The 72089-nt window shown below is 40.1% G+C and overlaps 2 protein-coding genes across 2 annotated transcripts; one reads left to right on the top strand and one right to left on the bottom strand.

Moving 5' to 3' along the window:
* The first annotated feature begins 549 nt into the window (after positions 1-549).
* On the top strand, positions 550-3800 carry LOC148392300 (uncharacterized). Its single transcript, XM_088387112.1, has 7 exons — positions 550-709; positions 785-853; positions 924-1025; positions 2677-2844; positions 2959-3027; positions 3461-3529; positions 3606-3800. Exons 1-7 carry the CDS (start codon positions 620-622, stop codon positions 3708-3710), a joined length of 672 nt encoding a protein of 223 aa, XP_088243238.1. The 5' UTR covers positions 550-619; the 3' UTR covers positions 3711-3800.
* Positions 3801-12388: 8588 nt separating this feature from the next.
* Positions 12389-64580, bottom strand: rspo2 (R-spondin 2). The gene is made up of 6 exons (XM_088387041.1): positions 64106-64580; positions 63547-63865; positions 40020-40208; positions 33352-33495; positions 32963-33151; positions 12389-13936 (listed from the first exon to the last, which is right to left on the bottom strand). The coding sequence occupies exons 2-6, from the start codon at positions 63644-63646 to the stop codon at positions 13821-13823; spliced, it is 738 nt and encodes a 245-aa protein (XP_088243167.1). The 5' UTR covers positions 63647-63865; positions 64106-64580; the 3' UTR covers positions 12389-13820.
* Between the last annotated feature and the right edge of the window lie 7509 nt (positions 64581-72089).

Raw genomic sequence — 72089 nt, 5'->3', positions numbered from 1 at the left:
GGAGGTGTACAAAAAGCCTATCCCAAATGACTAAGAGGCGAGAGGCAGGCTACACCCTGAAATGGTTGACAGCCAAGTGCAGGTCACATCTTGAGAAACAAACAGTCACTCTGTTATTGATATCTTTGAAAAATAATCGACTTTTATTTTTCTTTAAAACAGTCAGAATCTAGAGTAGCTGGAGAAAGTCCACCAAGCGTGAAGAGAACATAGACAATGTCCTGAATCAAAGGCCCAACCTATGTAGGAACTGATGTGCTAGTAAGTGCTGGTCCACCATACCACCTTTCTGGTAATGTATATATAATGATAAAACACAACATTTTTTGACTACTGCACTCATGGGAGCTAGCCAGTCGAGAGGCAGTTAATACTGGATTCACATTTGTGCCATAGGTAGCAGAGAAACCTGAAAAATCCCCTCTTTTGTTCCAATCACCAGTTGACGAGGGAGGCATAGTCCATTCCAGAAGCAGGTAAATTCTGTCAGACATGATGAAAGAGTGTCCTTGATTGAAAACTATATATACGCAGTTCTTGCTATTTTTGACAGTATTATCTCAACAGAGCCAAAGAAACAGAACACAATCGACAAACACCACACACTCTCTGGAAGACGATGAAGACCTTCAATTTGTCTGTTGCAGTGATCATCATGCTTGCTTTCCTTCTGATTCAGGAGGGTTGCACCTTCTCTACTGATAATGGGGTAACCATATCTTATACAGGCTATACATTTCTTTTTTAATGTGACATTGTTTCATCCTGGAAATATAATTCATAGGATCCTGACCAGCATACAGCGGACGCAAGCACAAGAACTGCTGTTGAGATACTGGCAGACCAATTGAAGGTATGAGCTTTCAATTCATCGATACTTTTTAAATCAAAAATAGTTCTCAAGATTTGTGTTGTTCAAACAGGAGCCAGACAGCAACAGGCAGAAACGCCACAGTGGACCTTGCCGCTTTTGCTGTAATTGCTGTGGTCGTATGAATTTCTGTGGCCTCTGCTGCGAATGGAGATTCTAGGAATCATCTGCATTGTTACAGCAATCAAAAACTACCAGCATTTGGTGGAGTTGTGCATGCTGATATGCTCAGTGATGTGCCCCTTAGGACAAAAAAATGTGTCTTTCCTCAATAAAAGACAATTTAAACAGTTAATGTGTTGTTTGAGTGGATAATTTAATGCACTAATAACATACATTCATTTCTTGAACATCTCATTAGGAAAATCTCAGATGTGGCTGGAAGAACAGACATCTGTCAGCTCAATAACATTTCATAATGTTAATTGATTGGAACAAGATGTCCATTTCAACTGTATTCATAAATCACTTTAAAACATTCATGACTACATACCAACTACTGCACATGAATTAAAAATCAGACATATGAGAATGACAGTTGAAGCAATAAATCAATAACATAAAGACAGCAAATAAAAAAAGAAAACACTAAACCAATGCCGTAAATACATGCCATGAGCCATTCTGAGTCAAAAGCAAGAGAATAAAACATGTGTTGTTGGACAAGTTTTAAAAATGGACAGTCAAATATTTTTTGCTAGGTCATTCCAAAGACAGGCACTGGACACTTGATTACCATTAGCACAGACAAAAAAAAATAAAAATAAACTTAAGGTAGTTGAAGTGAGCTTCAGACCTATTTGGTTTACATAACCCTAACCCAAACCTGGGCAAATTACGGCCCGTGGGCCACATCCGGCCCTTTGAGCGTCCCTGTCCGGCCTGCATGTGGCCAATCGTAATTAAAAAAATAATAATAAAAATAGTGTTGTGCATACAATACAGCTGTTTCGCTTTTAGGGCCTAACCCATCCCCTTTCGCCCTCGAACCCAAGTGACCTCACATCCATCCATAGAGCAGGTGTTGCACCAGACACTTATGAAGCAAGGATTCTGCTCCTGACGACACGAGTACTAAAAATTGAGTCACAGTGGTTGCTGATGATCCGGCATCAGATCAGACAGTCAACTTTTCTGCCATTGCAGAAAGGAGCTCAGCCCGTTCCGCCTCCAAGCTAGGCAAAGCCCCAGGGCACTAAAACCAAGGTGCTACTGAAACCCCAATACAGAGGAACTGCCAGAGACCATAAAAAAACCACCCCATCTGACGCAGCCAAGCACTCAGGCACATGCTGCGTGCGTAGGCTCCAGGAACTGCAATGCACATATAGACAAACAATTATTCACATCCTTGGACAACTGACATACCAAAACCAATAGGCATTTTTTTTTGTGTGTGTGTGTGTGTGTGTGTGTGGGGGGGGGGGGGGGGGTGGGGGGGGGGGATAAAGGCAGAAATGAGACTACCTGGACAAAATCTAACAAGTGAGTAGAAATGCTAGACAAGAGACCTGGAGCCCAGAATCTAAGACCCAACATAAGCGCTTTGAGGTTGATATGCTAAGCGCTGGTCCACCATGCCACCTTAATGTAATATAGTATGAATTTAAAGTGCAACACATATGCAGCACTTTTTGATCACATGACACTCATGGGACCTAGCCAATTGGGTAAGCAGTTAAAACTGGATTCACATTTGTGCAACACAGCAACCTGAAAAATTCCCTCTCTTGTTCCAGTTACAAAGTCCACTCCACTGGTAAATATTACCAGCTATGATGAAAAAGTGACATTGGTAAGTATAAATAAAGCAGTCTTTGGTACTTTTGACAAGAGTTACTCTACAGACTGAAGAGACGGAACACAAACAACAAACTCCACATCTAAGGACAAAAATGAAGGTCTTCAGTGTGATCATCATGCTTGCTTTCCTTTTTACTCAGGAGGGTTGTACCTTCTCTACTAATAATGAGGTAAGAATATTAAATAAATACATTTCTTTTTTCTGCTTTCTTTGTTATTCTTCTTTCTTTGTTAGATGCAACTCTTTTTCAGTCATCCTTTCACATTGTAAATTCAAATCACAGGATGCTAACCAGCATTTGATGAACGCAAGAGCTGAAGCAGCTGCCAAGATCCACGTGGACCAACGGAAGGTATAATGCAGTATTTTGAATCAGCATGCAGAATGTATGATAATTCAAAACAGTGCAAAAAATGAAACACTTTTATAGAATGATGGGGTTGTGGGTGTATCACCTCATATTCTACACAACAGGTGGTATGCTTAGGTTGTGCATAAAAGGGTTAAAAATGTTTTGTTCCAAACAGCAGTGAGGTGGAAATGCAAAGTCCATTGTAAAAACAGAGCGAGCCTGCCAAATGATTAGGAAACACTAAATATAGATGCCAATATTCGTTGCACGCACTACACAAGATCAACTCCAGAGAACTGAGCCAGTGAACATTTGAGACATTAAAATGTGGTGCTTACTTCACATTTACAAACATGCAAGCTCAAAAAAGAATTAATCATTTCAGTTAGCCGTTTTGATGATTATTTTTAACAAATCTGCATTTTACAAACAGGAAGAGGATGTGGTAAGAGCGAGAGGTGAAGTTTTGGAAAGATTTGAGATGCAATCAGATGAACCAAAGGTAGGTCAACATACAGGTGAAAGATGAAATGAGTGATGTTGAACCACCATGCTCATTTTAGTTGTTTTGCACACAGATGGATTATGGTGCCAGACCTGTCCGCAATGCGAGAGAATGCCGCTGGTGCTGTGACTGCTGTGGTAAAGAGCCTACATGGTGTGGACTCTGCTGTGACTTCTGATTCCTGGAATCTTCTGTCATCAACCTGTGTGCATCCTTCGTTACACTGATATTAACATTTCTGAAATACATTGTCATACATAAAATCAAATCTGACTGACATAGTAGTTTTTTCAAGTGATTAGTGCACAAAAGAAGCTCTCACAATGCCCAGTGTGCTTTAGGTCTTACTATACAAAATAGAATATTCATTGGTCTAATTACAAATGGATGGGGTTTTTTTTGTATTGCAAGTGTTGAAGTTCCTTGTGTTAGTCCATATTTCACCCTAGTGTTGCACCTCATGTAAAATGGACGAGGTCACAAACACAATCTTAACACGTGGCCACTATTTGTACAGAGAAACAATATCATACAGGGTTTGGAGGAGATAATCAAAACATGAGGCTACTGGCGGGCCTAGATGTTGTTTCTGAAAGGCCAAATTACTGGATAATCACGGGAAATATTTCATACGGTGGCTTTAGTAGCAATTAGCCTGTCACACATGTGGTCATTTGTTAAAAATAAAGTTGGTAGAGACCCAGAATGAGGTAGGAAAGAGATGACAGACACATAAATTGAAGTGCAAACAAGGACAGATGGGATCAGTGACCAAGACCGGGTAAGACTGGTTGATGGCTGTGTGCCATTGACTTGTTTGGGGCGAGTGTTGATAGAAATGAAACACACCATGGGAACACAAGCCAAAACAAATATGACAGGATAAATCAGGACGTGAGACTTAATTCACATAATCCTTTGAAACGTTCATGGCACTGCTATGTCTATATTTACAAAACATGTTAGTTTGGGTATAACTTTATCTGAAAGTTTTGTACCTGTTCTGAAACTGTTAAATTGCACTTTTGCTCTGGGAAGTGGCCCAACTGCCTATGCAGTTAACACTTTTTTTTTTTTTTTTTGTTAACCCAGTTCTTACTGGATTTTCTCCGGTATTACGATTTCCTCCCACATTTCAAAAACATGCATGATAGGCTGATTGACCACTCCGAATTGTCCGTAGGTGTTAGTGTGACTGCTGGACTATCACCTTGGCTCTCCTTTGCTGGTTTTTCAGTTCTTGCGCAAGTTGTATGGAAACTCTCAGGTTATGTAAAATTCATTTGACCCTTGACTTCAGAGTAGACATTGGTGTAAACGGCATTTGAATGTTTATCTCAATAATTCTGACCAACATTACTTTCCATATAGAGAAAAAACAATTGTAAACACAAAATGATACACGTGTTACAACATGATACAAATTTGAGTGATGGAGAAAGAACAGAAAATGAAAGAAAGCTGGACAGGTGCGCTAGTGACGTACAATCAGTAGCAAAAAGAAAGAATCTTTATAAACATACCTAATAAATAACAAATAGATCCAAGGATTTAATGCCTTTGGCATTCATGGTTTGCCTGATATTACTAATATACATATTGTTAGACTTCATTTTCAACAATGCTTATGAGTGACTTTCAATTAGTGCACAATATGTACCATTTAGCCAATAACATGCCCTCCCTTCTTTTATAAATTTTTTCTTTCTTTCTTTCTTTCTTTCTTTCTTTCTTTCTTTCTTTCTTTCTTTCATTTCCTGGGTCAGCCAGTCAGAGATACGTAAAAAAATCATTCCCATTCAATCTTTCTGCAACACACACACACGTGCACACACATGCGCAGGCTCACACTCACGCGCCGGCACACACACGGAAACACAAACACACGCACATGCACACGCACACACTCACGCACACACACACACACACGCACGCACGCACGCACACACACACGCATGCACACACTCACACACTGGTGTAACATTGGCTGCCAACAGTGTAAAGATCCTTGAAGAAATAAAACTTAAACGTGCAAGACAAATTTGCTTGCTAGCTCTTCTACTTATCCAATAGAGCACTGTGACACATGACATTTAACCACTATGGTATGAGTTCTTTTGTGCTACTTTCAGTATGACTGGATTGTTCGCAACAATTATAAAGACCACAAAGGTCAAATAAGTGGTCTGGTGTTAATTTGAAGCAGAATTGGTTCGGGAACATAGAAACACAGATGGACTGATGGAGTTAAGAAAGGGGAAGCGTTATACGGAGAGGTCAACAAGTGACAAGCTGAACAATGGCAACTCTGTGGTTGCTATTTAAGACTGTGTAATTGCAATTTAGTAATTCACCCTCACAGTCACAAAAGTCCATGTATGCATAAACACACACACTTTTGTACAGTGTCCATACACACAGACTGCTCGAGTTGACCCTAACAGACTCGCTAATACTACACCCATGTTTCCTTGCGGGGGGCTGCATAATGTGCCAGCAATGACTCGCGCCCAGACGGATGCCCGTTTTCCGCCCCCGTAAGAACAGAATTTCTGCCAAACCACACAAGGTGATAGTAAATGTACAGGGTTTTGTTCAGCTTCTTAACACACACACACACACACACTCACACACACACAATCACATACATGCGCACACACATACACACACTGACTCATAACCACATGGGCGCACACAAAACAGAACGCAGCCAGGCAGCAATTAGAGGCCTGTTCATTGTTACCGCCAGTAAACTTGTTCCATAAATCGAGAATCTAGTGTTTCAAAAAAAGAAGTACATTTTCGTGATAATCATGCAGCATTTTCCAGATAAATATTGCATTCACTTGGAAAAAAATCTGCTGTTTTTCTGAGTTTTTCTCGGTGGCCTTTTTTTTCCCGTTTATTTGAATAGTTTTTTTCTGTAGTTAGAAATATTCTTTTTAAATACGTTTTTTTTTGTTATATATTTTTTCTGTGTTTATTTTAATGACAGGGGGACAACAATCTGAAAACAGAATACAGATTATTCCATGGATATTAAAAAGATTGCTTGCTAATCATATGAATTGAATCACATTCATTTTCTGAGATTATTTCTACATTTGAGATGCTATTTTGACTGCAATAGATACTATGTTCAATATGCACTATTCTTATTGTTTTATATTTTTAGTATTATATTTGACTACATAATGGGGCTCGTTACTCTCCGAGTGCGAATACAGTGAATGGTGTAATGAAAATCTAATTGACATTACAGAATGGCCTCATGCATTTAATTTATTTTAAATTCCTGTCACATCAATTTAAAATTAATCATTGTATGTGGCGATACTCAACAACATATTGAGACAATGCAGAATCTTTGAGATTCTCCTTCCATGCACTCTGTGTTATATATTTTTCTTTCATTTATTTTTTCTCATCTCAACATCCATCCATGAGGCTCTCATCTAAACATTGAAATAATACAAGACACAAAAGTTATCCTTTGACGCTCTGAATGCAGCTCATGCACCATGTCTTATGTCTCATTCTTCACCTTTGACAACATTTTACCTTAGAAACTTAAGTTATAAAACCCCAAATGTTATGTTGATTAAAGTTATGCAAACTTCAGTAACTGAATTGATAGCATGTTAAACTGCTGACAGTATTTCTTCAGAAAACCAATAATGACTGGATAGCGGACATCCTGAAATAGACTTTAGGAATTGATTTAAGTTAGTGTTCCCTTAGACAACAGTTGTTTCAGACTCCTAACCGACAAATGAGTCATCATTCATGTACAGTTAATCATTTAAACCAGCACCAGGCAAGAGCTTAGTGTGAACCAGAAACTCCACCGCAGGTCACACTCAGCAGTAAAAGCTGTAAGCCATCCGCCTCCATGCACTCCTACGTAGAGACACAATCAATGCCACTGACATGAGGTCAAGACCTTCTCGACTGCTGAGTTGATTATACACACTTGTTCAACCCACATACTGACCAATAAAATCTGCTGTGCTGAGGATGATTACTTTGCTGTAAAACCAAAGATTCCATCTCAGCAATTTAGGAACAATCCCCTGGCTCCTACCGCTAGTTATACCCACTTGAGGTATGGTTCTGCAGATACTTCTTATTTTGTATTTTTGAACGTATAAATGGATATTACCTTTTCAGACCCTCCAAATGAATGAAAATGTTTCTGATTCATTGCTCTGCATAATGTGACTCTGAATGAATGTTGGGTGGCAATACATTCCAGAACAATGAGACCCCCGTTTTACCCCCTGCTGTACTCATACCCACTAAAATCTGCTTACCCACAATGCAACACTTGGCTCGAGTAAACAACCCCCCGAGAACCTGTGTGCAATGCCCACTCCAAGAAGCCACAAGTGTGAGCCCTGGTGCAAATACATCCTTTCCTGGCCCTTAGTGAGCATAATATATCCTCTTCAACTGTTCTTAATATACTTTAATAAGACCTGTTTTCGATTATTTCTCCCTGGAAACCGGTAGTAACACGGCTACTCGGCACATATAAAATTGAATGAAAGGAGTGTGATTGCCAAAGAGTCAAGAGGGGGAAAAAGAAAACTTGTGGATTTGTCCACACCAGCTGGATTTGGAGCCCAATATAATACTTGTGCCCATGGCTCTGAAAGTACCACTATGAGGAAATATATGCCCAGCCCATAATGTTTTTAAGGTGTGCATGATTCAGCTCAGGTCATAAAATACCTACATGTCACATCCTGTGTGGAAGGACATCGAGGCTCAATTTACCTCATCGGAACAACGACAATGGTTAAAGTGTTGTATTTGAAACCCACATTTGAGAGCAACAAGGGGCCAAGAACTTATTGTACCCATGGGGGAAAAATATACCAGTTTGGTGAGAAACGCCTGCACTTAAATTGATGGTTGTAAAAATCCATGTCCCCAATGCACCTGTTGTTACCAAGCTGAGCTGCAGGTACACTTCCACACTCATTAAAATGAATGATACACACCCCACTAAAATTAACGGAACAGTGTGAGGCCAATTCCCTAATTTTTGCTGTAGACTGAAAAGATTTCCGTTTAGCATCAAGAAATGAAAACATGACAATATTTCGTCATACGTCGTATTTAGGCTATATGGGAATATGACACACAATTTAGAAGACAGCATATTTTGAGTTTGTAATGATACTCTATATTTTCAACTGAGTCAAAGTTGTAGATGAGAAAGATATTGAAAACAGTCCCAAATTATGGTAACAAACAGGTCTTTAAAGATTCGAGTATACTGCAGTTGGCGCATGTAACATTGATAGTCAATATGCTAACGCTGAAGCTGTGCTTACCTTTTGGGTTTGACATGATAGTGTTTTCGGGAGCTACAAAAATCAGCCAATCTGGGTGCCTCGTCCTAAGCGGAGAAACTTACTGGTCATGTAAATTGTAATGACACAATTTTTTCAAATTTACAATGGGTCATTTATGAGAATATTTTGAGAAGATAATTGGATTTTCAATTTATCCTTTGTAAAAAAAAAAAAAGCTAAATATAGATTTTAAAACTAGATTGTGAATCGTTTGATTATAAAAACTGCAATGAGGCCATTGGCCAATTGACATGACCAAACATCTACACGCTTATGTGACACTTTTTCATCCTTACTATACAGCAAACCTCTTTAACATTTTTTTATTGGTAGGGTCACTCCCTTCAATCTATTCTTTTGTAACACGTCTTAATACTTTTACTCAGATAGAAAACAGGTGGCTTTAAAAAAACATTTCTAAGTTGTGTGTCAGATCCCAATGTATAAATCAAACCTGAAACCGAATCCTGGTTTTGCGTCTCATCTTTATCTTTTGATGTCAACTCCAGTTTGAAATCTACATTAAAAAGAAAAGAAGTTTAGTTCACCCTTCAGATACTTTTGGAGTGGGGTGCAGCCATGTGCCGTGCCACCTGCCACCAAGCCGGTAACTTTCCGCCACAGTCTACCTGTCACAGCCCCGCCCACTCATCAACTCAATCACCTGTACCAGCCTCTGGTCCCCAATATACAATTGGAAAAGATTAACATAACGCTGCCCATTCAGTAAACAGAATTTTTTTTTTTTCAGTAGAGAATGCTGTATTTTCATCCCAGCACTATAATCGTTTTGCAATTTCTTTTCTCATCATTTTCACTTTGTAAAAAAGAAATGCCTACGGCAAAATAAAAATGGTCACAGACGATTTACTTTTATTGAAAAACATTTACTTTGGGCGTTAGCAGCCAACACCAAATTAGGTCATTCAGAGTAGACTTATATGACACTTTGGAAATGGGTGATTAAAAAAACATTGAATGATGGGCAACATGTGGCAATCGTATTCATTAGTATTAGGATTTTTTTTTTTTTAAGTATTCCGACATACGTTTTGGCCGAACCCCATGGTTGACCAATGTAATTCCAGATTTCCTTCAACTCAAAGGCCAAGAGGTGATTCATTATAACAGCAAATTATAAAAACATGTAACATCCAGTGCGAATTTTGTTGCCATTGGAACAAATGTGTCACTAGGGCCCCAACTTCAAGTTTACGGTAGGATATACACAGCATGGTGAAGAAGAGTGCAGTTCTCCATGGCCTTTTTCCTTCACTGTCTTCCATTGCTTGCTGTAGAAGTGTGCAAATACCACTAGTAACTTGTTGTAAAGCCAAGATTGTTATCACTGCAGAGCCCGCTGGGTTATTTCCTGCTGGTGGTTGCACTTGTTGGGCCTTTGAACCAGGTTTTAATAAAAGGACTCAACAGGACTAATGAAAACTCTCCTAGTCATATTAAAAGGGTGCTTCAATCTCAGCCAACTAACCACATTTAACGCAAAATCTGAAACACAAACACACATACACTCACGCGCGCACACACAGAGTTCACAGATGTGGTTTGCAAAGAGAGGACTATTCCCTCTGATGTGTGGATGATTGGTAACCCGTTAATCAAGTGTCCCAATTCTAATGTATGCACACAGCTATGTCAAAGTACCACAGTCCCAATAAAGCAATCTTTTTTATACAGGATGCATTTGTGAATTGCTTATTTATAGTTTACTTTTATTGTAAACTATATAATGTACGCTTTAGTGGTGTTCTTTTGTTTATCACATCTACTTCAGAGCAAATCTTGTTCATAAACATTTAAGGTTTACCCACTTTAGAGGAGTGATAGTGTGGCCCAGGAGATGACATCTGGGAATCGCTCTTATTAACCTCTAAGAGGCAGCAGATGTCTTTAAAACTTACTGATCTTTTTCTGCAATATTTGTTGTTTGCTAGTTCTGTTCTTGAAAGAAAAACAAAAACAAATAATTATGTAGTGTAATATTGAGGCTCAGGGTAGCACAGTGATGAACACATTTGCTTTACAGTACTGAGGTTTGAGATTCAAATCTTGGCTGTGGCTTTCCTGTGCACTCTTTGCATGTTCTCCCCATGCATGTGGGTGTTGTATCCATGTACTCTTGTTTACTCCCACATTCTCAAAATATGTATTTTGGGTTCATTTAAGACTCTGAATTGTCCCTATGTGTGCACATTGTTGCACATAGTTTGTCTATGTGACCTGCAATTGACAGGCGCACGTGTAATTCGCTTCTTGGCCAGTGGGATAGACACCATGAATGATTACATTTTCAGTTTCCTCATGTTTGCATTGCGGGCCTTGGCAGAGAGCTCATTGAAATTTCCCACAAGTAACAATTCCTGGTCTAGGCCTAGCACTTCTTTGTACCCTTACATGCAAACACAATATAGATAAATTGTCCATTTATACCTTTTCTAACCATAGACAGGACTTTTTTTTTTATATGTCGGGGTTTGAGAAGCACAGGTTATATCACAAAAATATATACCTTGAACAGCACAAATGGACCCTTTAGTACCTTTGCACTTTCAAATCAAAACAAACCAACCAAACAAAAACAACCAAACAAACAAAAATGCCAAATGGATGGAGTTTCTTATAAATCTGGTCATTTATATCACAAGGCACAACTATAGCATATGCTGCTGAGTCATAAATCTTTATGAAAATGTATTGTCACCGCAGTAGTCCTTCAAAGTACTGATAGTAAAAAAGTGCAATTATACAGTTAGAGTCATAAAACGTGATTAAAGGGGAGACACTATTATTTAATATTCCATTTGGGAGTTACACGATTATTATTTCTTGCAGAGTACCTCTATTTTCAAATACTGCAGTTATTTTGGACAATTGACATAATTTAAAAAATAACTTGGACACCACTCGTATTAATTTTCCTCCCAGTAGACACATTTGGCAGGCCTTCACTCCAGACACTTTCATTCGGGTCTTGTTTGTGGGTCTCGCTGCCTTCAATTGTGTCTTCAGAATGTGAAATGCATGCTTTATTGGATTAAGATCAGACCACTGATTTGGCAATTGAAGAAGAATATTTCCTAGTCCAAATTATTTGCCTTAAGAAAAGTCTTCCAGACTATATTTGGGGTCATTAACCAGCTACACTGAACAGTATGGACTTTGAAATTTATCAGGATTGTACTTTGTTGTAAAGCTTCTGTCATAAATTCATAAAGATGTCTCTTGGTTCAAGCTAAATTATGACAATGATGCACTCACCGTCTCCAGAGTATGTTTGGCGTCTGTGGATCTTGACAATTACTTTATAATAAAGTTACATTACTTAGACCAATTGTCTATATCAAATTGTTTGGCTTTGTGTTGCGCTGGTGTTTGGCAATTTGACATGAAGAATTCAACAAATGTTTTGAAATCATGTGATAGTGAAAAAGAAGAGTGTAGCCCCTTATATTTGCACTACAGACAATACAAACAATTTTCATACAGTCACGTGAAATGTTTAATAAAACACAATGTACACATATGCAGTCCTATGACCATCCATTTGCTGGCATCTGATTATTAAACTCAGAATATATCAAAGCAGAGTTTTATATGTCAATTTTGCTTATTCTTTGAAACTGTGAAATCAGTAGATGTATTTAAATGGATGGAGTACAACACAAAGCATGACTTTACAAATTCTTGCAGAGATGCACATGTCAAACTCAAAGAATATTAAAGCATATAAGAGTAACAGCATGAGGCAAAAAGAAATTGTCATTGAACAAAAAAGTACAAAATAGAATCAATAAATAAATCAAATATATACCATATAAATGAAATAGCTATGTGATGTCTATGTTATTGTTTTTAATAATTGTAATCAGCATCTTGGTATTACAGCCTTTTATCTCTACAACATTTAGAATGGTGAACAAGTCAATACTGAAAATACAGCAATAAGCTTTCATAATTAGATAAACTAATTACATGTGTCTCTCGCCATGCTTGTCAAACAACTAAAGTTCTTAGCTTTTTTTTTGTTCCTTTCTTAATGCACACTATACAGTTAGAGCATACAGCGGACTGAACGTAAACAGTTTGTGCTGAGAATAAAATACTTTGCAACTATGCATGGTAACTTCTTTAATATTACTCTCAAAAATGTACAGAACATAAAGTCCACACATGGAAACAGTCCATATCCATTCAGACACACGGGTAGCTTTGACATAAATATAGAAACACACACAAAAAAACAAAACAGTCTCTTTCAGCTCAAGGTGCCATCTTCTTGTTCATCAGCCTCACTTTCCTCGGCCTAGTCTTCTCCTACCTCTTAAACCTCCTCCAGCTTTCCCCCTGTTTCTTAGTTTCCTGTCCTCTGTCAGGGCTGTTTAATGAATCTCCTTACCTACGCCTCCCTGAACAGTGCAGCTTGCCAACTCTCTCACTACCTTTCTCTTACACCTCCCTCTGTTTGGCTTGCCCGCCTTTCCAGTCTCAGGTCGCCCCCTCCATCTTCAATCACCCTAGACAGTTAATGACATTGTTATTGAGGGGAAATGAGTTCACTAATGTCAGCTGTAAAGGTCCACAAGGCAAGGCATGGGGTGGGGCTGCGGGGATTGAGCCACTTAGCTGAACAGCGGAGCCAAGGGGTAGTAGCAAGAGGCAGGTGCGTGATCTATGTTTTAGTGTGTTGCTGCTGAAAATAAAAATCACAGGCACACATTTTGCAGTGACGGATTTACTAATCATTGTAATGTTCTGGGAGGTAAGTAGGGGTGGGCGGGATTGTTATTGGAGGTCTGAGAGACAGGCGAGGTTGACGATGTTTCGTGATATTTGTCAGTCAGAGCATGGTTGCAGCTAGCAGCTTTGCGTAGTTTCTTTGTTCAACGGTGAGTCCGTCTTTTCAGTCCTCACTGGCTGGAGCGTGCAGAGGCCAAGTGGTCGCTGTGCTGGTTCTGGGCCCAAAATCGCAGCCTCTGCTTGCCTTTCTTCTTTGATTCTTTGGATCGATGCTTCCCCGAGCCTCCTGAGGAAAAAAAAAAAAAAGACAGTGTTATCCCATTAGGTTTGTCTTGTTTAAAATGACTTTGAAGCGTGGGAGGGTTCAATATGAACATTATAGTTGCGCCCCTGGATATAATCACTTTTTTAGTTCAAGCACTTCGCTGCTGTCTTGTTTGTTTTTCAACTAGGCATTAAAAATAAACTTCAGGCAACATTTTCTCCTGACTTACATTTGTGTTACTTGTGCTTATCAAGCAAGCAGTACATCGAGCAGGATAAGCCAATTTGTGGATCTGACTTTGCCCAATTTTCTGCCAAGAATCACAGCGGCTGCCCTTTCGAAGTGTTTCCAAAGACTCTTTTTTTCAGGTTCTCTCCTGACATGATCCCAAATACACATGAAACATTGACCGAGTCAGTCTTATATATGTTGTGAGTTCCAATACTTGGGTCTGAACATGAGGTTTGAACTATGCGTTCACCCCAACACTTTCTTGTGCCAATGGAACAGATATGGAGAAAAGTACAGAAACTTATGAAACTCAACTCTTCCCAACTTCGTCGCTCAACCCCGAGGTTAATCCATCCCAGGTTTTCCCGCTGGGACAAGACATGCTGGAAACTGACATGCTGCTCTCATAGAAGCATGTGTGGTGAAGGTTTTGTACCCTCAACTCTCTGTGACAGGGAAAACGCTGGCTACTAAACCACAAGGCAAGAGATCTGGCTGCCAAGGCCACAAATAAGATAACGAGGTGTGTGTGAGTGTGAGTGTATGTGTGAGTGTGAGTGTGTTTGTGAGTGTGAGTGTGTGAGAGAGAGAGAGAGAGAGAGAGAGAGCGAGAGAGAAAGAGAGAGAGAGAGAGAGAGAGAAAGAGAGAGAGAGAGAGTAAGAGAATTTAAGTTCAACTAAAATCTAAAGGGAGGACTTGGACAATGAGACTGAGGGTCCTGATGTCAAAAACATTAAGTACACGCCATGGTTCATGTGGGAGTCAGGTAGATTATGGGAGGAAATGCTTGAGAAAAATAAATATGTTTTGGGAAAGATTTCAGTTGCTTCTGGCTCTCATTATTGCACTTGTTCAACTCTTTCTCACCAAAAAATAGGTAACTGTGTGTAAAATGGCATTATCTCTAATTGCCTTCTCATATGGGCATACACTTGGCCTTTAAAGCACCCCAAGAAACACACCCTGTGCCCATTCCTGGAGTAAAATTCGCACTTGTTTAAGCTGACACGCATGAGAAGGCGAGATATTGCTCTGCTAATAGGCTCTCTCGATGAATAATACAGATGCATGCAAACATCAAACCATCTCAGAGCTATTTCCTGCAATTAATCTCAATTGCTTATTTTGAGCCACATTGCCAATTTAAGTCATGGCCATAAAGCTTCTCACACACAGCTTTCTGTGAGAACAAGGTTCACATCACTTCCATCGAAACTGTATGTCCTGACATGGAAGAATGTGAACGGAAAACTTTGTCCACTTGCTTAACAGATGCCACTTTAGATTTTTTTAGCACGGCTTCTAGCACGAGAATGTTTGTTAAAGCAAACCTGGACCTGAAAGACATTTGGCTTATGGCAGCGTTTTCCTAGCCCTTTAAAAAGGCAATTTTCATTCAAAACAGTGTTGCTAGGTGCCTGATAAACAACACTTTCAGAGAATCAACTCAACGCAAATTATATTTGACAGCTATAAAGAAACTGGTGCACCATTAAACTCCCGTAACACGGAAAGCTGAATTCCTTGGACACAAGGTTACATTTAAGCATTTACAGCAAGTGTTTGAAATGTAAATAAAGATGAAAGCTGAAAAATAGCTCTCGTGTTCGACTCTGGGAACTTCTACAATTAAGTGTCACGTCATTGTACTTGTGTTTAATATCCGCATCAGACTTCTACCTTCCAGAGGTGTCATTCATACAAACATTGAGAAATGACACCATTTCCCAGCTTTTAAACATTGTTTCCTCAATGTTGTAGCTTGCAACTTTCTTTTTTGTATTTGTCATCCAATTTTAGGCAGTAAAGTAAAACCTTCACAGGGAACATTGTGATAAGAAGTCATGGGAGCAATTACAGACCAAATGCACTCTATGAACTTATCTAGGATGTTTTCCAGTCATCAAGTTTAACCTTGCCACTTGTAGTAGATTGTGCATCGTGCTATATTTCTTGGCCCTGACCCTACCATCATTGTCATTTCAGGCTACATGTGAGAGTCAAACTTCTCAGTGTTGGCAGCTAGAGGGCAACCAATCTCCACATATACCTCTTCCTCCAGATTCTGGTACAATCAGAAAATCCATCATATGTCTCTGAGAAGCCCATTTAGTTTTTCCTCAAGTCACCACCAAGTATCCTGTGCACTTTGATCATCTTGTCCTTATTTTTAAGTAATTACTTAAGATGATTACCATGATTCACAGAAGAGGCTGTTTGTTTACCTGGAAACAAATAATTAACTTGACCATTATTTTCAAAACTTCGTACATATTCATAAATCTCACAAAATGTAAAAATGATATTATCTCGGGAGGCACAGAAAGTTGAAAAGCATTTCCCGTCTTCATTTTAACAATGCCAGTGGAACATATAGGATTGAATTAGAGGAGAATGGCTTTTATCAGAAAATGATGATCCTTCACATGCTATTTATTTCCGTTCTGCCTGCATTTACACACCACAGCAGAAGCATAACTCACCAATGTTTAGTTTTCCTTTACAGATATAATCTTTTTCTGCTAGCTTGACATTTGTATTTGAGATGGAAATGAATCTAAATCAAACAAATAAACAAAAAAATATCTCAAGTGCAAATCAAAATGTTTTGTATTCAAAATCAGAAGCAGAGCTTGTGGTTGGACGATTGTTTATTGCTGTCAGAAACGACCTTTCGTGAAATTCTTTTATGTTCATGTGCTTGTGTCTGTATGCGTTTGAAACAAACACATGCCTGCAATTCCTTGTATCCCACTGAGTGTAAGCTCCTGTGTCATCTACATGAACTTGAGAAATACTTTGGCAAAATGTTCTGCTTTTCCTGCCCCGTACGAGGCTCTCGGCAATAATCAAGAAATGCCGGGGGGAAAAAGTCCAAGAACAAGTTACAAACTATTAGACACATCATACTATTGGTTATTGTGCTGTCTATTAATATACCACAAGGCTAGAAAAAAAATTTAGATTTAGCAACTGTTTCGCACAGTCAACAAAAAACAACTATGGTAAGGAATCTGCAAGCAGAGTTATGAATGTGAGTGCCAATGTTTATTTGTCTGTGTTTTGTGAAGAATTACTTTGATTTGTTTTTAAATTAAAAAAAGCATATAGGGGTGAGGGAGAATGTCATCAGTCCACACGAAATGGAAAAGAAAAAAAAATCCCCAGTACACCAAGCTGTTAGAGCAGCGGATAGGCTTCATCAGCATTGTGTCATATACACTAGTACAGGCGTGGATGAAAATAACTTTAGAAAAAAAATAAAAATTGTTACCCACTACAGATTTAACATGGAAAATTTTCAAGTCTTGTCAGGAGGCACTTGTTGTACGAGGGGGAAGGAAGCAAAACAAAAAATTCTTGAACGTATTTCATTATTGTGGTTTCTAATTACCAAATTTTCCAAGAAACTTTCATAAAAGTTAAAAAGTAAATATTAATATTATATTTGTGAAAAAATACAAATCCACTGACTGTAGCCACAGGCTAAATGATTTTATCCACTAACAGCGCAGCATGAATCGAAGGCCTAATCTTACCTCTATTGCTTGTGGTTTCAGACAAATCGATGGCTGACCTCAAGAAAGCATTAAGACATACGGTAAATGGGATCCGATTCTGTTATAAAAAAAAAAAAAAATCCCATCCTGTTACCCAAGTGTGCCACTCAGCGCAGGCTGCTAATTAATATCACAGCACGAGGGGGGGGGGGGGGGGGGGTGCCATGTAAATCAAGAAATTTGAAGTGGTGGACTGAAGTAAGGTAAATTCATATTCAGCGGCTCATCTCTTGCATAAGCTGGCTGTATTGCAGCCCATCATTTGTGAGGGGAAAAAGAGAACTACTGGCGCCAGTGAGATTTGATTTCAGTGGGAGGAATTGGATTATCAGCCATTAAGGGGCTCTTCACATTTGTAACACTGTGAAGGGAAAAGGAGACATAGCCAGGCAGTGTTCTCTTTACTTACACACCAGTGGCTGTTTGGAAAAAGGTTACATATTCTATACACTGATGTACTTCCAAACTGAACGTTTCATCTGATTTGTAGGTGGCACTCAGCCGGATGACATCAGGTGAGCTAAAGTTCAAGATGCAGTCCAAGCTCTGGGCCAAAGGTTCAAATATGGTTCATTGTTTTGCTTCATTTCAGAGTTGGATATCATTTCCATATATAAACATGCCAAAAATGCAGAAAAGTAGCATATTTGAAAAATACTGTGGCAAACAAATGCTGGGAAAAGGAAATGAACCCCATGACAAGGAGAACAATCATTTACAAGACTCTCATCTTGCCAACCAACTGACAAAAGGTTCTCTGCACAGTGTCACAAAGCTCTAACAAGGTTACTGTGTGTCGCACTCTTTCATTCACTCTTAGTCTTTGTGCTTCTCTTCCTTCTCATGCTCTGCTTCCTATCACGATATGCTGGGTGAAAATTGATTTAAAACATACACATTCCAAGTCAAAAAGCTAATGTTGGGATTAATATGGTCCATTATTTTCTCATCTAAAACCTGGAGTAAGATATGCGGAGGGATCAATGCATGTTAGCTTACCCATTCGCTCTGATGCTCTTTCTCACTGACAATAAGTTAAAGTGAAAGCTTAGAGATTAACATCTCTAAGCGGAAAAGTCCCGGCTAAACATGCATGAACGACAAGGTGATTAATATGGCCAATAGTCAGTACGGACAGCATGTATTTTCCCCTCTGAGAGGGTCTATCATAGCAGCAAGAATCAGCCGCAAACAGTTCAGTAGGGCCAAAGAATAGCGGATGACCCTGCACATTAAAGTATCCATCAGTCTGCTCAAAGTTTAACATGACACTTTACTGCATTTCACTGTTCCCTTGTGTTGTCTGGGTTACCACTTCTGGCTCCAGTCTTTCAAGGTGGATTAATAGGTACGATTATATTCCAAGACTGCAAAAGTTCTTTTCTGACATACTCTTAACAGACTCATTGGAGACATTACTTCCAACTGTACAAGAAAAGCTGTAATTCAGTGATTTGTTTCATCAGATCATTAATCTTATAAAGACTGGGATATGCTCGCTCATCCTTCCATCCTTTCGAAGACATAATTTAACTGCGGTATTGTAATTTCAAAACTAAATTCAGTTGCGAGAAAAAAACGTACAGTAGTTATACACAATCTTTTTCTGGACATTCACTGTCTGCAGGTAAAACTTTAATTAATTGATGGCATTGATGAGCGGCTGGTCATGTCATAGCCTCTAACCACACTAATCTCAAAAGTACAGAATACAAACAACTGATTCTTTTCCCCATTTTTGACAGTTTATAAGTTAAAGTTATCTTGTGTCCTCCAAAAACATACAGAGGGAACACATCCAGGACCAACTTTACTAGTAGCTACACTGGACTGTTCACACAGGTGAGTGAGCCAGCCTATTACATTGAGGAAAAGATAGTTCTTGCACTTAATGTTGGTTTAGTTGATTTCATAGGCCTCGTTTCAAAGTGATACAGAACAGTTCAGTTTGGTTCAGTCTTGTGTTTTGGTGGTGCAGATGGCTTGGTAAGTTACAGCATGCTCATTGAGTAATGAGGGATTCAGTATCATCATGAAGGATATACAAGTCTGTGAGGAGCCGAAAGTCGAACCGGTGATGCTTGCTCAAAATCCAATACCGTCAGCTCACATTGCAGTACTGACAATCGATGGCTAGCTCAACACTATTCACCTCAAGTCACCCACAATGGAAATCAAAGTATTACTGCTTTGAATGTCCTCTTTACATCTGGTGCAAACTTTTGTCTTTCCATGCATTTCTCCATCTGGGCGGCCTTGTTGAACCTGGCTGCTCTAATGGAATAAGTGTCATAAAATGACAAGACTTGATAGTTCAAACTAGACTTTTCGCGGCATATCATCATATTATAAGACATCCAGAAGATTTAAGTTTAGAGGTTTCTCTGTATCACACTACATATTGCAGACTAAATAATTATCTAGTCATCAACTGGTGGACCGGCCCCTTTCATGAGCTGTCACCTTAATATGGTGAAGGGGTTTATTGGTCCCAATGATCCGAGGAACTAAGTTATCTGAGGCTATAATATAAGGGTCATCCATGGCAAACGAGTACGAGGTGAGGTGAAGACAAAGCACAGTCCAAAAACTCATGATGAATACATTTAACTTATTCGGTTGCTGACCTAGATATGGGTGACTGGGGCCTTCCTCTGGAGCGAGGCTTGAGGTGGGGCTCGACGGTGAGCGCCTGGTGACTGGGCTTGCACCCGTGGGGCCCAGCCAGGCACAGCCCAAGGAAGTAACATGGGTCCCCCTTCCCATGGGCTCACCACCCATATGAGTGACCTAAGTGGTTGGGTTCAAAGAGAGTTGGATGATGGCCGAAGGCAAGGAACTTGGCGGTCTGATGACAGGCCACAGAAGCTGGCTCTTGGGACCTGGAACGTCACCACTTTGGCAGAATCGGGGCCGTAAACATTATGCAAACTTGATCGTCAGATTCGTCTTGACGCAGCCTGGGCTCTGGAACCAGTCCACTTGAGAAGGGTTGGACACTCTTCTACTCTCAGAGCACGCAGGTATGGATCTACTTTTTGCATTATGTAATATTATGTATGCATTTTTGGGTTATGGAGGTGGACCCAGAATTTTGTGCTACGGCCCTGGTTGTGGGACACATTTTCATCATCCTGCATTAGAATGTCATCTTTCCTGACATCACATGGTCTTAACAACAACAAACAAAGGACAGAGCTTGTTGATTAATATGATGAATGTCTAAAAGTATTTCATTGCATCAGTTGAAAGTAAAGTTGAAAAAGAAAAGTATATTGACTTCAGCTGCACCATGTGCTGTCACCCATTGTAATTCTTACTCAGTTGGAGGACGTTAACAAGCGCCCCACACAGGACCAGATGGTCTCTTACCAACCGATGCAAAGTTTATTAGTTTAAAGCTACTTTCTGTAAGATTTACACTGAAGAGAAAAATACACCTGGTTTTTCATCAAACAATATTCATGATAATAATAATAAAAATCCAACTCCATAGCAGTGTACTAGGACTACTACACTAGAGTCTACACATCTGACTAAAGGCAAAATGTGAGGTACATCCTGGACGGTCAATCATATGTACATTGACCATTTCAACAAGAGATAGGTGGCCCGTGGGCCACAATTTTTATGCAAGATAACCCTTGCACTTAGAAAAAAAAAGTACAATATGTGGTTGATTTGTTGTTTGTTTAAAAGTCTTTGTTGTTAGGTTAGCGTAGGGGATTTATTATACATGCATTGAAAAATTTACTATCAAGACTGTAATATATATTACGCATTAAGAGCATGTAAAGTATGCATGTATTTTGCTCATGTTAAATATTACATTTTCATTATACATCTGGTCAGGCAGTGCACAGTCCTGTGAGGCCCCCTAGTAGATCAGATGAAAAATTGTGGACCCCGCCAGCATTTGAGTTGGCCGTTCCTGATTTACACTCTTCAAGTCACCTAGCAGGAATGTGTGGAAGGACTAGACCAGTTAGAGGAAACACATGTACGTAGTAGTAAGTATGCGAATACCATACGTAGAGTAAACGCCACCTTAGAAAGTTTAGACAGATTAGAATACAGAATTGTTAACTGTGAGACTGACATACTTGCCTTATGCACCACAATGTTGTCAACACAGTATCCTTTTTGCCAAAATTAATATGATCCTGAGTTTCAGCAAGCACTGATTGAATCGAGAATGATTAAAACCAAAGTGAAATCAAAATTGTTTAATGTTTATATAAATGTAAACTGTGTGTAGGTATGCTATATCAGACACCAAGAAAGAAAATAGAAAAGTTCCATGCCTTGACAATAAGTTTTCCGTTCTTTTGAAGGGCAATATCTGAAGTGTTAATTCCAGGCAGATATAAAACCAATTCATATTTGCTCTTTTCCTGTCTCCCGAGCATTTACTGACATGAATGACATGACATGAGCGCATGAAGCTCCTTATCTGTTTTCCACTTTGAATATTTTTTTTGTTTTAACTTTAAGATAAGAAACATTGATTTTTACACAGACAATCGTGTCATGAAGGCTTGATGCGCATGGCAACCACAGGACTCCCGAGATGAGCATAGCCCCCGCTGTGGTTTCCTATCTCCCGACTGACTCATCGACACATCTGGACTTAAGTACATGTGGCTCTCATGCTGCACGGGCACTTGGGTAAATGAGGGATAATTAGGCTTAGTTGACTTTAATGAATGGCTTATTGCTGTTTTTCATTTCAGATGAGAAAAATATAAAGCTCAACATTTATCAAAGGGAGGGTATGGTGATGCTCCTGAAGGCGTGTTGCTCTTGTGGGCTGATAGGTTTGTCATGGTTATATGGATGGGGTCAAGGCAAAGTGAGCTGAAGATAGACAGCAGCAGCACACGAGGGAGTGGTTATAATGTGACCACAGAATTAAAGATTGGGAACACATTGGGATACACGGTAGCAAATTGATCATCCCATCTGGAAAGTTAATACACATGTGAACGCTGTCCTGACTCAAGGACAAAGAGAAAATTACAGAAGTCCTTTTGGAATTATTATACAGTAAGTCGGTAAATATGCAAAAAACGTCTGGTTTCTGACCACCAATACATCCTCCCAATACATAATACTTTATATTCCTTCATTACTCTTGCATTATCTACACATTTGTTGTTGTAACAATATTATCACACTACTAGACACTTTCTATGGTTTTATGACTATATTTGTGATTGTGTTCTAAATGTTAGAGGGGGGCTGAATACTTTCACAAGCTAACGTATATACATTCTGTGCAACCCACACTTATTTGCATACAGTATAGACACTGACCTCTCTATTTTGTGCATATATTTAAAGATTTTAAATTTACGTATCATATTGATATCATTTGGAAGTGGTTTGTAATTAATCTTTGATTATGATTACATTAATCAACAGGTCTTATTTACAGACAGACCCCTTTAGAGTTTGTAAACAATGTGGCTCATTTGGGGGTGTGATGGATGGAGGCAAAGAGCTCATTTGAAAACGCAAGTTACCATATTTCAGAGCGTTGACATAGGAATGGATGCAAAAAACAGCCATTTGAGTTTTTACAGGTTGAAGTGGGGAATGGGGGAATGTGCATATGAAATTTAGTGGCGATTGGTCGTAGTTCTCAGACGTCTAGTGTTGTTAAAGTTGTTACAGCTCATAATTAGGCAGGCAAATAGACACTCATAATAATTTAATTCATGGCAATAGTGACATAGACATGAAACAGTCACCATCTTACGTAGAAAGGGCCTTGATGCTCAAGTGTTGGTCATTTATGTGCATGCACACGTTGATTCCTTAATTCTTACTGGTCTGCATCCCCAGGTTTCCGTGGGCCTTGTAACAGAATGGAGCACAATGTCGGAGGAAATTGTCCCGCATGATTCATTCTAATTTCTGCACAAGGACGTTCACCCCCCCCCTTTACTGGGAAATTTCATGAGGAAATCCCTCACATGTTTGAACATGGCACGCTCTCTCAAAACAGGACCCTAATGAGAGGGGAGCCAACTAAGTCAGGCAGGCTTAGGCACTAAAACCGAGACAGGGGCCATCAGGATCATGCAGAGACCCCTCAGCAATAACCGGCGATGAGGGAATACATGCAGGCTGATACGTTTTGTTTTCTCTGATTGTTGCATTAACTCTGGGAGGCTCTGTTCAGTGTCCTTTGGTGATCCTATACATATTGTTTGATAAAAATAGCTCATTAGTTCACAGAGTTGTGGAAGAAAGGAGAGTGTGTGTTTGATGTATTAGCAGAGCTGCTGCTGCACAGGGTAAAAGGAAAAGCCCATCCAGGAAGGGTCTGATCCTCTTTAAGGCCTGCGCTGCATCAAACACTTGTCAAACACGGGGCAGATGGACAGCTGAGTGGCTACGACAGATCGGATCACAGAAACAGGCCAACAAGAATCACTGCTGCTCAGCTCATCTGGCTTTCTAAACTCTTGTCAATAATCCCCCCTTGCGTCTCATTCAAATACAAACAGAGGGCTTTGGGCCATATGGCTGACATTTTCTTGTTGGTTTTAGATGTGTATGATTACAGTGCAATTTCAACGCTCATTTCAAGGTCTCACCTCACTGAGGTTTGTGTACCCCAAAAGGCAGCAGCATCTGTCAGAGTAACAGAACAGGAAGGCAAAAAGAATCAAATCAAAGCGAGATCCAAATTCTTCACACTAATTCACAAGGGATGTCCAAATCTATTGGGATCACAGATCTAAACCTTGCTAATCAACTACAAAGGGTATTTATGTTTTGAAACTGTTCGATATGGTACCCTGGTAAAGTGTAGTTTCTTGACAGTTACCACCCAATTGAATGTTTCTTTTCAATCACATATGCAGTCCTCCTATCTTTTTCTACCACCAGTGTCTATGACAGTGATATCTAAACTTTTTTTCTAAGCGTGACATACAGAAAAATGGCAGGATGCAAACACCGCTGACATTCGGAGCTTTCACACCGAAGGAATCATTCAGGAACTTCCGCTCTCCTATTTTCAGGCAACACGGTTCTCAACAAATATGTTCATAGAACTCTTATAGGCTTAAATAAATAAAGACAATGTAACCAGACACACGTTCGGATACAGTTTTCCTTTTTATGTGATCCGAAACTAGGGACTTGGGCTACATTCACGGTACAGCTCAATTCTGAATATTTTACCCACATATCTGTTTTTGTCATGTAGAGTGAACAGTACAAATGCATTTCTTTTCAAATTTAACCTGGACCTCTTTCATATGTGTACATCAATCTGAAATGTATGCAATACCTCTGCCGTATAAACACCTTTTATGTCATCAGAAACCTTGTAAAACAGTTTTAAGTTTAAATTGCTAATGTGTGACATCACTGTAGTATTCAGCTTTACTGTGATGGTGGGGTGCAGGACCTTGCTACATGCTCTCTACTTAGCGCCATAAAGGTTCTACTTTTAGTTGCCCCCTGTATTTGTTATCGTGTAGTTGAAATGCACATAAACACCCACATGCGCACAAACTCAGAGAAAATCACTAAGATGTGCGTCCAACTAAAGAGAACAGGTCTATACTTGTCACTTTGTTGTGTCTCAAAGTCTCCACCCTGGCTCATTGCTCGTGGACAAGATTGGGTCAGAATCCAAAGTCTCGCTCTGAATCACTAGATGTAATTAAAAGCTGTAATGTCTCTATAAAACTGACGGCCAGATATAGAGATAGACAAGCAAGGGGGGGTGAGACGAGGGGAGCCGAGAATGAGCTTCTGGAGTCTGAGTTTCTGCAACTGTGCACCAGATGTTTTCGGGCACTCTTGTTCAAATTTCCTTCTTTTCTCCACAAGTCAGATCACTGGAAGCAGACTTCATGAAGTGCTTCTCTCAACTATGTGCGCCGCATCCTCCTCGATGACATGCGTGTTTGTTCCTCAGGCAGAGTGAACTGGAACAAGCAAGCCAGTGTCATTCCTATCAGAGACAGGAAAGGAGTAGAAACAAGACCAAGAAAAAGTGCTGCTAATGTGGTCGGTGACTTACTCTGCCTGTGAGGTCGATTTTATTGTTTCTTGGTGAGTTTTATTTGTTTCTCACAGTCTGCTTAAGAACGGATGCATATGATTCCTCATCTATATGGTGTGGGATATGATGAAAGTTTTGTTGCCGACTGGAGAATTGTCAGCAGCACTGTAGTGGAGGTCTGGCAGACCTTGGGTTATCTAAATATGAGGTGAAGAAAAACCTGACACTGGGCCTCCTTAAAACAGGGTTAGATTGAACATATAGTTGGGTGACAAATTAGACCAAGCAGTCAGAACAGCTTCAATGTGTTTTGGCATTTATTCTATATGTTTCTGGATCGGCATGGGAGTAATACAAAAACTAAGATATTTCCTTATTTAGTGGTGGAAAGTACTGCCTCCAGGGTTGATCCAAAATGTTCCAATTAAATTAAGTTCAAATGGTTTCAATTTACCATTTAACCATTAAGTGGTCCATTTTCTATTTCAAAGCATCTGCCTTTGTTTCTGCATGTCATATCATCACATTTTGCCCTATGTTAACCATCAGTCACAACTTTGGGGTTTGAGTTTTCACACACCATATTTATTTATCCATCTCTCTGTCGCTCTCTCTCTGTGTCTCTCTTGCTCTCTAAATTAATTAATTAATTACTCCATTTAATTATTTATTTATTTACAAAGCTATTTTGAATAACAGCTAATGACTGAACATCTCCACACAACAATACATTAGAATTATGAATTGCTATTGTACTATAGAACGTGACCTGCATTGTAGGATCTAGAATATGTTCACGGTAAAAATGGGCAGATATCTGTATTTCAAAATAAAAATACTAACTTCTAGGTCTCTTGGGACATATAATGTGGAGGGCAGGATTTTCCCGGCAGGCTTGAGTTTGACGTATGTATCATAGGGTGTTAAAAAAAAAAAAAAACAGCTTAAACTGCCAATCAATTGAAATACTTTCCAAGGTCCGCTTCACAGCCTTAAACACGTCATGGGTAATATCAGCCCATATACTGCTCAGCAGGGGGAAATAGGGGGAAACTGTTTAACTTGCAGCACATGGCATCATGGGAAACACTTGTTCAGGGTATTTCTTGGTGCCTTCTCCTCTTCTTGTGTTTTTTGCCACTTTGTTTGCATATAACCCGGGGATGTTTATGGCAGCCCCTCATTTTCTTAAGATCTCAGTGAGTGAGTGATTCATACTATGAATAACATGATCCAATCTGTGATGTCTGTGAATATGAATATGCACCTCAAATTCACAAGTGACACAATCAGGCCAAGTGCAAACATCAGCCGTGATGTTCAAGTTGTTCAGGACATATATTGTGTGTTGATCAGAAAGCAGCTGTCCAAAAACGTTACTATCACCGTTGGATTTAGTGCAAAAAATAATCTCGTGTTTGTGTACATGCAGATTAGTAGAACCATAACTCAGCTGGAGTGTGAAGAGTCCTGAAAAACATGCAGCTGGCAACCCTCATCTGTCATCCTGCCTTGAAATAACCAAATGACAATAATGAAGAGTAAGGTACCAATAGTATTGCTAACCCTTTCATCTACCACCTTCCATGCCTCCTCCCCCAAACCTCCATGTTTATGCCTCATGCATGTGGTATGAAGATGGCGCGTCATACAGTGTAAAGCCACCAGGACCATGAGACTGTTTCAAGACAGTTAATTCAAAATGAGAGCAGCCTAGTATTTATTTAGGTATGGAAGCACTTAGTACTTTGTAAAAAGGTAATCAGCGGTTGTAGAAGACAACAAAGGGGGGTCACAGTAGCTCATCTGTAACACCTTAAACATTGGAACCAGATGGTCACAGGTTGAGTCACGCTGTTGAGGAAATACATTGAAATTGCTAGTAGAGAACTAGGTCTACATCTATAGACATATTGGGACTTTTACTTTAACTTTATTTCTTGATTCTCTTTTTGAGCTGAGCTTTGGAGTTTTACAATTAGCTTTAATTGAGATTTTATCGAACTGATTCACCTTGCAAACTTGCAACGTATGGTGGTGGCAAAAAGAGAACGGAAACACACTGGGATATCCTGCATCCAGATACAAACTGACCTGACAAGACAGGAGACTTTTGAGATCTTCTAACAAGCGTCTGTCTTCGAATATGGAGCGGTCCTATTAAACGAAGATTTAGCCATGGCTCCCTCAGGCACAACAGTCCACAATGTGAGCTACACGTAATCACTATGACAGTGCAACTGCCAATCAGTGCTTCCTGAAAAAGTACTTCTCACTTGGCTCCTGGTGACAGGACGAACTGATCCAAATTGTATCTGATATTAGCCTGGCTAGAGATAACCCGTAATCACCACCCGTCATTACATTGTGGCAGAAATCAGAGTTGGACTCATCATTTATGTACTAGCTTTTCCATGGCAAGTAGATCAAAGGGTCATTGGTTTGATTTTAATCTTTCAAGAGTGACTGTAGTGCTTGCTCTAATTCAGACATATTGTCTGATTTATGGACAAATTGCACCACTTTTGCTGAGATAAGACAAAGATGCTCTTGTGTAGACGAGGGTCAGTTTGTGCATATGTGTGTTGTACTGACTAGCTGAAGAGCTCACTTCTCGACTTAACAACTCTAAAGTGATGTTTAAAATGTGGTGATTAGTTGCAAATGTTTTCGTGATGCAATTCTTGCCTCTCTTTTATTTTGATGGCCTGTTTTTAGAGCCATGGCCGAGTGGCAAAGATCATTATCTGCTACCATGGGGACTCTGGTTCGGGAACATCGACCTCAAACATCTCCTGAACACACAGGTGGCCTTGACCAAGACACAAATACCGCAAACTGAGTATTTGGGAGCCCCCTGCTGCAGTGTGTGCCACTAACAATTTAACAATGTGTTTGCTGTGTCCACTCTTGTGAAGGATCAAACCCAAAAGTCCAATTTGTGTGTGCGTGTGCGTGCGTGTGTCTTGCTTGCGTACGTGCGTGCGTGCGTGACACATGAAGATGATTCTTCTACCGGAGAAAGGATGTTTACACAGATAATGCCTGCATGTTGCTGGGCTGGTCATTGTCTCCTGCATTCGTGAATAAAAGTTTATAGTTTGGAATCCGTCTTGCCTTCTGTTTGAACCTCTTAAAAGGACACACACTTTGGAAGTGGAAAGAGAGCAGGGAATTATTCCACCATGCATGAAGGGGTTCGTGATTTTTTGCAAACACCACAAATTCCGACCATGCAGAATCTGCCACAGAGGTGAGCCCAGACTGACGATAGGCTTCCTGTTGGATCCAGTTGTGCAAAGGTTACCTGACTATCCCACTGGTAAGCACATCAAGCGAGAAGATTTTTCTCTGGCTGGAAATACAATCACACAACAATGTTATGTTCTATTGTACAAGTTGTGTGTAAATTTGGTATATGAGCTGTCCATTGTCAATAAAAATGTATTATTTTAGCGCATTCTCTACACAGGATTTTTTTAAAATCTTATTTGTTTTTAAATTTTTCAAAAAAAAACACTTGAAAAAATACACGATATATATCAATGATGTCATTATCTAATGTCAACTTGACTTTCATTACATACATAAATGATGGCTTAAAAAATCTAAAGTTGTGCAACCCCCTTGTTCATACACATAGCCTGCCAGATACTAAAATGCTTTTGTGTTTCTCCGCAGAGTGGATTTGGGCCGATCGCTATACATTGTTTTTCAGGGGCAGATATTCTGAAGCAGATGGCTCACAGACAGTGATGACCAGAGGGGGGGGGGGGCGTCAGAGCACTGTAGATTCACCCCAAACTCAGACTAGCTTCAGACAGACCTGGGCATGGATCCCATCAGTCAAACAAATCCTCACAGGGTTTGGATCTGGATTTACATTATTTCTTGTGCGAGACTAGTACAAAGACTAAAGTAAATAAACATTCCCCCTTTCTCAGACATATCCAATGGTCTTTCAACATGGTCAAATAAGTCTTTCTACGTTGCTCTCTGGAGGAGTGACGTAAGCAAAATACTGCAGACTACACTGTCTTCTAAAGTGTAGGACATGTGGTAAAAGTGTGGCAAAAACAATAAGATGATCTTGATGACAACAGAAGCAGTTATGCTTATTATCACATGTATTGTATGCAGAAAGCATTTGTGGTGACAGCACCTTGGAACTTGAACGACAGAAGATTGGATCTGGGGGGAGGCTTGGCCTCCACAGTATGAAAACTGTCTCTGGTTACTCAGATAAGAAATCAAAACCCCCTAGAAGAGCCTGATGCTCAGGAACAAGTATCAAATTCATTGGCTAAATCTAATTATATATTCCATCTTTTTTTTATCAAACTTTTTTGTATGACTGTCAGCAATCTGTGAGGTACATTCTGCCTCAATTGCCTCAATTTGTTTTCTAAAAGGGCTGTGTCATATTTCACCACCCATAATAATACTGGTATAGTTTTTTGCATGATACAAACACATTGTTGTAATTACGGTGATTCCTCGCCTCTTTGCGCTTCACCTTTCGTGAATGTGCAACTTCGCGGGCTTACAAGTGACAGGAGAACGGCGTTTAAATACGCGCTGATAGCGTGGGGCGAGCCTCTGAGAAATGTGCGTCATTTCCGGGTTTTAAGTAAAACACACACGTGCACGCAGATCAACAACGCTGGCAGCCTTGAGGTTATGCAGCATCACCATGAATGTATTGGAGGTACCAGTATTTATATTAAAAAAAAAAAAAAAAAAAGAAATCTGAGTTTATGTTTGTTAGGTGTATTTCCACCTCAAAGGTGATGCTTTGCGTTCATCCAGCAAACTCCCAGAAGCTGACTGACGTACACGAAGCCAGGGCCTCCGATTGATTCTCAGTTTTACGGAGTTGATTTTTTTTCTTCAATCAACCTTCAAAGAGAGACTTGGCAACCTCACAGACATCAGAGGCGGATGGCCAATGAGTGTGTGTGTTTCGCTTAAAACCCGAACATATAAAATTATACAGCAAAAATCCTACAGATTATACAGGTGAAAAGTTACAAACATCTATTCCTTAAAAAAGTATAATCCATCTGGTGGGAGCCCAATAAATTGTCAAACTTCAAAAGTTTTCTTAAATGCAGCTTGACAGTTTGGATGAAAACAACATATGGTTGATACCACCACATATTTCATACATCCTCCACATAAAGGATGAACCCTCAGCTTTAGGTTAGAGTGAAGAATCAAGACACTGTTATTGTGGCAACACTAGCTAATGAATCCCAGCAGTGCGAGCGATGTATGCTGTTTACACTGACCTGCAACTTGTATGGAACACATCAGACACGGTTTGCACCAGTCTTAACATTTGCTGTAAAAACAAGTTGCCTCCTGACATTATCTGCACTTTAGTTTCCATGCTAGTTTCTCAGAGGGATTAGGTCATTCCAGACACAAGGAAACGAATATGATCAGCCACATCGTCCCTGTACGTCTCGACTAAGCTTGAAAACAGAGACCCATCAATAAAGTCCAGTGTATTTCAGCTGCTTAGAAATGCAAGATCAGATAAGTGTTCCCATAAGTGATATATACTTACCTCTGCTGCTTTGTTTTAATTCCTCTTTCTGTTTAATTCACAGAATCCATATGGGGGTTACATAATTCTGCGCTTAACAAACACATTTGTGTATAGCGCCAAGAGAATTATGCAGATTTATAGATTATTTTTCACATTTGACCACTATAAAACCCTCTTACGGATTTCTAAGCTTATATTTCAAGTAGATCTGGAGGTGAATGGTGAGGTTTTTTTTTTTCTCTTTATCTGCTCAAACTGGCTGCAACACATCACCCATCACCTGCATTTTAGGCCTCTCGTGCAATATGATAAAAATAGTACGTCTTGTGGAAAGTGATCTTTTTCACTTCTTCATCCCACTCAGCTTCAGCAGCCTACATTTTCTACATTTTATTTATTTAAAGCAAAGAGTATTAAGTTTCATTGGCTTTTGTCAAGTGGGGATTTTCACAAGCAGTTAAGCAGTGGGGAATTAATAACACATGCCAGAGTATGAAATGTACCTCTATTAAAACATGTCGCAAGGTTAGGAACTGCTGGGATGTACGTACATTCAGTGACATTTTTACACGCAGCTTTAAACCCGCCCAACAGAGATGTTACTCAGTAAAAAGAGATTTACGGTAACCACGTAAGTAGGGAGCAGCAACTTTGTGAGGGATGAACAGGGAATCTGCAGCTCGTTTCTAAGAACTGAATGAAAATAGTTCTGCACTTCAGACTTGGCAATAACGTTTCATCAGCACCTTTATGTCTGAGATCATTTACTGCAGTAACCATGCGTACAAAACATTTTAATCAAAGATAGTAGTAAAGTCTCTTGAAAAGGTCAAGCAGGCAAGGCAAAAGCATTTGGAGGTATGTGGGGGGTGGGTGAGAATTTCCCTGACAAACAGGACATGCGCTAAGAAATAAATGTGTGGTGGAATCACAGTTTCCAGCAGCAGTAGCAGCGGCTTCTGTATCGTTGAAACATGAGAAACCAACAGTTTATTGAGGTTTATTAACTCTTGCAACACTTCACTGAAACATGCCTGTATTCAAGATCTTCCCTCTATCTGTTTGGCATTTTGTTTTCTTTACTTGACAGACTAAATGTTATCTGTTGCTGTAATTGCCTTCTTGTTTGGTGAATTAAACTAAACTGAAACGAAAAGAATGTTTACAAGAGAGTACATTAAGATTTAGTACATTTATGTTTAAACTGCAGCCATCACACCAAATAGTGTGTTGAGCCATTAAAATGACTACTAAAGATTTGATTTCTCATTTAATGACCTGACATACTCAGAATGTACACCACAAATATCTCTCAAACTGACGGGAGGAAACAGAGGCGACCATGGAGGTAACCTGCAGATCGTCCTTACGAAGGGAATTGGGAGAGTGGGGGGAAAAATATACCTCAGAAAGAAAAGTGCCTTCAAGCCCGCAATGGAAAATAACTGATATTTCATGCACAGAAACGTCACAGAAAACCTCAATAGCAGAGAGGAAGAAAAAACAATGTGGTGTGTCGAGGTTACATGAGACAGGTGGAGCAGTGAGAGGGTGGACGAGGTCCGTGTCGGGGATTGGAAGTCGTCTATTTTCTTTTATATTGCAGTGTCAACTTTTCATTGCATATGGAAGCTGCACAAAGCACTTTAACTTTGCCGTGTGACATTCCTACCTTTTCTGCAGTGTCTCACGGCCATTTTGCACCTGCGGGACTCAGCAATGGTGGGACACGGTATTGTGTCTTTGGGTGGTTTCTTTACAATATGCCGCGTCCGGGTCTCCAGACCCCACCTATAGCCGCAGGTTTTGTTTCTTCTGGTGCAAGCTCCCCATTCGCTCCACTGCCCGACCTCGCAGCCCTCTGTGGACAAACAAAGTTATGTGTGGGGAAACCACAGCAGAATGTCATTTAGAAGCAATGCATAGACCTCAGATCAAGCTTTAGTACTGCGTGATGCAGCTTTACGGGGATGACATAAGCTTGTGGACTGCTTGTTTTGAATATTTAGAGAATATACAACGTATGAACATGTGCGTTCTTTTCATTTTTGTGTTGCTTACCTCCACACTCCATGGTGTCCTCCAGTGGGGCAAAGCCCTCGGGGCACTTGTCATAGCATCGCCCTTTGTGCAGGTAAAAACCTGACTTGCATTTGGTGCAAAAGTCTTTACTGAAGCAAGACTCGCAGTTCTCTATCCTGCACCCTGGAGAGAGAAAAAGAGACATTAGGGTCCAGCTGATCAGCCCTCTCATCTGGAGTTGATTGAGAGCTCTGGAGTTTCAGGGGTTGGGGGGTGGATTACACAGTGTGTGCCTCGAAAAAACTGCCAGTGGCTTGTGAATGACTTCCCACCAGTGCATGGTCAATCCTGAGTTATTTTTCTTCTTTTGAGAGAACAAAAAATAAGCAGAAACACCAATGATGTCCAACTGGCCTACAATTCAACAGCAGATTGCACCAGCTCCTAGTTCTCTTTACATAAAAGTAAAAAATCCATTAAGCAATCCAGTACAGAACAGTGAAGTTCAGATCACAACAGTATATTTCAGAATTGTAAACATGTATCTGGTTTATATCTCCTCCATAAGGAATGCGAGCCAGATTGTGATAGAACACTGTAAATAGCGCAATATCAAACCAACAAAATTGTGTAATGAATTCAAAAATACATAAAAGACTGTAATCAAAGACCAAAAGTGTAGGTAAAGATACATTTCAGTTCTTCTCAATTTCTGTGATTTTCTGTAAATTTTGTAAAAGTGATTTTTCTGCCAACTAGATTGCAGTGCCTCTCTCCACCTCTCCGGTCACATAGCGCTGTAGTTTAGAGTTTACAGAAGCATGCTTAAGTAGTACAAAAACTGTTGTTTGATGACCAACTTTTGAAAACAGAAATGGAAGAAATGCTGTCAGAGAGGGAAGTGAATAGACTGTGTCACAGCATGAAAGAAGACTTAACAGGAAGGTCATGTTCTGATCTCACGGTGTACTGCGGTAGGATGAATACATGTCTTTAGGCTATGAACGATGTGCCACTGCTGCCAACCATGTCAGTTTCTATAACCAATATCCGATTTTCATCTAAGTTGAGTATGATCTTTTTACTAATACAAAAATTCAAAGGATGGAATATGACAGGGTTTGGGTGAAATTATGTGCACACTCTTGTAAAAGACACATGATGTGTTCAGTCAGACAACACAGCATCACACGCTTGTGTTTTTTTGTTCATGAGCTGTCTGCCATACTGCAAATAAGATGATTTCAAGACAGTGCTTTTATTATCTATAAACAAAAACACAAGCAGCTTTGATTTGCCGTCCTGTCATAATTCACCACATGCTTTTCATGACGCATAGTGTTCTTCGTATTTGATTCATGTCCCACAGAAATGATGACATCGACCAGTCAGTGACTGCAATGTGTTCAATGCAATCTTACCATCTTTTGACATTGGTAACCAAAACGTTGTGCACTGTACTAAACTGCACCTACAGTACCAGTAATGCTTGGCAGAAACAAGACTTTTAATTTCACACTGACATCCATTTCAGTTAGAGAACCCTAAGGTACAGGGTCATCCAGTCACTGTGTCTTGCACATCAGTTCAACTTGAGTATGTTAAATATTGTTACTGATATTTTTTCATGTGTAAAAGCCATAGGCGCGGACGGTTGTGCTTTAATCTGTGACCCTTACAAGGCCCAGGAAAAGGAAGGCTCTCACAATCCCACCCCTTAATTACACCATCTCCAAGTAACCATCAGACCTCCTCCATGACATTCCTCCAAAACGAGAGGGTCCCTCCCCGCATTACTTTGAACCCTAAAGTGTGGCCTCGGCCCACTCACTCTGGTCTCACGCTTTTCAGAGTAGTCTAAACAAACCAAGGATACGCACAAACACACAATGCAATCAGTTTGTGTGATAAAGGTTCATAACATATGGAAAAGTGTTGCAACACTGAACATACGTACTATATAGCAATATCAATAAGATTCCCATAGAGGTTTGTTGTTATTAAAAATCTAATTTGAAATCACTTCACATATGCAATAACTTTTTCTCTTATCTAATTCTATGTGTGACCCCACAATAAGAATAGAAATGTGTGAAAGTAAAAGGAGGTAAGAATATATATGTCCTTTCCTGCTACACATCAAGTCCTGCTTGAATGAAACTGGTTTAGTATAAACAAAGCTTAATTCAGGGAAAATTTGGGAAGCTAATAAATCAAAAAACAAATTAGAAAGCGTAACACTGTCTTTTACCCTTAACACCTCCCAGGCCTGTCATCACCAGCAATAATAATAAGGGAGAAAACATCTGGCAGTACTCTCCAGCACTCAAAGTCTGTTGTGCAATCCCCAGGTATGGACAAACAATACAAGATAGAGTATCAGTACAAAACAGGATTAAACAATATCAAACTAAAAAAAAAAATGCTTGGACAGTTTTTCTAAACAAAAGATAAGTAACGATATCCCTGCCATGAGATGGATGAGGTGGATGGCACATCGATGAGGCTCCTTGGGACTTACAATGCAGAGAGGTAGAGCTTGAGGATCAGAGGTCATCAGAGAATGGAATGAGTAGGGAAGAGATCATTATAACAGACCGCTATCCCTCTGTCCAGTTGTCAGGCAAAAGGCTATCTAGGACAGTGTAGGCTATCTACGACACTGGAAAATCTCCCACATTGACCACCAGCAAGTCTGCTGGCCGAGTCAGTGGATTGTTGAGCAGCTCCACAAACAGATACAGGGGAGCGGGTTCATTCTCCCAGTAGGATTAACCTCTGGATCACCTTTAAAGGCTTCATCTAGGTGCCTCTGGGAAACTAATGAGAAATAATGAGGTCATCAGATCTCGCTGATGGTCCGGTGTTCCTAAGACTTAAACACATTACCATCATTATCTTCTAGCGGTGCTCTGCCTGTGAGTTACAGCATGACAGGAGAAAGATGTTGGCATTGTGAGAGGAAATTTGAAAGATGTTGAAGCAACGGGATTATTGCGATGTCATTGTTACTGCGTGACTTTCGGATTCAGATGCATTTTAACTTGAGACATGAGTCATCAAGCGTCACTTGTCACAAAGTGGTACATGCTTGGCAGAAGCCTGGGTTAGAGGAGGAAGTGTACCAATTGTATCAAGGACACGCAAAACCTCATGTCAGCCCCAGTTAAATTTTATTCCTCTGCAGGCCAACAGCGTCAAGTGTAATCATGCAGTTTATTTATAAGAATATGCACTGCTTGGAGAAAATGTGCTAAAATATCCTGGAAAAGACTGATTAATTTCCCGATTTCCAAACCAGGCCTCTTATATATCTGAGCAGCATATGGTTTGTCACAGCACTCATCTCAGACTCCTCCTCAAAGCCGACCAGACCTGATGTTGCATAGCAGGAGTGTCCATTTCCTAAAAGACCTGGCAATGTGAAAAGGAAAACAAACCCTATTTTTTCCATTCTTTGCCTCCAAGCTGAGTAGAACAGCTCTGACCTACTCTCTAGACCTGGGGTTTGGCTGACATGGAAGCTTTGGCTTGCTCACTGCCACTCAGCCATGACATGCGGAGCTATGGATGACAAAGGTTCACAGCAAAGACCAGAGCTGCCATGTTCCTCCCAACTCCTTCCATGCTGTTTTTTTCCACATGGGTGCACCTCTACATGCCAATGTCAAACTAGGTGAAGCAAAGGTGGTGTTTTTGTCAATCACAGTGTCCTTGAGAGGGAATGATGTGACGGTAGCAGACATCTTAGTGGCACTGCTTGTTTTCTTATGCAAAGAAATAGTCAATGATATACCAAGATCTGCCAGCTGCAACACGCACGTACACACCACTGTCTGAGGTTCAGACAGACAGCTTCTTTTTTTATAGTGTCCATTTTCAGTGTTTCAAACTTTATAATTCGTCATCTGGCTGTTATTGCCTAAGAGCAGGGCTTGGTCTGTTGGGATCATTATATTATTGGCCAATTCGGAAAGTATGGATTATAAAGTTGTGATGATTAAACGTCCCTTGGTAAAGTAAACAAGCTAAAACCAACCGGTCACTTTGCTTGCCAGGCAATGTAAGGGAAATACCTCAGAATTTGACTGCAAAAGAGAAAAGTCCAATGAGGACACTCAGACACAGAGAGAGAAAATGTTATTGCTACCAAAGCCAACAATTCAGTATTTTGTGAAAAAGATTCGTGTGTTCATGTGTGGCCATGACACATGGCTGACATTCACCACAAACACAACTTAGTCCTGTGTGTGAGACAGTGACCTAAAAACGATTATTATTATTGTTAATTATTATCATTATTATTATTATTATTATTTTTATCCAAAGCGGTGTGAAATACCCAGAAATTTATTTATGGTGAAAATTGTTGTGAAAGTGCTATCTAAATAAAGATGTATTGTATTGTATTGTATTGTATTGTATTGTATTGTATTGTATTGTATTGTATTGTATTGTATTGTATTGTATTGTATTGTATTGTATTGTATTTATTGGACGTTATAACAAAGGCAATAAAAGAGAAATTGCGATTGGTATAAGTGGCACTGCATATTTCCCAGGAAACTACAATTTTATTTAAGCTGTTTCAAAGGTGTTGATGATGCCATGACTTGGTCAGATTGGATGCTGGTCGGTAGTGAACATCTCAACAAAGGCATTAATATAATATATATAGCGTATAATATATATAGCGTATAATATATATAGCGTATAATAATATAGCGTGGCACAGAACATTTTCCACAGAAACCACTATTTTATGTCAACCCTGCTTCCACAAGGTTGACAATCCTGTTTGCTGTTTCCTGGTTGCTGTTTGGCAGCGAACACATCTGAGGTTTTTGTGTAGTTACTGAACACTGCAGAGGGGTAAGAGCAACTATTTTTGTGGCCAGCCTATATGTGTATGTGAATAGCAGTGGGGGGGCGTCCTGGAAATTGCGCTCATGCTAACCTTCTCAACACATTGTCAAATGTAGAAAAAAAAAGTATGAAATGTGACATCAATTTGGATGTACATAAAGCAACACACTATGTAACTATTGCTACATATTCCACACAGTTCCTGTTAATCTGTGAAATGACACCCACAAACATTGGAGTGGGGCTGCCACTGAGTGCACAATAAGCACCCCTGGGGAAATACAAGTATGACATAATAGAGCTATCCCTAGCTGCTAAAAGACTCCTGCAAAGCAAACACCCAAAATAAATAGGCAGGAAGCTATAGGTGAGGCATCAAGTTATTTAGTAGGAGCATGCAATTGCACTGTTTCCAGGAAATAATATTGGAATCATTTTACTTTTGTCCATAAAGTCTTCTGCAAGGTCTTACTTGTGATACCTTCTTTCCTGCCCTCTGAAGATTATTGTTTATGTCATGAAAGTGGATATACTAGGTCTTTTAAAGTCATTTGGGTGAAAATATTGAGGAATCTTCCAATGGTTCCTACATGTTCATATTATTGTGCCCAAAGCTTTTGGCACCTTCCACTTGGCTTCATTTTAGTATGTCTGCCGGGAGTTTGGCTCAGAGAACCATAAGTTCAAGTTCCTCTCTGTTTTCACAAGAAACACTCAGCCAACACCTCCTACCCCATGTAAACCCATAAAGGATCTCTCTCATACTCTTGTGTAATTTCTTCCTTTCAACTCTCTTTTTCACATTAAAATAGTTATAAATGCGGAGGTGAGGGAAACATTCCATGAATTGGGTTTTGGAGTCTGTCATTGGCTGGCGACCAGTCCAGGGTGTACCCTGCCTCTCGTCCTGAGTCAAGATCCAGCACACTCACAACCAAAATGAAGATAACCCATATAAAAGATGGATTGATGAATGTCTTTTGGATTTAAAGTTCAACAAGAATTGCTAATATTTCAAATGTCGCCAGTTATTGTTATGGTTTACAGAATTTCTGGAAAGATTTTTTTTTGTTCTGCATAAAAAAAGTTTCCAAGAAACAAAATACATAATGGTTAGTAACTATATTGTCGGAAAAGTCAATGTTCAAGTAAAATATTGAGTGTCTAAAACGGTGCACGTATCAAGACGATTTAAAACTCGAGAAAGAAATTAGTTTAATTTTCTTACATTAATAGTCATAGAAATCGCTTATATTCAAACTGTACTTACACTTGAAAGTTAATGCTTTATCACACAGTAGTCAAAATACACTTGATGGTGTGGTATCTGGAAAAGTCAGCTGTAACTGGCTGGATGTTCAAAGTCCAAAATGACTGACTGCCAATAAATAACACAGTCTGGTGAATTTGCAAGCTTGCAAAAAAATTGCCAAGAGACATTAGCTTCATGCCTTTATGCTAATATGCCCATCATCTTTGTAACTTAAACAGTATTCAATGACGTGTAAAAGTTTGTCCCTTCTCATTTGATGGATACTATATCTGGAGGCAGTTATCCCTAAACTGGATGCATGGCATTCCTGGAAACAGCTAAAGATCCTGATACCGCCCTGATGGGTGAACCGCCATGTAATTGATCATATTTAGGATACTGTGGATTGGTGGTATGACTGTTCCAAATCAACATCCTGATCATATACGCAAAGGAGATGTGTTGTACTGCATGAAGCAAATAGTGACCATAGATACTGAAACTTGTGTTGTGTGAGAAGTAGTGGAAGGTAGTGGCAAACTGCCGAGTACGCATGCAGGACGAAAAAAGACTGGACAGAATCACTTACTGGAACACATGTTAAGTTCTGGGCTTCGCATGCCGTAGTAACCAGCTGGACAGTCATGAAGACATTCGCCATACTGTCTCATCCTTTCTCTTCGCAGAAACAGGAAAAGTTTGGGCTGGCAGTTTACACAGCCATTGTCTCTGGAGCACACTGAGCAGCCTTTACAGATGGGGTACGCTCCATAGGTAGCTGCAGGACATAAAAGAGAGGCAAATCAGCAAAGGATGGAAAACAAATTGAAGACCTTAAATCTCACAAACTGAGAATCAATTTGTGTTGAGATGCATTCATAGCTAGAGTAAGATGAATAAAATAAGAGTTTCTGGTATGGTTTAAATGGGATTCATTTGGCCCATTTTTTTGACTGAGTAAAAATAATTTGCAAATCCTTTGGAACAAAAATCAAGGGGGCTTGCTTTTATTTTATTACTCTGTTCACATATGACTAAACAAATCATCAATCTACTTTCTATACCACTTGTCAGGGTATAGACAAGTCTGGGTTCACGGAAGAGTGTTACGAATGGAACACATGGAGGAGGGGGGGGGGGGATGAACGAGCAGGACAGGAACACAAGGCACAGACACAGACAAGAGACAACAGAAGACACTAACAGGGAGAAACACACACGGGCAGGGTTTAAATACGTGGGGGAGCAGGTGACAGACATTACGGTGACGAAGGGGTGTGGCTGAGGGAAGTTGACGGCCGAGCTTACTCTGGCACGGATTAAATCAGGGATACCTTCTGAACTAGTCACCACCCAATGATAGGGCACTTATAACAACTACTCAGGCATAATGTACATTGATACAATAGAGGCAGTTTTTAGTTTTCAGGAAATAGGCCAATTGACCACTCCAAATTGTTCATAGGTGTGATTCTGAGTGCTGTTTGTCTGTGTGCCATGTGATTGGCTGGAAATCAGTTCAGGGTGTACCCCGCCTATCGCCCAAAGACAGCTGGGATAGGCTCCAGCATCCCTGTGACAATACAGTGATTTGTAAGATGAATGAATGAGTGAATCAAATATGCAAATCTTGGAGAAAAATCACAAATGTTTAATACAATTAAAAAAAAACATATGTATTTAAATGTAGATGAACAGAGCACAAGAATTTTAAAAAAAGTCATAAAATATTTATAAGCTGGAGTCAAAGCAAACATCCAATTTAGGAATTTGTCACTCATGCAAACCTCGTTTACCCTTCTAAATGTTGATTAGTTATGAATGTGATGTGAATATGATAATCGTGGTCAGAGCTGGCATCTACAATGATTCAGTTAAGAAACTCGTCAAAAACCCAGTGACTTGTCTCAGCTCAAGTTCCTTGTGGAAGACAAATTGTCCTATATAGACAGCCATTTTCCAGAATGTGTGATCTGTGTAATGCATTGCATTCACCGGAAAAAATGTCCAGTCTCTTCAAATATGGGAAATGTCAGTTGATCCTCGCCAAGTCTTACATAGCCCAAGCAGTGACAACGCAACTGTGCAGATACAACGCAGCGCCCTACGACAATACTTAATAAAACACTACAAATGAACAAAAAATGAATTAATAAAAAAATGAACAAACCTTGAAAGACAGGGCAGAGCATGCCTACTTCATTGGCCATGGATATTAGATTTCACTGGAATGATTCACCCAAAACAATGCGAGAGCTAAGATGCTCAGCACAAGCATTGGTTTGTAATCATGTGAAAGCCAGTCAATTGATGCTGCCATGGTTGCAATATTTAAAAGATATTTATAATTGAGCGTGCTAGAAGAGTCATTTGAGGGTATGCTTATTGCCAATATACATAGATCTAAAGCGGCTTGAACTCATTAAGTGGCCCTAAAGTGGTCATCAGGGATGAGGCCTTGGAAATCAAAGTTAAATTTGGTCTCCTGATATTGAACTTCAGAAATTAATCAGACACAATTCAGTGGAAAAAAGTTGTTCGTCATCTGTTCAAAACGTTAAGTTTCTTATCCAAGGTTCGTGTGTGTGTGTGTGTGTGTGTGTGTGTGTGTGTGCGTGTGTGTGTGTGTGTGTGTGTGTGTGTGTGTGTGCGTGCGTGCGTGCGTTCATGCGTGCGTGCGTGCGTGTGTGTGTGTGTGTGTGTGTGTGTGCGTGTGCTTATAATTCATACAGAATAAATGAAGGAAGTGTGGTCTGATGTCACACATAAATTAAAGATAGTTCAGGTAGCCAGGTAGCAGTTGAAGTACTTGTTAATATGAAAATGAAAAATATGTTGATATATAAAATATGTTCTCGTTCAATGGCCGTTTAGTTAACTTTAAATAGCTGCAATTTAATGATGATGTCAAAGTCATGATGTGGAGATCTTCATCAATCACAGCGTTATGAAATTGTTAAATCAAACCTCAAAATGCCAAGACTCAGAACTCATCTATTTTATGGCCCATTTATTGGATTTCATCATCTTGTGCAGGTGTATTGTAATGTTGTGGCCAGTAAATCTTTTCAGCTGCTTTTATTGCATTTTCTCCTGCTGTCTTACACTTTGACATATTTCTTTCTGTTAAATTCTGCAAGAATAACATTAGATTTGCATTACTGCATGCTAAAAAATACTGCACTGACAGAAAAGGAAAGACATCTTGGCAAAAGTAATGAACTTTGTGGCTGGAAAGCCAATTCTCTGGCTTTTTTGAGTTGGCTATTGACTGTGGGCTATCAATAACATTTAAATAATACAAAAAGAACATTTGAAAATATAGTCATTTTAGATCACTGGCTTGGGCACTGGCAAGGACAACAATGTCAATAGAATATAACTTTTCTAGATGAATCCATTTCAGTATTTATTTTGAGAAAATATTAAATATCTTTGCACTGCTCTAATAATTCAAAATGTCCAGTACAATCTGTTTGATACCATGCTGCAGATCTCAAATCCTGGATTGAGCATATAACTGGGGGAAAAAAAATGAATGGCTGAATAGAGTGGAGACAACCTCTAATGCTGATCTTGGGAGATTAACTTGTATTTTTCTGTGGAAAGGTTTTGAGGTTCAGGCCACAGGTATGTCAGAAAGCAGGCCGTGTTTCACAGTGTCTGGAGCTGCACTGTCCCTGCGTACAATAGCAGCCCGTGCACACAAATCCACCAGCAGGTTTTAGCTACTGTAAAATACAAACCACTTGTAAATCTAACGTTTGAGATGGAGGTGGCTCGGGCATCTTATCAGGATGCCTCCTGGACGCCTCCCTAGGGAGGTGTTCCGGGCATGTCCCACCGGTAGGAGACCCCGGGGATGACCCAGGATGCGCTGGAGAGACTATGTCTCTCAGCTGGCCTGGGAATGCCTTGGGATCCCCCGGGATGAGCTGGATGAAGTAGCTGGGGAGAGGGAAGTCTGGGAGTCCATCGTAAAGCTGCTGCCCCCGCGACCCGACCCCGGATAAGCGGAAGAAGATGGATGGATGGATGGATGGATGGATGGATGGATGGATGGATGGATGGATGGATGGATGGATGGATGGATGGATGGATGGATGGATGGATGGATGGATGGATGGATGGATGGATGGATGGATGGATGGATGGATGGATGGAAATACCAAACTGAAATTGAAATAGTAAACTGAAACGTTGTAAACATTTATGAGTTGTAACAAAGATAAGATGAGAGAGGAGAAACTAAAGCAAGCAGCTGTTGATGCATCTAGCATGACTGACTAAATTGCAGGAATAGATCCTTAAATGTATAGTGTACTGGGGCCACGTTCTGACTATTGGAAGTGGTCTTTTATTGTTTCCTTTGGTACAGTCCACACATTGAAGTCCATCTTTTCAAATGTCTTTTGCATTTTGATGCATGCATCACTGTGTCGACCATACATCATTTTTGTCTGTTTTATTTTTGTTTTTCTGTGTCAGTCATGTTTGAACACAAGTATTTTGGGTCTCTAGAATATCAGTAAACGGAGTGTTTTTGTGAGATTTAAAATTTGAGGTTTACCATATTGAATATGTTCAAAACTGGATAGAGGCACACACGCCATTTGAAGAGCCACTCCTTGCATTCGATAAAATGGATCGTTTTTGGTTTCAGCCACAGAATACATATGATGTGAAGCAAAACAAGTCCAGATTTCCCACTTCTAACATTTTAAGCCTAAAGCGTTGAATTTATGAAAGACAGGGTCCATGCAAACATCAGTGAAGAAACCCTAGTGAGGATTTCTTACTCCATGTGACAGGCCTGCAAGGCAAAATGACTTGTATAAGGCCACTGGTCTGCAGGAACCACATTAAAAACTTTTCAAATATGCTCCACATCACCCTTCAACAATCTATTGTGACAGCTAGATTAAAGAATTAATGTGGTGTGCTACACAGAAATTATGTTTGACTTGGGATTTAAAAATAAAAGCCTATTTAATGTTCACAATATGTTTTTAAAAAAAAAAAGCATGCGAGCATTTTTAGTCTTATTTGTGCTCCGAAAGGAGTGAAACAGTAAGAATTCCTTCATTTGTGATCACTGGATTGATAATATTCAGATTTGACACTGTGCTTGCTGCTGGCCGTGAGGTGGTAAAATGTTTCTTTTTTTTTGTGACAAATTGTGACATCGTCGGACGATGGCCGTATCAAGGTGCACTGAGGGCCAGTGTGCCATTGTAATCGACTTGTTTTCATTTGTATCGATTTTCTTGTAAACTTCGCCTCCATGGTGATGGTGTGCAACCTTGCTGAGGGGCCTGACCAATGTGTGTGCACTGTATGTGTGGCTCTGTGACTTAAAACCTGAAAATGTATTTCCAGCGTGTGTGAAAGCTTACGTAGACAAAGCCATACTCCTTGAAATGTGCCAAACACAGCACAATTCTGGCCTGCTGAATTCTGACGAAGCCAACAAAATGACGAGATGGTGGCCACAAGACGCCCACATATCGGGAACTAATCAATCAGAGAAAACCTGTTTTCCATATCAAATTAAGGAGATCACAGACCCAATCGGAGTAAAGCTTATTTACTTATTGAATGTTCTGTAATATTGATGTGAAAACAGGCCTTTCAAAGTCAGTTACTTCTAACAAATTACAATAGCTTGGGAAAGGGAATCCAAACGAAATGATCTTGCAATCCTGGTAAAACGACAGAAGATTATTAAGTAAATACGTAAGTAAATATAAATAAATAAATAAATAAATAAATACATACATACATACATACATACATACATACATACATACATACATACATACATACATACATACATACATACATACATAAATAAATAAATAAATAAATCTGTGGTCCAATTCAATTCCTAAATACACTCGATCAGTGGCAGAATTGAAGCTTGCATATACCTCAAATGAGTTAAGGTATCACTGTATTTACTTTCATTTTGCTTTTTTAGAGTGTGCAGGATAATGACTATGTCAACACAGACATTCCCGTTGTAAGTGGTAAAACCTCGAGCCCTCATATATTTTCCCCCTCAATTTTATGACAGGTATATTTACATTATGGTCAACTACTAACACGAATTTCAGTCAGCTTTAAAATTGTTATTTTTGAGATTTATAAAAACGTTCCATTTATTTATTGAGGTTAGGCTTAAGTCGTTAGTTAGAAAATCTGGTATTTCATTCATGCATCATTGTTGGGCCCACAAATGAATCATAATGGCATGTTTGAACCACTGCCCTCTATGAGCAATAGATGGGTTCCAAGTTTGCTCCGAATGCCACCAAAGGGCAATTACGTATGCAGTGAAAACGTGCTGAACCCAAAATCCTTACCATACTAGGAAGCAGGATTCAACTAACGACTGCCAAAATTCTATATGAATTTGTTCTTTCCGCTTACCTACTTTTATCCATGGACTCACTTGAGCCACTCACACGCTGAGCAATCAAAAGCAACTTAACTCTTTAGTTGCATTGTGCAGTGTGTGTGATTCTGTGAATAGTATCCATCAATTGCCAACAGTGTGCAACTAGTTTGGCTGTGATTGCACATGTCGAATCGCAAGCGGGCTTTGCGGCACCCACTGTTTATTGATGAAACTAATTGGTTGAAAGAATGGAAGAGGTGTTTCGATAACTGTACTGCCGAGGGCTACTCAAGCAATGTAATGAAAAGTGAGTTGTTGCAGTGAGTTTGGGCTCGTCAGTAGGTGTGTGACAGTCGGTTGTCAATTCATTTATTTAATTGCGATCAGACAGTTGTGTCTGTTTCAGACACATTTCTCAATGTATGGCTGGCTTTATGATGGACACATTCCAACGTGCCTCAACCTGATACCAGGGTATTGAGCATTAATTATTTTCTTTCTTCCTTGAATTTATTGCCATCAAGACTACAGAGTGCCTCTAAATGTAGAATAGTGCAGCTTTAAATCATTAAGATTAAAAGAAATGTAAATAATGTATTCAAGATATTGTCTCCATATCATGGAAGTCAAGTTTTAAAATATGACAGTTTAAAAATATGAGAAAGCAGGATCGCATTTTCAATAAAAAAGACTTAGTACATACATAATCGTTTTTGCAGGGTTTCCATATGTTCTCTATGTTCTCAAGTGAAATCTGTAAGTGGTTTTGTCTTGTGCTTTAAAAAATTTCACAGAGCTATAAAATATTTGCTTTTTTTCCACCAATCATTCATTCATTCTCCTCGCTAGTGTCATGCATGGGCGTGCTGGAGCCTATCCCATCTGTTCTTGGCCAAGAAGCATCCTGAACTTGTCGCCAGCCAATTGCAGGACACAAACAGAGAACCAACCATTCACAGCTATGGACAATTCTTTTATGCAAGTTTTTTGCTTGAATCAAACAAAACAGAACTCAAACATTCTCTTAAGCATCACGTGTAATGACCACACTTCAGATTTTGGGTAACAGCAGTAGCAATTCAAAAATGTATGCTGTTTGTGAAAAGCATTACATCCACAATCAAACTATAAACAATTAGTAGGAGTCAATTATTGTTTGTCCAGCTCCCTTTGTTAACCATAAAAAAAATGTATAAGTTCACTGGCACCACTGCCAGCCACTGGAGATGGACCAAACCAAAACAAAACAAAACAAAACAAATCATTAACAACATGCAAACCTGTGAAAAGATGGAGAAAAATAATTTAATTGACAGCAGCCACACTTTTCTTAAAAAAAATGGCGGTGAAAAACAGTTGTAGGAAGCATGTGTGATGAAGGCAAATTTCTCTTCCAATTTAGCAGAAAATATGTTGAACCCTTTTCCAGCTGGAAACAGTCAGGTTCTCTAAGGCTTTTCTCCCTGTTTACTTTTAACTGTTCATATTGTAAGCACGTGTTTATAATTTCGGATTGCTCTGCTGCTCATAGTAATTTTGCAGGAATAAACTGAGAAAACACGTTTGGTGTGAGAAATATTACCCAGGCCAACAGAGTCTTGTTATTCAGTGGGTGAGGTTTGAGAAAGAGCAGCCGGCACAGGCACACAACTGCAAAACGTGGGCTGAATTACAATTTATAGAGCGTATTACAACAGAAGCTCAAGGGAAGTTGGTCGGTTTAATTCATCCAGTTGTTACCAAACACACGCAGGTGTAAAAATTTGGGTGGCTGTACAAGACCTATGGGAGTATAGTGCTTCACTCGGTTGACATAAGTGCTCCTTGCGTGAGAGCTAAAATGTAGATTCCACAAAAAAAAAAAAAAAGAGTGTTTCGTAATGTTCACCGGTATATCTTGCCTCAGATTACAGCTGTCAGACATACTTTGCATTTCTGAATCGTTGTCACTGAAAATATGTTCTGTACTTTGTAGACATTTATCCACATCTGCCCATTCGCATACTTTGGTCAATTCAAAGTGAAGACCTGAGGTTAGTTTATTGGCATTATTTTAGTGCAATGATGCCTTATAATTTATAACTTAATGTCTGAAGTCAAACCACATATATAGGCCTGCTGATGTGAGGTGAAAATTACAAAACATGACCTTGCTGACCGAATCATATATCCTTAATCATATAGTATATATTATGCAGTTAGTCTTGACCAATACCATCCATACATGTGAAAAGAAAAGAAACTAGGGTCTACAAAAGTGAATCACATGAAAATAGTTGAAATATTGCTCTGATAACAGTAAACTCAGTAGGGAAATCTTCTCATCAAGCAAAGTGTATTTCCGAAATGTCTCAATGGAGGGTCTCTTTTGGTCATTTGTTTTTTATCACAGGCAACTATAGTGCAATTTATAACTTTAGCTTATAGACAAACAACCTGCAAATGCCATTAGTCCCAAAATGTCTTCTTTTTCATTCATCTTTTGTTTTACGACAGCTTCCTGTCAAGAAGCACATGCCATCAGTCGGCATGTGCTTTTCATGCGTGCAATAGTGATGTCCACTACATATATTGTGTTTGGACAAAGCAGGTGTAGGAGCATTTTATGACACTGAAGAATTGAAGCACAGTAGGAGTTATCTAATGACTTACGATGGCAGACTGTCTCTCTCTGGGTAGAAGCAAACATGTGGTTTACTTCTTGCCAACTCTTCCTTTCTCTTGCCCATACATCTTTATTCAATCTTTCTTATAGAAAAGAAAACAGATGTTACTGTGATTTGCCCCAGTCGAAACCCCAAAAGACCTCTAAATCAGCTATCGAGTCAATACAAAAAGCACATTTTCGTCAATAAAGATGATACATTTCAAACCTAAGTTATTACTGTATGAAATTTTATATTATGACTCAATGTGGAAATGTGTCCAAAACACCTTTAGGCAAGTCCAAAGCTCATGAAAACTACATTTGGAAATTATTAGTTCAGCTGTGCAGTAGGTGTTTGCAAAACGCAGTTTACAGATTTGTCAGGAAATTAAATTTAATGTGGGACTTCATTTATCTAGCACAGCAAAGATTAAGGGCCTGGTTTAGTAATATCCCAATATCCTACAAAGGGGTTGTTAAAATGTATTTTTACACAGTAACCAATTGCTCACACTGTTAGCAATGAGTGTAAAAGTGGTGCAGACTGCAATCAAAAGATGGTTTTGCGCTTTGGGCAAAGTAGTTATACTGGTTGTCACATCAAAAATTTGCTAAAATTATAAGTGTTAACGTAATCTGTCTGATGTGTTCGTGGAAAAGCCAAACAAACTTATTTCTGAGTATTAGAAAAGAAATCTATCACTCAGAGAATTTTTCTGAAGCCAGCAATTGAACAACAGATGTTTTATTTGATTTAACACTAAAATGCGTGGCAATCGATCATACAGCATCTGCCCACCCTATGCAACACTGCATACCAAACCCGAAAAACTGCTCTGGGAAAGAGCAATATCATTTGCCACATTGACCCAAATGTTTTCTCATACCTCCTTCTTGTGAGTGACAAGCTCTTAAATAATTCAAAAGCTCCAAAATTCAATTGCTGAAACAAGCAGATGATGTGGCATGATAATGTTTGTTTCTGGCATTTCAGAAAGATTTGTACCAGCAAAAAGATCATTTGTCCTCATGGCCTATTTTGCCAATGCCTAGTTGTCATACTTCCAAAAGATGTTTCCTGGCCTATATTATATTTAGTTTGTACTGACCAGGCTTGAGAAATCATGTCCAGTCTATCTGTACTATCACAAACATTTTCTAACATATTGAATTCTTACAAGCATGCAATCCTTGAAAGCCATTGAGAAAACCAAAGGAAACACAATAGAGTTATCTGTCATGGCTTTCACAAACCAATTTATCGTCCTGTCCAGACCACAATATCGATAACTAATGAATGGCTCTGGTTAAAAACAAAAATGGGCGCAATAGGAAGTAGAGGAAGTTAAATATTTAATTACATCCAGTACGCTCCAATCTGTTCAAGCTGAGAGAGAAATGTGTTTCCCTTCACAGACGAGAGAAGAAATAGGTGGGTGGAGTGGCTCTGTTTAGGCCACATGTTGGTAATTCACAACACATAAAACTCACACCTAATTTTCACACCTGTAGCTCAACATGCTCTTAGTCACTCATTTACACAGCTAAACGTGTCTTTTAAGCGGATTTGCTTCGATGTCGGACAACAATAAAAACATCTCAGGAGGGGATCTTAAACTGATGGGGATGCTTGGAATATTTGCACTTTATGTAGCCTTGCTGTCTTTCTCACCCAAAGTGCTGATTGCACCATGTGTACCATTTGTTATTAGATTGACAAAACCTAGCCCCACTTCCAACTATCACATCTGAAATCCAAAATGTGTTGGATGTAGATCTTTCCTACATGCCAAAAATTGCAAGCTCCAGATGAGAGAGATATATATCTTCGGACCAGGTGACTCACAAAATCACACAGTGACTAAAAAAAAATCCATATAAGTATCTTGAAAGTGTTTTATTGTTTTGCACTGATGGACAGTGCCAGCAGAAGCAGCCAAATCCATTGAATAAGAAATCATTTTCTCAATCCTTGTACAGCACTTGGGTCCTTGGTTTAGATGAGTGGAAATAAATTTGCGAAATTCAGTTTTTGATGAAAAAAATAATGCAAGTGCAAAGAGTTGAAGGCTTCATAAAAACCAAAACAACACTAAACACACAATGCCTTCACAACACATTCTTGTTAGCAACAGCCATCCTTTACTAAAACACAGATGGCAGCAAGGCCTAACATGATGGCTTCTACAAGCCACTACCTCATTAACCTTTTAACAAGATACAACCTAACACCCCAACTCTCCCAAACAAGGCCAGGAGGGAGATCTGAGGCGATCACCAAGGGTCAAAAGTGGAGCGCACCACAGGGGACAGATGGGGAAAGTCTGGTCTCAGTTTCACACACGGTGCCTGCGACCAAAAAAAACAAAAAAAACAAAAAACAAAAAAAACTTAACATTAGAGCCTTAGTAATCTTACGTAAAAGCAGAGATGGTTCTAATGTCTATAATAGATAATATATGGTTATCCTCTCTAAGATCAGGGGCGTAGCCTGAACTCTTTCAGTGGCCAGTGCGACAGAGGGTATCCAAACACTATTCCTTCTACATGGTTATGCAGCGCGGCTCGGTGGCGCACTGGTTAGCACGTCCGCCTCACAGTTAGGAGGGTGCCGATTTGATTCCACCTCCGACCCTTCCTGTGTGGAGTTTGCATGTTCTCCCCGTGCCCGCGTGGGTTTTCTCCGGGCACTCCAGTTCCCTCCCACATCCCAAAAACATGCTTGGTAGGCCGATTGAGCACTCCAAATTGTCCCTGGGTGTGAGTGCGAGTGCGGATGGTTGTTCGTCTCTGTGTGCCCTGCGATCGGCTGGCAACTGGTTCAGGGTGTCGCCCCGCTGTACAATGACTGCTGGGATATGCTCCAGCATGCCCGCGATGCCCGTGGGGGCAAGCAATATAGAAAATGGATGGATGGTTATGCAGCTCAATGTCTACCTTGCCTAACCCTAACCCTACCCCTAACCCTAACCCAAGCAGCAACACTCCATACATGCATTTCCAACACTACAAAATGAGAAGTGGAAGATCACTCCATCAGGTTGCCAGCTGTCATTAAACACCATAGATAAGAATGAGAAATAAGACAACTCAGGCCACCGAATCTTCTGCAATGACTTTCTCAGCACCTACCTCCCCAACAATGACACCTCAACAGCCTTATCTGACTCGAGGCGCTCTGAGAGAAATACACAGAAAATAAGTAATATTCTGCCCCAGTCTATCCTCCTCTGTCAATATATGCACATTGATTTTGCTCTAAAGGTAAGTTACAGTACAGTATCTTCTAAGAACTGTGGTGCTAGTGGACATAATTCCCCCAACTAATGGTTGAGTAGAGTAAGGCGTACTTACGGTTGATTTCCTGTTTTGGGCAAGTGAAAAGTTGTCAAGTATCTTGTGACACACTTCCTGCCTTTTCCTTTATTCCGCATCTCACACCAGTCTTTTTTAATGACCACAATTGGCCATTAAATATTGAACTTTCATGTGTCTCGACCGACGAGCAATTCATTTACAGCCTCTCTGAACCCGTTGTGTTCATAACTTGGGGACCTCCTGTACTATCACTTCTAAGTACTTAATTTAAGACTAGTCATAGTAATTATCAATGCAAACAGATGTCTTAAACCACACGTGCACATCTCCCTTAACACTTGTGATAAACAGATAAATTGTATCCAGACATCAAACAGGTGCCTGGAGCTGTCATCTGACATCACTGGCATTTCATTACAACAAAACTGCTCCCTAATGGCTGGCACTATCTGGTCATTGTACCAGCAAACGAATTGTGGTTATGTTCTTAGCACAGCCCTTAGGGCAGATTTTTTTTTTCTTTTTTTTTCTCATAATTGCCATGTGTGAATCGACTCTTAAGATGAATGCCGTGAGGCAGGAGGTTTCCAAAAAGTCGAAATGGATCACATCAAGTAAAATGAAAACGCTGATGTGCAAAACTAATTCTCTCTGAGGAAAAGTACTGTGATTTTGGGTGAATATATGTAAAGAGCTGCCACAATAAATATTTGAATTCAAGCTTCATAAGGTGCGTGCAGACACAGTATGTTTTTGTGAGAGTGTCATTTCAAATAGTGGGAAATTCAAGCAATACAATCTGACTGGAACTTGTTCTATTTTTCAGCAATATGTTCCAGCGCAATGCACAACGTTGTTTAACTATGAAGATATTGAGGTCTGTCCGTCCGTCACTGAGGGACTCCCGTTTCACTGGCTGACAACCGGCGGAACCTTTGCAACACTGATGCCAATGACAGTAATTTCTGTCCGTCTCCTGAACCATCACTGGCACGAAAAGCAAATACAGGCTTTGGCAAATAATGTTTTACGGCACATGTTGGCATCTTGATGCGTTAGCCCTGTCGAAAACTTGAAGACTACCTTCCATTCCAATCGATCGTGACCGGCCCTTACTACTAAAGCTTCCATATCTTTGCCCTTACTGTCTTAAAAATGTCAATGATGATGATACATTCATTGAATTGATTTCTACAATGATTTAGATTATTTAATGCACTGTTGTCATATCTATAAATGAAATACGATGACAAGTCCAGTTACATTTATTTATATTCTCAAGGGCTTCACATGTCCACCGTTGACAATATTAACATCCGCTGAGCTTAACCCCTGCCACACATCCACCACACAAGCATACACCCCGATGAAATTCCCCAAAATCACGTTAGATTTACATGCCACCAATCTTGGACAGGGTTCCGGCAGGTGCATGATTTAGACAAATGTCTGTCTCTGAAATATCACGTTTCGAGCTCATTTAAAAGGAAATGCACTGCAGAACGCCGAGCATGGTGAAGTGAGATGAACAAATTATCAAACTGACGATTAAGATCCGCTAGTTTTTACGTTCCAGTGCAGCTGCGCTGTCTATGAAAATAGAACCCTTGATGTCTGTCTTGCATGAAGTGACTCAGTGCATTTTTTTTTACAAAGCTCTAACAGAATCGGATACAAACTGTGCCCCTCTTATGCCTTCAGACCACAGTTGATTATTCTCACATCATCACGCGTAAGAGAAGACAGTCCTCGCTACTCATGCATATGGATGCACGCACGCAAAAGCTAACCAGGCCCATATTGTCAGCTGCACTTCTCTCCTGTCCACCACCACAACAAAGCAGTATGTCATTAGAAAGTAATTAGCCAGTAAACATGTAAACTACTCGACCCCTCTGTGAAGATAGCCAAACCATGTAACTCCTGCTCATAACAGCTGTTTACCGAAGTGGAGTGCTGCTTGGGTTAGGGTTAGGGTTAGGGTTAGGTTTAGGCCACAATCCAAATAAAATAATAAGAAGTCAGTGGTGGGCAGTAGTGAAGTTTCTGAAATGTTGACTTCTTTACAGTTCAATAACTGTCTATAGCAGGGGTGTCAAACTCATTTTTTTCACGGGCCGCATTGTAGTCATAACATCTTTCGGAGGGCCATTATGACTGTCAACCCAAATAAATGTATGAGCACCTCATATTATATACAGTAAAAGCTACAAAAGAAACTGACAAATCGTTTTCAAATCAGACGAGTAAAAACTGGTCAAATATTGAAAAAAAAAGATATTATTAAAAGTGAAGACAATTTTCAATTCTAGTAATGACACACGAATTTGATGCACAATTTGTATTCACGGGCCACCTAAAATGATGTGGTGGGCCGTAACTGGCCCCCGGGGCTTGAGTTTGACACCTGTGGTCCACAGCATAACCCATTCTATCTAAGTGTTCATGCTATATTCATACAGCAACAATGGGGGGGGGAACATTTACTGGCACAATTACACACTACAGGGAGATGAAATTATTCCGATTTTTAAGCAGCGAATTTTTATCGCCATCCTTGGGTGTTGAGGCAGTGTGCTAGAGAACTACTTCAGAGCTTGTTATTTTCTTTTCAATGTTTGGGTGTCATTTGGAGGGATTAGCTCATGTTAGATACTGAAGCTGTTTTAATATAAAGTAATTGCCAAACACAAAACAGAGGTTAGGTGATGCAAACATAGGCGGATATTACGTATCACTTTGGCGCTTTTTCCTCAGTTGTGTGCTTTCGTTTGCCATGCAGCTGTTGCTTCATTCACTTGTGCTCTTAAAACTATTGCAATACTACTACAATTTGTGAGAGTTGATTTTTGAGCGCTAAATAAACTGCTCCTGACATACAGATGTATCTAATATTTTATACCTTAAAATAACTTTATTTGAGTCGAGTTTCTGGCTACCTAAAAATCTTTTCACCCAACTCCACTCAACCATTTTATGTTGACCAGATGGTTGTGATCTTTGCTTGATGTTTGGTTTCCAGCTGACAGTGAGTTCATTGGCACTTTTTTTAAAACAGACATCTAAAACAATGGACCCAAGTTAAGTGAGAATCTTGCCAGTTCAAGGGACAACTCTCATGACATGTCATTCATTTGATCTCCTAATGATATAAAGTACTGTTAAACAATTAGTCAGCTGGTTTTGGCTTACAAGGTGAAGCTGAACTCATAGCTGGGGTTATGAGGAAATCTGGTAGGGGTAAAAGGACAATAGTATGCTCCATAAAAAATATTCACTACAATGACAGCCAATTTCAAAGGAGAGTTGTAAAAACAAATCATTCACAGGCAATCTGTTCGTGCAGACTATACTTCACTCACTTTCACTGCACGTACAAAGCAAAGTGATTGCTAACTATTTTTAAAATCAGAAGTCAATAAAAATAGCTTGCTGAAGACAAAAAAAAAAAAAAAAGAAGAATTTGCGGAGAAAAAAAATCTAGACTCATGACTCTGGAGCATGCTACATAAAATGATGTGGTGGTATAGATCTGGTTGATAGGGGTTGACCTCCATACTGGTCTTTGCATTGAACAGATTGATGTATGTCTCATCAACTGACTCTCTCACTGATACGGCCTTTGTAAATAATAACTTGCCTTTCCAATGTGCCTTTTATTCTGACCACTTAAAGCTGCAGCAAATGACCCTCCAAGACCTCTTTACATCTGACAAGCACGCTACGTTTCCCCTTTCTGTTACCCGCCCACCCCCACTTACTCTCTGAGAGACAATGAGCTCAGCATCAAGGCCCAGTAATGACTCCCAGCCCTAGACCTGATTAGAAACATGCCGGGTGCTTCTGCACTCCGCAGACAGCTATGAGGCCTCCTCACAATACAAGGCACAAGAGGTTTGAGAACAGAGGTTCACTAGATGTTTAAGCCTCTCCCCTTATTTCATTAATTGCTCCTGTGCCAACTTGTCCAACATTAATTCCACAAACGAGCTTTCATATAAAATACGACAAACTACAACTTTATTTATGTAGTGCATTTCACAGCAGCTGTAACTGTAACAAAGCGCTTTTCGTATAGCTTTAACATAAAATAATGATACAAGAGTCAAAACAGTAAATTAAAACACAACTTAATGACAGTAACCCTTACAAATGCTGACCCCCAGATGGTGACGTGAACCTTCGGCTTTTAACTGTTTGCCACTCACAAATTCACCTACTGTGTTGAAGTTTTTATTTTCCTCAGGAACCTATCCTCAGCAGGCATTAGGAATCATGACAGTTTTTGTTGGGTTAAATGCTACAGAAAAAAAAATCTTCAAGCTAGTTATAAAAAGATAGTCCAAAAGTGCCATTAACGTTAACCTCAAATTTATTCCTATTCATAATATGGACTCAGGAGTCCTTTTTTTTTTTTTTTTTTTTTTTTTTTACATTTACCGAATACTGATTTGTTAAAGAGGCTATATTGTGCTAATTTCGATTTTCCATAATTAATGTGTGTTTATATATTACCTTTGGCACATTGATAATGTACTCACACATTTGTCAGCAGACATGAGGTGCATTCAATTCAATTCATTTTACCATTGCTAAAAACGTCAAACTTTTGCATGATACAGCTTCATTAAGGCACACATTGCACGCAAGCCACACAGATAGAAATTTATTGTATCACTTAATTCCACAGATTTGCCACAGCTCCACACGAGGCCTCAATGATTGGGCAGTAGCGGGCGTTACAGTGCCTTTACCTTTCTTAATAGGCATATTGGTTCCCAAAATTACAAGCAAGCTCTGCAGAGATGCTTTGTTGCATCTGACCAACTTACTTCCTCTCAATAACAAAAGCATTGCATGCTGAGCTGTATTTTGATGTGGTGTGTCAGCATAATTAGAGGTCCCATAAAGGCAGAGAGATGGGGGCGAAAGGGAGTCATGTCCATCTGTCAAGAGTTAGGGGAGGTGGGCACACGGGTTTGGTAACCGGGGTCCTATTGCTCACTGTTTTCAGGGTAGAAGCCACTCAGCTGAAACATAGGGCCGAAATGTGAGCGTGTGTGTGTGTTTCTGTACATGTTGGTGCAATGTCTCGGGGGGTCTCATATAGTTTAGAATTACCATGCCTTGCAGATCGATGAGAAACGGGTAGTTATCTGCATGCGCACAGAAGAACACAATACAGTGATAGGGAAAACAACAGCAGATAGCCTGCACTGCATTTTCTAGAAACATTAGACACTAAAGATCCAGGTTACAAATGCTGACGGTGACATGATGATTTAATACAGTGAACCACCGACTATTAACTGTTTACCACTCACAAATTCACCTACTGTGTTGAAGTTTTTATTTTCCTGAGGAACCTATCCTCAGTATTTGCTTAAAACTCATCGCTTTTTTATTTTACTTTCAATAATCCTATAAGATCCCACAAGAGGGTGCCAAAGTTGGAATCATGTCAAAGAAGTAGGTTGAATTGATGCGTTTGGCAAATACACTTGCATCTTTGTATGTCAGGGAGGAGCGAAGTTGTCCTGATTCATAGAAGACGTCAAGGAGAGTCTTTGCCGCATGTGTGAATGTATAGTAAGCACATTTAATCATTTGGTATCAACTAGTGGAACGGAGCGTCAACAATGGCTGATGCCCTTCGGTAGATTCCTTCTTCAAAGGCAAGTATGGAAACGCTATAGAAGAGAATCTTCACGAACTACCTGATGGGTGTCAGGTAATTTCAAGTTTCTACACTGAGTCATGTCTAACTAGTGCGTATCCCTGCTGACTTCAGTCGGTTGCAGGGCACATATATGAACAAATAACCATCCACACTAAAATGTACAGTAACCGCAGTCCTCCCCCTCATCTCACACTCCCACTAGTTTGCAATTTTGCCCATATATGTTCCTTCCTGGAGTTGTCAGGCAACTATTAGTAAACTCATAATTGGCAAAAAAAAATCTCCAGCTGCATCTTATTGTTTCCAGTCAAACAAAGTTGTTATCTTGACACAAAGTTGTCTTGGCGGGAAAACTAATGTATTTATGTTCTTAGTATGGTCCAAGTGTGTATTTAGTAAACAGCAAAATGGTGGAAATTGGACTATTTATACAATTCCCATGATCAGATTAATTGGGGGAAACACAATGGTCGCTTATTGTATCCGCCCCATTACCTTTACCCAGCTCGTCCCTGAATTCTTTTCGAGTTATGTATTAGTAATGTGAGAGGAAAGTAGTCTGGAAGTGCCTTTCACTCCACGCCTGAGGGCTTTGGGCAGCTCTCCTACCTGTGAAACACTTGTATGAGTCATTTTTTCAAAAATACGTCTTTTGTGTTGTTGTTTTATGTGTTAGTAATGATCCACGCATTAGAAATTTTACTACCCCATAAACTTGAGACATTGGGGCTGGCTGGTCATACTTGGTAGCTTTATGAGGAAACATATTGAGGTGTAATTGCCTCAAGGGAGCGTGCGCTTGAGGGAGCAAGTATATAGTAGGTACATTTTAAGCAAATCTTCCTTGCATCCAACAGGGACACTAAACTTCTTGTCTGCAGTTACAGAATTTCCACTAGACACATTAATATGTGGGCTCCATAAGCTTTTTGCATAATACGTACAGTTGATTTCAGATTTCCGAAAAATCTTGTTTTACACTGTGGTAAAATGTCACTTAAAACAAAAACATCTGTTTGGCACCCAGCTGAGCCAGCATATGGGTTACTGTCATGATAAAGATTGAGAGTGGAAGAAATGATTCTATTGTATACCTCCTACACCATTTCCAAAAAAGAAAAGAAAGACGACTACCACGTACTATTTTCAGATAAACTCGCTGGACATAACAGTACACCCGAACAATCTAATGAAATCCAAAACAAGTAGTATATAAATGACAACACCAAATACTAATATTTGCCTAGTTTGATTGATGTAGTCAGAAAGAATACATTAATTGAACAATTGTTCATTTTGGTGATTTTTGGAATGAATTGCACTGCATCATAAGTAATGGTGTTTCTCTCTCTTTCTCTTTCTTTGTGTATATAGACATACACACAAACACACACACACACACACACACACACACACACACACACACACACACACACACACAAACACACACATACGTATTTTTTGGACTATAAGCCGCAGTTTTTTTCATAGTTAGGCCGGGGATGCGACTTATACTCAGGAGCGACTTATGTGTGAAATTATTAACACATTATTATACTATTTCACATGTTATTTTCACACTAAACCACAAGAGAGCGCTCTAGACCTGTGGAATAATTGGAACTGCAACTGACGATGAGTCTGACGTAAGCGACGTAGAAAAGGACGCGCCGCATCTTCTCCCTCCGGAGTTAGCGGAGTTGTTTAAAAATGACCTCCTGTATTTTGTCCATTTAATTTGATTAGACATAATTATATTCCTGGAAAAAATGGCACAATGGATAACTATGACTGCCAACAACAAAAATAAAAGTCCTCGAAGAATCTGTCACTTTCCCCTAATAGAGAGTTCATGCCACTGCATACTTTTGGCCTCTGCCAGTACTTTCAGCAGCGATAGTATGGCATGGTCACACTGAGGAGCCTTTCACCAGTTTCATCTGGTGTGCTGTGACTCCAGCAGGAGGTGCGGGTTAGTAGGTCAAACAAGGAGCTAGTCTTTTGACAGAGTTCGGAGGCAAGGTCAGACTAATGTGATTTATCGATACAGCACAAAAGTAATTCATTGTGCGTCCTGTCGACTGTGATAATCCACAAGATAGGCCACAGTCATCATTGCCTAATGACTGAGGTGTCGGGGGGAGGTGAATAGGGTGCTTGTCAGAAAGAGTGTACGTCTATTGTCCTGGGCTTGATACACTGATTCTAGCACCAAGAAGATGCACCTGCAAGATAACCTTATATTTGTCAGCTGCTCCGCAACTGCTTCCTTCTCTTGAACACACATGTGTGCACACAAAAACATTTGGATTAATGGAAGGGCCTGAGAAAAAAAAAGACAAGCGTCATGTTTCTGGAGCTTGGGCTCAGGTCAAGACTTGGCTCGTTGTAATCCCTCTCAGGTGATGCTGTTCACATTCAGCTGGTTCCACCTGATCTGCTTAAATATGCCTTCCTCATCCCTTAAAACTCCCCTCACCCTTTTCTCACTAGCAAGGATGATGGGAGTGAGGGAGGGCTGCTGCTTTTCCTCACCCATCAAAACCTTAGATCATTTTTCGGCCTTTCTGCAAAGCCATCAATGTGTCAGTTAGCTGGTGCCACACAAGAATAAAGTCAACAAACCTTGACAGTTTTATGGAAAGAGAAAGGTCGGGATGCAGAGCTCACATCACCTGGATTAGACGAGCATCATGTGAGAGAGCAGTGTCAACAGACATGCCATCTGAAGGGCTGACTTCCCTTTTTCCAGAGGCTACAGTGGCAATGTGGGTTAGAAAGCAGCCAATTGGAGCAGTCCCTCTCTCATCAACATATTATATTGCACAAAAGTGCTGGGTTCCAACGTTAACACTGGCAACCACAAACTGGGATTTTGTGTAAGCTTTCAGAACACACAGGCCTGGCTTTCAGGGCCGGGATGGAGAGGAACCATCTGACGTTTTACATTTGACTTGTGTACAGTATATCTACAAACTCTTCTTATCAGTGCTCATATGGTCATAAATGAAACATAGTGGGGTAAAACACTCAAGTATATCAAGTTGGAACTGTTTCCAACTCGAATGCTTGTCTAATGTCTGCAGTTATTATTCTTTGGTGAAATAAGGGCATAATCAACTTGACGACATTGCTATTTTCTGTGGATTTTGGCATCAAAACGCATCCCGCAAACCTTGTGTCGACTGTCATCAGTGGTACAACATGATATGCATTTCTGAGTTTGCTCCCTACACCCTGCTAGGCCACAGTTGTTTCACTGAAACACTTTCATCCTTTGAAACATCTGGAGATGCAGTTCAGTAACACATCACTGTGAATTGACCATAAAATTATTGCAAATTAGCTGCAGACGTTCGGGTGTTCAAATTCCGGCCTGCAGATTTGAAGGGGTTAACAGTATCACATGGTAACTTTTCACCTCTCTGGCTGCTAGTCCATATTCATTACCTGTTTGAACATCTGGGTATCTATGTTGCTCCAGGCAGTGCTGCTCATGTGCGGTTTTATGTAGTCAGCAGGTGGCATCATTAGCCAGCAAATAGAAATAACAAGAACAACTGTTGTCTTGTCAACAACCACTTTTCAAAGGGCCAGAATAAAGGTAGAATGTCATCTACATGACAAAACAACCACTAGAAAAATAAATGAGATCCAATAAAAGAAGTAATGTTTCAAGCAGTCCATGTTAATACCTTATCATGCTCAGTATGGATGGATCAATAATGTATATATATATATATATATTAAATGCATCAGCGATACATTGCGGTTATCTGATACTGATACTTGTTTTGCTTTTTTTTGGTGGTATTGGATCTAAATGGATGTTTATGGTCTCCCTCAAGAGATTTCTGGTGATTGTATATATCATAACCAAACATTTGGTTGCGTCATACAGCATGCTAGCGCCAAAACAATTTTAATCAAAAAGATCAAATTTACCGTCTTGACTATGTAATTTAAAACATACAGCTAGTCTCCTTGAAATTCTCACAAAATTGCTCAGTCGAATACACTCCTTACACCTTACTTGGTTACGCTGATACATGCATGCATCACATCAGTGGCGAAATATTTTCAATATGTGTTCCAAAAGGCGCGAGTGATGTTATTGTTACACATAAAACAGTTGTGCTCGGCAAGAACAGTGTGGCCAAATTGAGTTTCAAGCGTGTCTGGGACTCAACACTGCTGAACGATTTGGATAGCTCCTGGTACATGCCAGACAGACTGTGTATAAACCTGTCAGGAGAACACGGAGGACTGCAAAAATATTCTGGAATTTTTGGACTGCACAATGATCGCTTACACACCTTTTAGTTTTGCTGTGGTAAATAAAGACAGCAGGCAAATACCAAATGATTGGGTTGACGTTTTCAAATGGTGCTCCTGCCCCAATGTTCTACTAAATCACTCCCGAGAGATTACTTTAATGTCATGATAGATTTTGAAACTGGAGTCAGTTCATGTACATAAAATCCATTTTAAAGTTAAAAACTCTTGACCTCATCTGCAGCGCACCTCTTTCACCGGGAATTGCGCTACACCAGGGCTCGGGGGAAGGGGGGTGGATTACAGTCCTATCAGAAATCTGTTTTATCTGAAGTCAAGCCTCTCCAGCATTTTAATCGATATTCTAAAATATATTTATGAATTATTTTCTCAGCCTTTCTCTGTATTGGTCAAGCTCCAAAAAATTCTGGAGCCGTCCCTGCCCTTCACAGCCACACACCTTCTCTTCTCTGCGGGCCGCGTAAGCGGGAGGAAAGTGATGATGATTCCAATGCCCCATGGCTGACAGGGGCCCTAGATACATAGTATTTTCAGGCAGAGAGTTCCCAAAGTTTTATTCATAGGGCCTAAAATTCCTGCCGGGACCCTTGCACAAACAAGTCGCAAGTGAAGCAATAATGTGTCGCCATCTAACACATTTAGGCTCTTTGAACAGGACAAAAATACAAACACAATTTCTAGACGCTACCTAACAGAGTCATTCAAGACAGAAGAACCGAGGAACACAAACAGAAGGATGAAAAAACGTGTGTGTGCCAGTACCCCGCAGTGCTTCACTGATTATTTGCAGATGGACAGTGGAGAGCTTTCAGAGTGTGGAGGTTCCCCCTGGCACGCAGTGCATATGATTAAATCTGTGATTGCCATACAATTTACAAGAGCCAACCCCCTCCCCTGACTTTGAATGAGTTGTCTAGAACATTAACACACAGCGGGAGCCAGTTGTACAAAAGTCAGTGTTTAAGAAAAAAAAAAAAAAAAAGACCCAGCCAACACCCATTGGGCGCCCAATGGATCCGATGAGTTATGTCACAGGTCTAAAGAGGACTTGGCTGGGGCCAACTCTCCTAATCCCACTGTCTGCTCGTTCATTGAGAGTATAGAGCAATGTTTACAAAGAGGCTGATCCCCTTCTCAACTGCGCCTCCGCTGAGCAATTGTTATGCGGGTTTCCTACCAACTGTTCAAAGTGGTTATGAGATCAATTAAAACCAGCTTAGGGGGCTTGAGTGGAGATGTGCAATTCATATGTCGGGGTAAAGGGATTCCGCAACCATTCATTAAATAGATCTCACCATAAGAACACCCCACCACCACCACCACCACCTCCCCCGTCCTATGAGATGTAACTTTAGGGAGCGATGCGCATCAGCAGCTTTTTGGATAGATTCATTTGTAATGCTCAATGTAGGGACATGCACATTTAATTTTACATTTACTGGTGCTTTATACTTTAAACAGAAATGGTATAGTTTCACTTCACATTTAAATGTACGTGCCCGGCGCATTTGCGCAAATTTTACGCATGCCGGCCGGCAGCAAAAACATTGCACAGCCTTTTTTATGCTGGAAAACTACATGTTTATCTTAAATGCCATTTGTTCTGAGATTCCGGAATGTCCCTTGTGCCAAAACGCACCTGAGCGTTGTCAGAACCAGAAACTAAATAGATGTTGGGCAAACTTGGTACGTAATTTTAAAAGGCATATCTAAAATTTATTAGGCCAGTATGTAGTCACTATCTGGATGCTGTGGTGAGAAGCTGTAACTTTTACCTCTTTTGTTTCTCCTCCAGCGTTGTGACGGCGCCTGACAGTTGCTGTACTCCATACAGTTCAATACTATCAGCGCAAATGAGATGAGTCGAAACTGCATCTGGACGGCGATTAAGTTGTCCGGACCCCGATTTAAAAAAGGGGGGGGTGCCAAGTGGTCTGACGATGAAGTCTTTGAAAGTGTTCTCTTGGAGTTCCTTGTAGGACAGCTAATTTGTCAAACATCAGACGAGATGCGACACAGTATCAGGTCGCCAATTGGGATCATTTTATGGAGCGAGGTGATCCTCCGCTGAGTATGAGTGTCCTCGTCGGTGCACTGTAGAGATAACCACAAAAGAGATTAGTGAGATGGAAGGGTAAAGCAATCAACACCAAGCCCGAACAATGACGTGTGCAGAGATAGAATTGTTATTATAAATCTTCAAAATAATGAGTCGTTTGTGCGGTAATTTGTTAAACCGATGTCAAGTAGACTACCAGAAAAAAAACGCCCCTTCCAGGACCTTCGCGCAATCGTGCGTAAATGTGAAGAAAACGCTCAGCGAAGTCAAATTACCTTGCATCGGAGAAAATGCTACCCCACTCCGGTTCCGTTTTTGTTTTAGGGTCCCCTGGACTGCAAGTGCAGTTTGGGAACACGCAGCATCACTCCTTGTGTGACAAAACTTGTGTTTCCAAAGAGAGAGCAGAGGTCCGACAGGGACGCGTACTTTCAGCGTGCAAGTAAGAGGAGTAAGAGGCAGAATTTCCCCCTTTCTGAAAAATTATTAGATTCCGATCACCTTGGTTTCTTCAAAGTTGGTCACGTAGTACAGTGGACTCAAAACCACGCGCGGTTGTACTTGGACGGAGTGGGAGCCGCAAATGCGTGGCGTGTGCGTTTCCGCGCGCTGCTGAGGTTGAGCGGTGACTGACTCCAGATTGGTCCTGATGCTTTCTGCCTCCTTCCTCATATAGAGCCGTGCTGATGTCACGCGTGGAGACTTCTAGTTTTTTTGTGTTTCTTCTTATTTATGATGCTGCAGATGACATGCCGTTTTTTCGCTCCTCTCCAGTCACTCCCCACCCCCTTGTCTTGCACGCTCATTTGTGGGTGCGAGGTTGCTTCTGGGTGCTAGTGGGCGTAAACGAGCTTTTTGCTGCTGATGTAAAACAGCTTAAGGTAAAAAAAGAAAAAAAAAAGTCGTTTTGGGGGCTGTCTGGATTTGGCATAGTGACTGCGGGAGTAATTTACATTTTTCCTGTAAAATCACCCATATCCCAAAGAAGATCCCACTTCCTCAATACTAACTTCTAGCCAATGCTTTCCACTGAACCCCCAAGTTTATCCGGATCAAAAATGAAATAATGACATACGTTTCATACTAAAATTTGGTCCACTGACGATAGTCCAGTTGAATAATTAGAAGTTGGAGGCTGGAAAAAAAAAAAAACGACGGATGTGCCTAATGTGCGTAATAAGATGAGTCTGCCAGTCTCGCCACGTCGTTTTATTGCACGCCAAGGACTAAATCCACCACCCGTCTCCAAAATTAATGTAAATCGTTAGAGAGGATCAAGTAGTTGTGGCGCGTGTATAAATCATTCAGTAATTTAAGGGTTTCCTTGAGTTCAAGCATTTAAAGTTGACCCGCGTGACCTCATAAATGGATACAATCTCAGCCGTTCCGCTTCTCCTTCATTCAGACCTACCTTGCTGGGAGAAAGACACGATGCTGGCTGGCACTCATCCGCTTTCCAATGACATTCAAACTGGCAACTAGACAACTTTGCAGCTCTTTCAAGGAAAACATGTGACTCAAGCGTGTGTAGCACTCATGTAATGGAAGATAATAACAGAACCTTTCCGTTTACATGGCTTAAAAAAGCCTCACTTGATGATGCGTAAAATAGGTAAATAACCAGGTCATCGATCTCATTTTAGCAAATCCAGCAATTACAGTAGTCTGGAAAGCTGATGGGGACCCAGGTAGAGAATGCTTTACCAAATTCAGCCACTAGGTGTGGCACTTAATCTTTCATGTATTTCAAGGAATGAAAAGGGTTTTCAGTATACCCTTGCGTCACGTCATCGCTCCATCCATTACATGGACTTTTATGACAAATAAACATAATTCATAGACATAATGACAGGTGAATTGAAATGAAATGAAATTTGACTATCTTTGCACTTAAAACAACAAGAAAACCGGTGAATTGAGACCCCCCCCCCCCCCCCCCCTAACCCCTAGGCAATAGTACATGAGTAAGTTTCTATTTCATTGCTGGGACTAATGAAAATAACTTGAAACTCTCTAACGGTATATTAAACATAAGGCCCATCGACGTTTTCTTGCCAAAACCTATATTGACCTTTGTTCTGTCTTTATTTATTTATTTATTCAGAGCAATGACGGGCATTGTGGTCAGGAGGCCTGCTAGCTGCAGGCAGTACTATTAGTTTGGGTTCCTCACTAAAATAACATCTGAGAGTGCTTTGTTAAGGTGAATGTGATAATTTATGCCTTGGGCACTTTTTATTTTCATGATGTGTCACTGAGACGGGGGACGGCAAACCAATCACTTTATTCTCCTCTTCCCTTTGCTCTGCAACCTCCCTCCCTCTCATTGCAGTGTACAGATAAATGGAGATGACGTCAGCATTGGGAAGCTCTGGCTCCAAGCCCTCAGTGCCATAACGGCAATGAGGTAAGCTGCTGTATACTTTCATCAGAAAAATCTGACTGAATGATTTTTTTTTGCATAAGTTGTCATTACATGTACACGCCAACAATGGTAGCGATTGATGTATAAATGGAGTTTTGTCTAATATTGAAAACTCTGTTTAACACACAATTTTTGTTAAAAGGCACCTAGCCCAGCAACTCAGGCACATACAGTGGATACTAAAAACCTAAAACACATCTTCAAATGTCAGGTGTGATATCCAAAAAATAGACCAAGATAATTTTAAAACTTTTGTCACCATTAATGACACATGTAATCTGTACAATTCAATTTAAGGGAAAAATAATCAAATGTTTTACAGACATTAAGTAAAAAGTAACAACTGAGAAAATGTGAGTGCATGAGTATGCATACCCTTATAAATGGGGATGTGACTGTGTTCAGAATAAACCAATCACAGTCAAACCGACTATTTAGACAAATTGTTTTGCCGTTTACTGCAGATGTTTTAAGGGAAAATAAATTTAAAATTTTATTCTCAGTGGCACTGCCGCTGACAATTTACCTCGTTCATACTCGTTCAAGTGTCCTTGTGCCCCCCCTCCCCCATACTGGTGTTGCTTTTGAATAAAAGGAGCATCAATTTGCCAAGTCTATCTTCTCAATGAAAAGCAAAAACCCATCAGCCTTTGGCTAAATAAATAATTGTTCTTTTTCAGGCTAAACAGACAATTTAGATTTTCCAGGTTTGATGTTGAGTAAGCCAGTGTAATTTACACAGAATTCTCATTTAGTGCTTTAACGTAATCAATGTGGAGGCACATTAAAAGTAAGAATGTGAAAAGAATTGCTTGTTTTAGGGAACTTGCGATAAAGATAGAGGGAATGAGTAGCAAAAGAGTGAGTTATGAGAAGGTCAGATGTAGGAAAAGCGGGGGTGGTGGGGGCGACATTAAAAAGATTGTGACCGTCTGGCTAATGGTTCTTTATGGCTCCCTCATGTCCTCAGATGGGCAGAATGACTGGCAGAGATTGTGACCGCTGGTAACTGTACATACTTCTGTGTGCCCCTTCAGCTGATGTCCAACTCAAGGGGACTGCCACCGACGTTAAGTGTACCACTTAAACATCATAAAACCAATAGACTAAACAGCCATTCATCATTGCAGCTCACACATACACAAAGTGTATCAGATGTAGGACTTGGAACTGTCTCACTCAATGACTCAAAATGCACATTAAAACCTCACCAGGTATTACTGTTGGAAGAAAGTCTAACTCCAGAATGAAATGTCCAGGAATACTACAATCATTGGGAAACTGGCTTTTGTTGATTTAATCAAATCTGTGATTTGAAACAAGTGCAGAAGCAAAACACCGGCGGTGGTGGTTAGAGGAATGGAGCACAATGATTAGAAAACATTTATCTTTGAGCAACTAAAGGTTTCCTGACCTGCCCAACTCGGTGTCTGGAAGAAAACAAATCATCAAATTAGACCATTTGAAGATCAAACCCATGTTTTTGTTGTTGATCGTGGGAAATGTGAATAAGTAACAAATGTGCAAGCAGTTAAGTGCTGACATTTTCCTTGTGCGTGTGTAATGTGTTCTGTTGGTAAGCTCTGGGTGGCTGTGCGCTGACAGGGACCTTGAGCAGCTGGCCCAGATGGTAGGCAGTAGATGTTTTCTATACAGTGTGTAAGTGATTTGTTGCCTTAAGGACATAGAGATATAATTGTGTTGTGTTGCCTATATTATCTACTTAGAAAATCTCTGTAATGAGGCTACACTTATTTTCTAGTTTTGTTTTTGTACACATGCAGGCCAAGGTTATGAGTGCTCTGATTGTGACTCAGACAATGCAGATGAAGTTAATTGAGTACACCAAAAGTCTGACACTTAAAAAGATGAAGAGTTAAAAGTTGAACATTTAAGATATCTGTTGAGAACACGACCTTGATGCTGTCTGCTAAAGCAACAATCCATCATTCTAATTTCACATATGCGGCTGTTTAAGTGGTAAAGCTGTGTGAAGTTACAAGTCACATCTCAAGTTCAGAGTGTGTCCATGATTATGATATTGTGGATAGTTGGAGCACTTGGAAGAGTAGAGTCTACCTACCACTAGTAATCACAAGGTCAACATCAAAAACACACCTAAGTGGGATGACTGGTCCTCGAGCCACATATTTGCAACAAGTCCTAAGTGCAGGGGACTCTGGACATTGAGTAATGCTCACCAAAAGCCAATGTGAGGGTCCACCTTATTTACGTTTCTGAGTTGAGTCACCACGGTCCTCCGGTTTCATTTTATGGTTGCTTGGATTCTACCTTGTCATTAGGCCTTTGAAGGGCGATGGACAGATGAAAGCGTTAGCATTGTTAAACTTGCTCTTACTAGCTTATTTTGTGTAAAGAGAGCATTTGTTGACAGTTCATCAACATTCTACAGCCTTGTTCTTCTGTGCCCCTATTTCACTGAGTGGCAAACAATTGCGAATAGCAACAAACGTTGGCATTCTCGTCAGATTTCAGCAGAATTTGTCAGCATTCGTTCAAAGTTGCCAGACGTTTGCCAACTGTTTTAGTGATTTTTCTTGTCCCATAGAAATTTCGAATATGTTCAAAATTCAGGACAGGCGAACGTCTGCTGACCGTTTGGCGGGCATTTGCGACCTTGAACCAACTCTACAGAGAACGCAAAATTCACTCCCGCAATCGCTCGCACCTCAGTGGGAAATAGGCTTAAGAGTCTTTGAACTGTTGATCTAAATATTTAAATGATCAGGGGTGTCTACCCATTCTGCAAAGAGGCTAGCTGGTGAGGTAAAAATGCATTGGGCCAATTATTTAGCTTTCAGTTGCTTTCATTTTTGACACTGTCCGTTCCTAGTCACACTGTCGTACTTTCCGTGTTTCATCTGGTAGTGTCTCCAGAAATTGAATTCATTGAAAACAGCCAGTGTCTTGGCAAATAAGGTAGACAGTTGTTTCGTATTTCAGTGAAATGCCAATTTCCACTTGTCCTGGAAGCAACGGCCCTCTGTCAACGTTCCTTCTCTTTACTACAGTCTCCATTTTAGAAACCGGCTGGAAGGGGTCACACAAGGGTTATGCAGAGAAATTCACTCTGACGCCTAAAAGGACTCTGAGAGCGGTGTGTTCGGTGAGGCAGAGCATGCTCTTCGCATTGTTTTCTAATGTAATTGAGCACGGCTACGGGTATTCTGCCATCTTCTGGTGATATATTAAATAGCTGTACACGTGTATTTTCTACTGTGTACGGTACAGGACTGGCGGCCATAATCATTAATTTCATGCCAGAGGCTGCGGGCCAGTGGAAATTTGAACGGGCTGCAATCGGCCCCTAGGACGAACTTTGTACATGCCTGTGTTAGGGTATGGATAGAAGCCTTTAGCGATAGACTAGGAGCAAATAATCTAATGTGGTTCATAAAATACGTGCACTGTAGGTTGCAGTTTACATCATTTCCTCAATGTTGTTGATAGCCAATATTTAGCTATAAAATTCTACATATTAGTCTTCTACATCACTTTGATCATAAATACATCCTTCTGTAAACGTAAGACAACGGTGACTTGACAAGTCCAAGTTACATCAACTGCAGGCATAGCTAGAAAATTGTATGTCATTGTGAGGACTGAGCTATGATTTACTGATTAGAGAACTTGAACAACAACAGCAGGAAGAAAAGGACCAAACATTGGAAGTTAGTCACACATAGGGAAGTCTCAAGTAAAGCCCGAATCTCATTGAGAGGGGCAGCTTTGCATGTGTGTGTGCATGTAGTAGATGTTGATTTTTCATCAGGTTTCATTCAAAGTCATATACAATCGCAAAGATCTTTGCCAGCAGTTTCAACGCTTCCAAAGGTTTTCTTGTCGCAACAGAATTACCAACATGTTCAAAGTTTTCTGGCGTCAAGAAAAGCTATTTGTGACTGTTTAAAACTGTTGCCGCATGTCTGGTGAATCTCTTCACGACCGTTTTCAACGTTTAACAAACCCTGACGAAAAATCAACATTCGGGCATGTGTAAACACTTGCCACCCGCACCACTCAATAAGATATGGGCTTAAGTTTCAAGGCATAACCCTTAAGTCTCACGCAGGTCAGTCCCAGGTCATGTTTGTCTTGGGGAAGTCGTGTTTAATTGCTTTCGTCTTCTACTTGTATAGTGTGTAAATGAGTGCAATGTAGCGACAATAAATTGACTCTAGTAATCTAGTCTAATCCAATGTCAATCTCTTGTGTCCCCATTTTTGGATAGAACAGGAATGTCGAACTCTGTCATTATTGAGCTTCTTCAGAGCTGATGAAGAAGGGAGACATGGGACACAGGCACGACAGCGGCTCTTGAGGACTGCGTTTAGACACCCCTGGGCTAGAAGTTAATATTCAGAGACATGAAGCCAGCAAAGTACAGGCAAGAGTTGCAAATACGCAGTTTTTTATAGAGGCCATGTTTGGGAAACAGGAAAGAAAAGCAATGTGACAGACGTCCACGTGCATACCTTTAACTTTGTTCACGTTCGATCATGGAATCCACGATTAGCTTTGGGGGAAAGGTGTTGCTGTGCCTCGGAGGCTCAAAGGCGCACCACGGATCGGCCCCTGGTCTAATGTGGATGGCCAGGACATTTGCCAGGCTGTCACGTTCTGAAGGGGTCCGTCACATTTCTTCCATCATGATCAAGGTATGATGTGTTTTTTCACGTGTCCAAAAAATTTATGTTGGGCAGATTTGGAGAACGGTTATAGCCTCAGAAGACTACTTTGATTAAGGTCCCCTGCCGGGTTCGGCCTTATACCAGACTGCGCATGCCAGATCATAGCAGAACCAAGTTTTGTTATGCCTACTATGTACTGTTACGTTTTGTTGTGTTTGACTACGGCCGACTAGGTTTCCCATCTACACTGTGACTGCCATGGCATTTTTTTTTTTTTTTTTTGAGAGTTCAAAAATTCTGGCCAGGCTTGTCATATTTGCCAATCCCATTCTGCCACATTATCCCTCGACCTTTTCGTCAACAGTGGCTTAAATTATGATTGCCATGGCTGCTGGGAACATAGTGTAATTGTAGCATTAGCAGCACAAAGGCCAGACAGAAGAAGAGGTTACAGCAAGACTGATCAATATGATTAACTTTTTAGCGGTTGTACAGCTGGCCAAGTCAGGGCATCAAAACATGTGGAAACTGATATATGACAACAAAATAGCTACAATGGATCATTATTGGGGACTTAACAGGAAGGGAATATGTGGCAGCTTTCAAATGACTCAGATTTAAGTTGTGATGGGTAACACGTGTTTGACTAGTACAAAATGACGCTATTAACACCAAAGAGACTGGAGATGTTTTGTTCCATGTCAAGGTCAGTCTTTTCAACATTCTCAGATGCTACACCATTGTAATCTCAACATCTTTGATGCTCATCACAGAGGAGTAGATGCCAAATAAGCAGATGTCACATTTTAACAGCACTTAAAACCAATATTGTATTGTAATTTGTTCTCATATTACATATTGCCCTGAGAACTGAAGCCTCTGTACTTTCGCCTCTCCCACATGGTGAGATACATCTGCCACTCATCATTATTTTTTCATTAAAAAAATATGTATATTTAATACTTTTTGTAGTTCATCACTGGGCTATATTATGACTGAAAGTTTGTTATCTTAAACTTCTTTTCCATCTACAATGAGCGATCATTTTGAAATGACCCGTCATAATTAGTAACAATGAAGCACAAGTCAGATATTAACTATTATATTATATTTAATTTAACTATCAACTAATTTGAATTATTACATTTGAATACTATTTGTTGCTGACTCTGATTCAAGCCA

The sequence above is a fragment of the Syngnathus floridae genome, chromosome 10 (assembly GCF_059516105.1).
Source record: "Syngnathus floridae isolate MCC-2025c chromosome 10, RoL_Sflo_1.0, whole genome shotgun sequence".
Classification (NCBI taxonomy): domain Eukaryota; kingdom Metazoa; phylum Chordata; class Actinopteri; order Syngnathiformes; family Syngnathidae; genus Syngnathus; species Syngnathus floridae.
The sequence above is the reverse complement of the archived record's forward strand: the minus strand, read 5'-3'. Positions and strand labels throughout refer to the sequence as shown.

Excerpts from the sequence above, each read along its gene's own strand:
- LOC148392300 (XM_088387112.1), top strand. The coding sequence starts at position 620 with ATGAAGACCTTCAATTTGTCTGTTGCAGTGATCATCATGCTTGCTTTC. Across the intron at positions 1,026-2,676 it reads GCCTCTGCTGCGAATGGAGA|ATAAAGCAGTCTTTGGTACT; the intron begins TTCTAGGAATCA and ends TGGTAAGTATAA. Across the intron at positions 3,028-3,460 it reads TCCACGTGGACCAACGGAAG|GAAGAGGATGTGGTAAGAGC; the intron begins GTATAATGCAGT and ends TTTTACAAACAG.
- rspo2 (XM_088387041.1), bottom strand. The coding sequence starts at position 63,646 with ATGCAGTTTCGACTCATCTCATTTGCGCTGATAGTATTGAACTGTATG. Across the intron at positions 33,152-33,351 it reads GGACACCATGGAGTGTGGAG|AGGGCTGCGAGGTCGGGCAG; the intron begins GTAAGCAACACA and ends GTTTGTCCACAG. Across the intron at positions 13,937-32,962 it reads CGTGAGACACTGCAGAAAAG|GAGGCTCGGGGAAGCATCGA; the intron begins GTAGGAATGTCA and ends TTTTTTCCTCAG.